Below are 72,089 nucleotides of genomic sequence, written 5' to 3' on the forward strand. Positions count from 1 at the left end.
ATGAAGAAGTCAAAATGGTAATTTCATTTTGTGCATATTTCATTTACTTTCATAGTGTAGTAGTATTAATTTAGTAGTTTTAATACTAAGATATATAACCAGGTAGTATTAAAAATCTCTTTTCTTGGTGCAGCCCATCAACCATTTCTGTTTACAAAAATTAATCAGTTCTTGTAGATCAAGTGGCCATAAATTGAGGTTCTACTATACTAATTACAATTAATATGATTATAACAAATATATTAATCCGACCATCTAATTTGTATAGTGCAGAGGAATATGATTCCTGAAAGGATCAATTTTAGAAAAAAAAATGATTATAACAATATAGACTGGAATAGATACATTATAATAAAAAAAACTTTACATGTATCCAATTAAATACATAATAATTGCAATAATTAAGTCATCATAATTCAAATTAAATACAATGTAGAAAAATAGTAACCAACAAAACATAATAATAATGTAAGATAATGCAATATAAAAAAAAAAAAAATGCAACATAATATAAATATAAAAAAATATATAACCAAAAACAAAATAATAATAATCAATTGTATCTGTACAGTATAAGTATGATGAGGAACCTTATAATGAAAACTGTAATACTGACAGCAATTAGTTCCTCTCACGTTATACTATAAATACTTGAAGTATGGCAGGAGATTAGGGACGTGTTTAATTCATACTAGAGGAACATAAAGATTATGCAAGGAATGTATTACCAGAACGCCTTGGTTGAGTTTCATATATTTCACCAGCATTATATAACATACAAACTTCATCAGAGCAATCACCTATAAAGATAAATAAGACAACAGTAGGGGCTACAAATAAGACAAAATGTACTCTATAATAAATTGATTTGAATCAAAACTTAAATTTTAATACTTAATTTTCATTTGTATGAAAGCAAAAATAAGATAAAAAGTGGTACCAGGATTACATCCCATATCTTCATTTTTGTCTGGGCATAATAACGCTTTTGCGTTATTGCACGAATCAAAATAATATCAAAAGGCTCCTTCTCGGATGTTAAAATATTAATAAGGTTAAAACTAAAATAATAAAAGCAACGTAATTGTTACAATAATATACATAACACAAATTACAAAATAAAATTAAAATTTACGGTCGGTTAAATCTTACGAAGTATATTGGTTTTTCTTAGAAGTAACAGTACCCTGTCCAGTACATTCTTATTATTTCCTAGGATGCAACAAATATCTCTTAGTAATTTGAATTTGTGACATAAGGCTGCATAAGATATGCACTCCACAAGGATGTGGTGCTCAAGTAGCAATCATAATGTACGCACAGCGGTGTGTTTTCCACCGACATCAGGTGTTTGTGAGTAGCTTTGATATGTCCTAATCGCAACTGGCAAAGGACCACTTTCTTCCTGCAAATGTTTCTGCATAAAGAGTCCCATGGTAACACCATATCTTTGATGCGTCAAAGATATGGTGTTACCTATCCGCAATCGACAGAACTACTTCCTCACGCCGGGGTTTTCTGTATGAGGAGTTCCATGGTAATACAGAATCTTTAATCTGACGGAGTTTATTATCCACTGTAGCAGTCCAGTCACTTTGCCACCTTCTAAGCGTGTTTAATGGAATTAATAAAATGTTTAAAATAAAATTAATCCGTTTCTTGTTTTTTAAAGGGTTTTTTGCAAAATTTTGTGAATTTGATTTTTTGTATTTAATATCAAGATTAATTAACAACTGACAGAAAATGTAAGTAGATACTGACTAAATATTTTTCAATTTTTTTTTTTTACATTTTCAGAGAACTATCTATTATTTTATGTAACCTTATAAAATTATATTTTTATAGCTGCTGAAATTTCTCATCAATTTAATGTTAAATACCCTCAGCCTAATCTAACAAATAATACTTTGTATAATGTTAAACCCTCTATAACGTACCTAAAGCAACGCAATGTTAAAAATTTTCCTTATTAGAACTTGTTTTAAATTATTATTGATTTTTAAATTTGTATAGTGAAATATTCCATTGTAAGTATAGTATTAACAACTTTCATTCAAACCGCTTATTAATTCTTCTTAAGCTTAATAGAGGTATCTAGTTCGACATCCTAAAACACAAAAAGTGTGATTAAAGAAATATTTACGGTGAATAAATTAATTTAATACAGTTCTATATTTTTTACACATGCTTCAATATAAAAATATATTATGACATATTAATCTACAGAATTTGTTTAAAAACATTCTCTACAAAATCTTGTCATATTTGTTTATATCCTATTCAACTTGTAATGTTTTCTCATCGCTAGGTTTCATTACTCTTGTGTGAATTATGCTAATAATTCACACATGAATAATGGAGTGAGTTATAATATGTTTCTGATGCTCCTGCCATAAGCCTTGGCAATACAGTTACGTGTAGCATAGCTTCTGTAGCCACAACAGTAGCAGTGAAACTGTTAAATAAACATAACATGTATACATCATTTAATTCTTTAAAAGATGTAATACGTCATCGTGAAATGGATTATTTATTATATCTAGTAATCTCATCAAACATTTGACGTAGGTAATACTACATTTCTAACCCGACAAAGTTAAAAACTAAAGTCTACATTATTAAATAGAAATAATGAATGGAGTTTATAAAAGGGGACCGATGTTGTAAGAATTCTACATAGACTTACAAATAATGTTATTTACAATATGATAGGGGTGAATCGCATTTTCACTCTAGTGAAAATACGATTCATCACTATGCGAATAAATAAAATTTCCAATAATGGGGAACAAACAACGATGGAGTGCATTAGGAATTACCGTACAGTTAAGTCACCGTTAACTTGTGCAAGAGCATTTATTATCTATAATATCATTCTATATTTCGTTAGAGACGATGATACGAATGCTGCAATGAATCAACATACATTGGAGTGCTAATAGCAGAGAAACCTGAGAAGATAGACACATTGTTTCAACAGGGTACAGCAAACAGCTATAGAGCTAGAATGAATGTAATTAAATAATTGTTTCCAAATCAAATTATCTTCAGAAGACACAAAAATTCCTTTAAGAAAAAATGCTATTTCTGAAAAAAATACAGAACCGATAACATTTATTTAACTTAGTATGAATTTACTTACTGTAACTATTTATTTTAAATTCCTTTATCGCAAGCACCAAACGTCAAGTTGACCGTATTCTGCTTCTAGAACACGAATTCAAGAGAAATCCGTTGAAGCGCTTTAAGAGTTTGTAATAATCCTTTCCTTTGACCGAGTACAAAATGATGAGTAACACCTAACAGTCTATAAAATAAAAATTTAAAAAAACAATATAAAAATAGAGCCGTTAAGAATACCGCATTAAAAACATAATAAAATACGGCACTGTGTTATCAACAGCGCCTGCTCTAGCAGTTATGTCGCCCCAGACAAAAAGACAAATAGCCACCCTTAAAAATATGTATATATTTTTTAAATAAAGGTACATATTTTTTATTTTCAATAAAAATCAAATCATTTTATTTAAATTTTAATAAAAGCATTATTTAGAAAGAAACACGCAACATAACATAATGTTGATAATCAAGCGGTACAAAACAGTTGAAATTAATTAAGAAATATCTGTACCTAAATACCTGTACCCGGTTAACAAATTGTAACCGTATAATTTTTTACATTTTTAAATGCTATTAAACACATGTATTTTTTCACAAACAAATGCCATTATTTTGAAAATAAAACAAGGTAACATCAACTACATTAAAATCACAAAAAACTTTTTTTTGTCGTTTTCAGTTCTGCAAACATTTTTATTACATCTTTTAAATTTACTTGATCAGTAGTTTCATGCTCAATTGCTAAAATGGCCAAGCCATTAAGACGATTTTGTGTAGTAGTGAACGTAAAAAGTTCTTAATTAATTTTAACTTAGAGAAACAACTTTTGCCACTTGCTACAGTTATTGGTATCGTTAGCGACATTCTTATAGCAGTACTAAGTTTTGGGACAAAATTTAACTTTGTAATTAAGCTCCGTACATTTCTTATGCTTTCTTTTTTGCCCAAAAGTGCAGACACTGCTGAAATTTCCTCTGCTAATTCTACCCCATTTATGTCAATGGAATCACCAGTTAAAATACATTCTAAATTCTTAGTGTTTTAATAGAATTTCTTTGGACATGGTATTTAAATCGTATATATAACAATTGAAAATAGTTACTATGATTACTAAGTTGTTCAAATCTAGCATCTAGTACATTTAGTGTGATTGTAAAATAAAAAAACTCTATTTTATATTTTTCTTTTGGATCTTCAACGGGTTCATTTCATGCTTCATATGAAAAGTTCCATTTTCTTCTTATGCGGTGTCTTTTTATTGTTGATCCAAAATAGCTACCACGTCAATTTCGGTAGCAAGTTCTTTTGCATTAATAATAGTTTCATCGAAGGACGAATCTGATCAAAGATTCTTGAAAAATATTTTGCAGTTTTGTAAAAGATAAAGTGCAGAGGCTAGATCAAAATCTTTTGTTTGCATTACTTGCTTATTGGATTAATGAAATTTAGTATTTTATACCAAATAATTAATGTACACAAAAACTTAAATTTCTTAATACAATTTCATAAACCCGAGGCTTTATCTCTTATTAAATTATCGATTTCTTGGTTTTCGTAAACGCTTAACAAGGCATTGCATACATCTCCCAAATGGAATCTTAAAGGCTTTAAGGCTTCTATCCTAATCTTCCATTTAGTGTCACTCAATGGTTTCAAAGTTAAACCTTGACATGTTTAAAAAGTATTGCCCGTCGAAAAGTTGATGCCGAAAAAAATAAATATATTTTTTGGACCATATTGAAGAAATTTGCAGCTTCCAACATCCTCTGAGCATGTCGTAAGGTCCTCTGACTTTAGCGTGCTGCGCGCAAGAGTTAGGTCCGCTGGTATGTCTGCTCAGTGCGCACAGACGAGAGTCTGCGGATCTAACGGCGTGGCCGTAATGAGTACGTTCATGCCATCAAGGAAGCCAAACTCAAGTTTTGGCAAGACTTCATGCGTGAGTTGCAGCGCAATTTCTGGCAGCTCGCGAAGTCATGTTACCAACCAAATCCATTGCACGTGCTGTCCAATGTTCGATGCGGGTTTAATGGTCGAGACCACATTTTAACATCTGTGGCAACATATCAGGCATTCCTGGATACTCTGTTTCCAGATGCTCCGGAGGGTGAAGTAGAAGTCGGCATTAGGGTAGGGGAGACACCATTCCCTGGCGTACGGGCTGTGTAACCCGTAAATGTAGAACGAGTGGTTTCTCGAATGACAATGAGAAAGGCACCGGGGATTGACCAACTTGACCCGGATATTTTCTATCATCTGCTGCCTGTCTTGGCAGGCTTTTCTTGGGGTGCCTAAACTGGGGTTGCTTTCCGACTTGTTGGAAGTGGCTTTGGTGAAGGTGCTCTTAAAATCGAGAAAGGATCAGAGTGAGGGTAGCAGTTATCGACCCATCAGCCTCTTGCCGGTAATCGGCAAGTTGCTTGAAAGGCTGAATGTGGAACGACTCTGGGAAAACATCGATGTGAACTCACTTCTAAATCGAGGCCAGTATGGTTTCATGAAAGCGGTCGGTACCGAGGATTGCATCTTAAATGCTCTTGCCGAGGTGCAAAGCGCCGACTGTAAATATGTTTTGGCAATTTTTATTGACATAGGCAGCATTTCCTTCCTGTGTTGGAACTCTGTCCTCTATGAGTTAGAATGCCGCAATGTTCCTGTAGCCCTGCAGGCCGTAGTACGTGATTACTTGTTTGATCGCACGGCTCTGTTTAAGGATACGCCCCTAGTTGTAGAGAAATCAGTCACAAGGGAAAGCCCGCAGGGCTTCATTTTCGGTCCCTTGCTGTGGAACCTGGTATTCGCTGGATTTTTTAAACTGACATTCCCGGAAGGGGTCACGGCCCAGGCTTTCGCCAATGACTGTCTCCTGTTAATTCGTGGTAACTCACAACCGCAACGGAAGACCGAGCGCAGGCGCTTTGTCAACCGTAGAGGGCTGGATGGACATTCAAAATTTAAAGTTTTCTGTGCCCAAGACGACGTTTATGCTTCTCAAGGGTGCAGACAAATTATCAAACAGTCGTAACCCCCGTATGTAAAAAGGCTGTGTAATCAGCCAAGTTAGAGTTCATAAGTACTTAGGTGTTTTATTTGATGAGAAGTTACTTTTTAGCAACAACATTAGGCAAGTAACTGCAAACGCCGTCTCTGTGAAACACAAACTGAGGAGGATTGCTCGAAAGGATTACGGGCTGTCGGGCCGTCATTTGTACATGGTGTATCGAGATGTCTTCGAAAATATGACCACTTACGCGGCATCCCTTTGTGCGCATGGTTTGGAAAGAAATCGAGCACTTAATCAAAATTTAAGGAATGCCCAGCGCAGAGCCTTAATTGTATGCGCTGGTGTATTTGAAACATCCTCCTACGAGGCTATTACTGTATTGGAAAATCCCAATCGATTTAGTGGTAAAAGTTCGGGAGGCCATGTGGAAACTGCGAAGAAGCAGGAAGGCCGAGGTATTTGGGATGCGGTTTCGAGCCGGGCCTGTACCGGAGTGGAACGGTGATCTCAATGCACCGGTTCTAAATTTCGAAAGTTGCCCATCTCCCGCCTACGGAGTAGACTTTACAGCCTCGCGATGTAAGTATGTCAGTAAGAATGACACGCCACGACTAAGGGAAGATCCTTGTATAAATTTATACAGGATCTGGGGGGATAGTATGTCTCTTCTCCATTATTAAGGACGACGTGCGCTCTCCAACCATGTAAATTTAAATCAATATTTGTTTCCATTCCACCTAGCAGCTGATGACCTGTGTGTCTAAAGGGGGGTCCAGTAGAACAAACACAATATGTTCAGATTGCCCAGTTCTTGGGAGACCAGAAATCAGGCCACCCTGGAACTTAGAGGTCAGGGGTAAAATTGGACACTCACAAGCGGCGAGAGCCGCATTATCGGATCCATTATTAAGGACGACGTGCGCTCTCCAAACATGTAAATTTAAATCAATATTTGTTTCCATTCCACCTAGCAGCTGATGACCTGTGTGTCTAAAGGGGGGTCCAGTAGAACAAACACAATATGTTCAGATTGCCCAGTTCTTGGGAGACCAGAAATCAGGCCACCCTGGAACTTAGAGGTCAGGGGTAAAATTGGACACTCACAAGCGGCGAGAGCCGCATTATCGGACTGTGTGGGAGTTACTTGATGTGGTTGTTTTGTTCAACTGATATCAATAGTTTACGTAAAGGAAAAAACTTCTACCACGTTGCTGTATGAATCAAACAGAGATATGACTGGCTACCAGCCAGATTAAAGCTCCAAGCAGTTTAATGATGGACAGGTACTTGCTGGCATTCAGCGCCCTAGGTGTGGCAGCGAATTGCTGTCTTTGCTGAAGATGTTCGTTTGAGGCTTACATTAAGGTGAAATTTGATATGTATTTTACTGATGCAAATGCCTGCCGAGGCATTTACATTGGTGGCATCCCAATCGAGGCCTGGCTGATGACTGTGAGATGTAATCAGTTAGAAGGTTTAAAGATGACCTCCGGTAAAGCTCCTCAGGGCTCAGAATGAAGGGGGTGGTGGGGCGATCAGTAACGTCAAAACGTGGGTGTCTTCACCATATGGGGTTGGGATGTCTTTGACGAGATAAAATATATGGTTCCAGGAATATGCAGATTAATTATCTAACTTCATAAATTTCTACACGGAATAAACAGAATTTAGCTTCAAACAAAAATATAATTGTACATATAGCTTCTTAGTTACAAGATGTTTGCCAACTATCTCACAGAAATAAATCACAAATACTAATGACAGGCTAGATGTTCTATAATTAAAAAAAATTGAACACACTTGAACATTATCGTAAATAGAAACACAAGATACTGAAGTATAAACCCTAATAGTGGCAAATTTTAAAATTATATTAATTGTTTATTACCATGATTTCTTTCTACAATAAACATCCTGATTTTGATATCATATGATAGCTTTATGAAAAAAATTCTTATTTTACTAACTCTACAAATTACAAGAAAAAAATTGGTATATTGTAGTTAGTTTACTTTCTCCAATGTGCTTTTATTCGTTTACTTTCTTCCAGATTGCATTTAAAAGGAAACTGTTCAATTATAATATTTTGTGGACTTCTTCTTTCTTATAGCCAATTATTTAAGAACATATTATACTGACTTATTAAAATATTAAACTAGTAACTTGAAATGAAGTTTAATCAATTGCTATAATAACGTGTTTAATATATATTTATATTTATATAGAATAATTAATGTAAAATAATTAGAATGCAAAGTTACAGTGTAATTTTACAAAATAGCTAATACATAATATTAAATTTCAAATGTAATAAATAGACTTTTTAACACATTTGTCTACTTTTACTTTTATGTAACTGGCACCACACAGCATAGAGTACAAATGAGTGAGCAAAGTAATAAAAAGTAAGGCAAGAATTGTACATGATATTTGGTTTTCCAGGCTGGATGTGTTTAAAAACTGAATAAGGTGCAGTGAATGATAATATGTCACACTGATTTAAGGTTATACAGGTGCATCATAACTCAGCACATCTCTAAATATTAATCTAACATGACTTCACAGTACGTTTGATTATAGACTTTCTTGAGGTAATTACTATTATTTATTTTCTTGTAAATATGACTAATAATTTAGAAGCTATACAATCAGATTTATTGATTTTGTTTATGTATTGCTTTCAAATCAGCCATTACTACCAGGGAGGCCATATAAAACCAGTCTCAGCTGTTTGACACAGTATCTTATGACATATACTCTGTCAAAAAGCTGACACCATACTGTGTCAGAAGATTATATGTTTGTTGCATATGCGCATTAGTCGAAGGTCATTGATTCACTCATTAGCCTTCAGCCTTCCTCTCCTATTCAGTGAGCCTGTAATGTTTGTGCATCATTGTTTATTTAACTGAGCAAACGTTTTCATTGTAGAGGAATATGTTCGCATAACTTCAATAAATCTGGTTTGTGAAAGGTTTCAAGGGAAGTATCCTAGAAGTAATGTTCCTATGCAAAATCAACAATTCAAGATTTAGAGAAAAAGTGGCAAACTACCAGCTCTGTTACTAATGCGAAAAGAGTGAAACAACCAGCTGTTCAAACTTTGGAAATTATCGCTGATGTAGCAAATTATATTGGAAGGAGTCCTCATAAGTCCATACTATGATTAACTCAACAAACAGGTGTTTCTCGAACACCTGAGTGTTCTTCGGAGTGTACTTCACATTTACGAATGAAAACCTATCATATGTGTGCTGTGCATAAATTAAAACAAGATAAGGATAAATAAGTAAATTACTGCCAGTGGCTGTTACAGAATATTACCGAAGGATTCCTTGAATCTTTTCTCTTCATTTCAACAGATGAAGTGTCAGGCTATCTTAATGCTCAGAATACACAGCACTGGGCTATATAAAACCCTAATAAATCTGTCTGAAACCACTCTTATGATTAAAAGATTGATGTTTGATGTGCAATTTCTGGAAGCCAGATCATCGGACCAGTATTCTGTGAGGAAACAGTTAATACTGACATCTATTTATGACTGTACAAATAATTTACGTATAACTTGACTCCAGAAAAACATTCTTATGGATACTTCCAACAAGACTTGCCACACTTCTGATTATTGGTCTCTCACTACAATCCACAGAGATTTCATAAAGGAGAGAACAGTCAGTAAGGACTTTTAGCTATCCCTATCTCCAGACTTATTGCTGTGTGATTTTTACCTCTGGACCTCTGAAAGGGATGGTCTACAAGAACAACCCATGGACATTGGAAAAGTTGAAAGACAACATATGACAAGAGATTGCCAGGATTCCAATTAGAAAATTGCAGTAAAGTTTTCTGAACACGATTTGTGGTGCTGAACTTTGAATAGTGGTTGGTAAAGAGCATTTTGAACAGAGATTTAAAAATGTCATTGCAGCTTTGAAAACATTTCATTTTTCAAAATCACTGTAATTGAGAATCCATAAATGTAATTATTACTTTTTGTTTCTTTTTCATGTTTTATTTTCTATAGTATACAAACATTTGTTGGCATTTTTGGCCCACATACAAAGGGTAACCGAGGTAACTTACAACAACAAATCATTTGATCATCATATCAAATCAATTGTCTGTCATCTGTAATTCAAATCATCCTTTGTATAAAGGTGAAGAATTTCTAACACTAAATATTGTTCCAGGTTTCTTTTCTTTTTTTACTGAAATCTAGAAAGCACAATTAAAAATTGTGAAAGGAAAGAAATACATGTGTGTAAAACAGGTAAATATTTTTATTAAAGAAAATAACACATCTGAAAATAAAAAAACTGTCATAAAAATTCTCAATCATTAACCACAACAGAAAAGCAATATTTATTCGAAAAAATAAATTGTATAACTTTTGTTATGTAGTTGTGACAGTGGAACCTACTTTTATTGTAAAATATTTTAAATCTGTGATATTAGATATAAGTTATTAGATTATAGCTCTGATAGAATAAAAACACATAATGTTCATAATTTTTTGTTTTAATAAATCATGACAAATGCAATAAAATAATAATAAGATTCATTTTTTTAATTTATCAATCAAAGCCAATTTATGAATAAGTACAAAATGCACAAAAAAAGTGTTTGAGGGTTTAAAGCTATTTAATATCTCTTAACATACATAAATGAATAAAATGAAAGAGGAATTCTTACAGTTTTCTGAAATGTTCAATGTGAGCATCTTTCATCACATAGCACAAATTCAGCTAATAGGAGACTTCATCCCGTACTTTAACCAGATTATGTGGAGTAATGGAAGCAAAAAGTGCTTCAATCCTGAGCTTTAAATGAGGTAGATCAGTAGGTAACATAGACATATACAAAAATTCCCAAAAGGAAAAATCACATGGGGTTAGATTGGATGACCTTGTAGGCCACCGCAAACAAATTTTGTCATCAGGACATGCTGACTTTTCCATGTGGTTAGGGAAAATGTCTTTCAACCAAGTCTCTATGGAGTTAGGCTACTGAGGGAGGTGCAACAACTTTTGAGGAGGTGCCAAATAAAACTCACTGGTCCATCTTGAGGTTGAGGAAAGAGCCATGAATACAGCAAATCCACATAAGCAACTCCTGTTATGCTCCTTTCAGTGAAAAAGCATGACGTGTAAACTTGCCATCCATATATCACACAGAAAAAATTTAATTTTGGAGAGTCCCTTTTGCATTGTAAGAGTTCATGGTTCATGGGGATTTTCTAACCTCATATATGGACATTATGCGAGTTATCTTTTCTTCTAAGATGAAAAGTTGAATCATCACTAAACACAATACAATCAAATTTTCATGGTGCAACATTTTGATCATGAAGTGGGTACACTCAACATAGATGGTAGGCTTCAAAGCCTGTAAACAGCTGTAAACTGTATAGATGCATACACCCCATGCAAGTATCACCCCATCGCTAATTTGCAGCCAGCCTTCCTAACAAATTATTTAGGACTACACAGGAAGAAATCCTGAAATATTCAACATTTTCTTCAGACACTCTTGGTCCTGTACTCTTCCCTTTCACAGACATCTGTTCATTTCAGTCCAATTATGCCAATGACAAATGTTATTGTCACTTGTGGATCACAATTAAAACTTTTATGGAAAGAATGTTAACTTTAACTATAGTTTCACATTTAGCACACTGCAAAACACAGAAGGCTTTCTGTTAAGGAATCACCATCTTTTCTAGTGGTGCTGTCAAGTGGAAAGGTAGGGAATCAATCTATAGCCATGGTCATAACACTGCACACCTCATCAAGAGATATCAAGTAACCCCGATATTCCTTTTTTTATAACTTGTATGCTTTAGTTTGTGTATTATTTATATTTATATAACGTATACAACAAAGCATTGGAACTAGCAGCAGGTTCACACACATTTATAAAACAATTTACTTCTACTTATATAACATTATATTTAAGACAGTAGCACTACTGCATTACTCACATTTAGTCATTTACTCATTACTTATAGTAGTTTTATTAATTTGCTTTTTTATTTTAATCATTTTCTCATAGTTGAAGTAAACAAATTTTTTTCTATAAGAAATATGTTAATGATGAAGCTTAGTAGCACTTCATCACTTGTTTTGCCTTCAAAGCAAGATAATACTGCTTGATTTTATTGCAAATAAAATCAATTTGGTTATCCAAACAAATTTTTTCATCTACTTAAAATGCTCAGATATCTCATTAACAGAACAAGAAATATTGTCTACCATCAATGGAAATTTTACTCGCATGATTGGCAACACGAAGTTTACCAGAGAAGAACAATGCAACTTTTTTTACCATGCTTAAAGTTAGATGATTACAAATATTATATTCTTTTAAATTATTAATTTTGGATATATAAACAATAGTGAATCTGCAAAGTGAGAAATAATCTGAAATAATTGGCCTGTTTTTTGGATGTGTATTCTTACCAAAATGAAATTTCAACTCCTGTTTATGGTTTATAAGGAATTTAACCACTGCAATATGCTTCTCTGGTAGCACAGATACTAAATAGAATGCTTTATCAGATTGCAAAAAAAAAAAAATTGCTGTTTACACTACTTAAAATATTCTTAAAAAATGGAAATGACTGCATTGGTAAGCAGCCTTTTATCTAAAACCATACTGAAAATTTGTCAATATATGCTTTGTTGTCAATATGCTATGCTTAGCAAGAAATGTTAAAAAGCCCATTTTTTATAATTCTTTCAACCACGTTAGAAAATATGATATTAAAATTGGCCTATAGTTTTGTAAATTAAGTTTAGAACATTTCTTAAGGACACGAATATCAATGAAAATATTAAAATAGCTGGGAAATTTTCCATTGCTGAGATTAATAAAGTTTGTATAAGACAACAGCATCTGACTTTTTTAATATCTGCCGATCTCATCAATACTTGCAAAATGTTTGCATTTTTAACACTTACTTCTTTTGTTTTTTTATTTACCCTCAGATAGTTACCCTGTTATCCAGTTATTTATTCTCAGATAGTTTTAACTTTGTTGTTTGATCTATATTTTATCATAGTATAAGCTTTTAGCATAACTTCAGCTTTTATGAATAACTTCATGTAAATTTGTCTCTTTCTATGTTTCAACTATTTTGTTTTTATTAAAGAACAAGCTACAAAGAAACTAAGCAGAAAAAAATTGGAAATTTTATTATATATCTTATTTGTTTTTGATAAGGTTTGTAAATTTTTTAACTGAATTTTTACTGACAATTTTTACAAGCATAAAAGTACTCCATGAAATTTATTTCAGATTTTGCTACTGCAATTTGACCAATTAAGTTCTGAAAGACTGTAATTTTTGTAAAATGATAAATAATCTACAGTAAATTTGTAAAGAAATGTTACCATTACAGATAGCAGAGGTTCTAATTGGTTGTGCAAGGTAGAAATATTTAGTCCTACATCTCAAACCGGGTAAATTATTTGTTACAAGACTAGAATTGTATAGAAGCTAACATTGAAAATCATCATACACAATGACACCAAATTTATTTGGAATTTTAAAAAGTTTCCCACAAACAGCAAGATTTTTCAAAAAACCCAAGAAATTATTACAAATTGATTTACAAATTAGCAGCAAACTTTAGACTAGAGTATTGAATTGTACAACATGCAGAGTTAATTTGTTCTACAAATACATGATAACTTTATAAAGAATAGTCTTTAACAAAAATTGAGATTCCCGCAATTTTATATGCAGTGCTATAAAAATCTTTAGCCCCTTTGAAATTACTTAGCTTGGATAAAGCTTCTACCTTCCTTGCCAAAGTCCTGAAAAACATCCAGAACTTGATTTATTAGAAAGAAGTATTTCAATTTTGTTTTATATCCTAGGCGCAAAATAAATAATGTAAGTAAAATTAATATGCAAACTGCATACATTGGCTGTATTTATATTACTACAATTTATTACAGGTTAGTGGTTTTATTTTCAATACAAATCAATACTCCTTTTGCCATTTATGTAACCTGACTCACTTCTCCCTCACATAAAAACTTCATTAAACCTTGAACGTCAAGAAAAGATAATAGAAAACAGATTTATGCAACTAGATGTATCTACTATGGAACCATATTAGACGGTAGCAACAAAAAACATTTTCATTCATATTATTTTTCCTAATCTTCTTTGATGTTTTACTATAAAGAATAACTTCACTGATTATACTCAACCATTACTAATTAAATGAACATATCCAGCTTCAACTTTTCATTTCATCAGCAAACATGATCTTTATTTTTTCACTCGCTTAGTTCTATTTTGTATTTGTATTTAAGGGACTGATTCAGGACATCATCAATAAATTAATTTTGTTTAGAACGGTTGGAGATATTTAAATAATATCTAATGTATATGTACCTAACAATACCTTCTACAAAACAAATGTTTTAAAATTTCAAAATGGTGGCCATTCAATTTTTTTAATCATTATAGCTCCAAAAATATTACTTAATAATCAAATAATATTTATTAGATAAAATAATGAGCCTTTATTGTGAACAAAATTCATTTGCTCACATCTGTGATGAAAAGATGAGAGCCTGAAATTGTTAAAGTGGATGGCAAAATTACTCAAGAAAATTGAAACAACGTAAAATGCAGTTTGAGAATTTTTCAGTGAGTTTTGCTATTCAATGATAAAATTTACCTCTAATGTAACATTAAACAAACATTAATTGACTTTATTACTGACTGTTATTATCTAAATAATCACCAGAACACTAAACTAGTAAGACCAAAAATGTTTAGGTTTCCTGTTTTAATCAGCCAGGTTGGTCTGCTGGTTAACGCGTCTTCTCAAATCAGCTGATTTGGAAGTCGAGAGTTCCAGCGTTCAAGTCCTAGTAAAGCCAGTTACTTTTACACGGATTTGAATACTAGATCGTGGATACCAGTGTTCTTTGGTGGTTGGGTTTCAATTAACCACACATCTCAGGAATGGTCGAACTGATAATGTACAAGACTACACTTCATTTACACTCATACATATCATCCTCTGAAGAATCTAAATGGTAGTTACCGGAGGCTAAACAGAAAAAAAGAGGTTTCCTGTTTTAAACCCAATATTAAATGGTAAAAAATTGCATTGATTTATATCTTATAGACGTTGAGTAGGCAGTTAAATACATAGTTAAATCAATTGTCAATTAAAGAATTGCAGAGAACTCCTATGATTTGATATTTTTGTAATTTATTTAAGTTTACTGATCCATAAATTTTTGTTGATCTTTTGCTTATCCTTCATTTACTAAATAGTTACATAAAAACAGGCTCAAATGTCTCTATGTAAACTCATGGCAGATATCCAACTGAGCTGTTATCCATGCAGCCAAATTTTCAGTTGGGCTATTTTTTTTAGTAGAAGAGTACAAGTCTTATGTAGAGGGTAATTTTCAACTGCTGTTTTAATACTTTCTACAGTAGACTGACAGCACTGTTTACCCTAGGTAATATTTTGTTTCAGCTGCTTGTTATTTTCACATTGTTTAGCCTTACACTAAATGAATTCATCCATATTAATTATCCCACTGATTGTCTCAGTGGGCTGTGTTTCATTTTATTTGTTTGTTCTTTTTATTGTTTCCCTGTAGCTCTTTAACAAATTAATCAATATGAATGTAATTTTTACAAATTGATTTACAAAAAGACTCAAATATAACAAAAGAGACAATATATTACAAAAAAGTATATTTACAAAAGAGACTCAAATATATATTTATATAGTGGGTGTCATATAGATGTGCACCTTGTGTGTGAGAGAGATAGAATGATAGGATAGATGGAACAGTTAGATAGTCATTCCTTTATGATATCTTGTATAGCTCCGTGTACTTACAAAGTATGCAGTACATTATCAGAGTTGTTCAGGATAGTTAATAGCATGGTAAGTCAGCTGTCAGCCTATGTGCACAGCAATTTGCCGCCCACTATATTTAAATTTGTAATAGTCTTGTTTTTATTAAAAATGCGTTTCATCATGTTTAAATATGATTATTGTGTACTTAAAGTGAATTCTTTTCATGACTTTTCTATATGTTTTAATTTTTAATTTACGTAATTGAGAGTTTTTATAATAAATAGTAAATAGAAAGCTCATTTAAGAAATAAAAATAAAAAAAGCTAGATCTGCATCTTGATTGTTAAAATTATCATCAGTGGTAGATAATAAGGTTATTTGCAACTCCTCTACTGAGTCAAAGTGTACATATCAAACTGTTTCATATCAGAAAAGGGTACATTAATTAATCGTTTTATACCAATATTTAAAAGGGGAATTTCCATCAGACTTCAAAAAAGGTGTTATAGTAATGATACCAAAGAAAGCAGGGGCAGATAAATGTGAAGAATACAGAACAATTAGTTTAACTAGTCATGCATCAAAGATTTTTGATGCATACTAGACTATGAACTAGAATTCTATACAGAAGAATTGAGAGGAGAGTAGAGGAAGTGTTAGGAGAAGACCAATTTGGTTTCAGGAAAAGTATAGGGAAAAGGGAAGCAATTTTAGGCCTCAGATTAATAGTAGAAGGAAGATTAAAGAAAAACAAACCAACATACTTGGCGTTTATAGACGTAGAAAAGGCATTCGATAACGTAGACTGGAATAAAATGTTCAGCATTTAAAAAAAATTAGGGTTCAAATACAGAGATAGAAGAACAATTGCTAACATGTACAGGAACCAAACAGCAACAGTAACAATTGAAGAACATAACAAAGAAGCCGTAATAAGAAAGTGAGTCCATGTTCCCTATCTCCATTACTTTTTAATCTTTACATGGAACTAACAGTTAATGATGTTAAAGAACAATTTAGATTCGGAGTAACAGTACAAGGTGAAAAGATAAAGATGCTACGATTTGCTGATGATATAGTAATTCTAGCCGAGAGTAAAAAGGATTTAGAAGAAACAATGAACGGCATAGATGAAGTCCTACGCAAGAACTATCGCATGAAAATAAACAAGAACAAAACAAAAGTAATGAAATGTAGTAGAAATAACAAAGATGGACCGCTGAATGTGAAAATAGGAGGAGAAAAGATTATGGAGGTAGAAGAATTTTGTTATTTGGGAAGTAGAATTACTAAAGATGGACGAAGCAGGAGCGATATAAAATGCCGAATAGCACAAGCGAAATGAGCCTTCAGTAAGAAATATAATTTGTTTACATCAAAAATTAATTTAAATGTCAGGAAAAGATTTTTGAAAGTGTATGTTTGGAGTGTCGCTTTATATGAAAGTGAAACATGGACGATCAGAGTATCTGAGGAGAAAAGATTAGAAGCTTTTGAAATGTGGTGCTATAGGAGAATGTTAAAAATAGATGGGTGGATAAAGTGACACATGAAGAGGTATTGCGGCAAATAGATGAAGAAAGAAGCATTTGGAAAAATATAGTTAAAAGAAGAGACGGACTTATAGGCCACATACTAAGGCATCCTGGAATAGTCGCTTTAATATTGGAAGGACAGGTAGAAGGGAAAAATTGTGTAGGCAGGCCACATTTGGAATATGTAAAAAAAATTGTTAGGGATGTAGGATGTAGAGGGTATACTGAAATGAAATGACAAGCACTAGATCGGGAATCTTGGAGAGCTGCATCAAACCAGTCAAATGACTGAAGACAAAAAAAAAAAAAAAAACCAATATTTATCAGTTTTCTTATGGCTGGGCTGTGGCACGTTCTCTGCATTGAACAGAATGATCATCACGTTTAGGACCAAATGCCATTCCTTTCATTTTGTAGACTTGAAGTGATGATATACAACAGCATGTTAAACTCAGTGAAAAAGACAATGGGAAACCACTTCACTCTTCAGTATCTTTTGTGTGCCTGATAGGACATATTTTTAATGTTATAAAGTGTCTACGTAGTTTTTTGTAGAGCAATATTTATTAGATTTCCTATGACTGTAAAGATTATATAAAATAACAGGTATAAAGAAGAAATTAATAAAAATAATTATGAGAAAAACAAAACTTAAAAGAAATGATTAAAAAGGTAAAACAAAAAAAAAAAAAAATAGTATTTTGGAAACTGTACCGTAAATATATTTGCCTCCTCTATGAATCATGAGACCTTGCCGTTGGTGAGGGGGCTTGAGTGCTCAGGGATACAGAGTAGCTGGACCGAAGGTGCAACCATATCGGAGAGGTATCTGTTGAGAGCCAGACTAAGGAATGATTCCTGAAAGAGGGCAGCAGCTCTTTCAGTAGTTGTTAGGGGCGTGAGTCAGGACGACTTAAACGGCCGTATCAACATCACTCAGTCCTCTGAGTACTGCGCAGCTGAAAGCAATGGAAAACTACAGCTGCTTTTTTCCAAGAAAATGTGGCTCTCTGCATTTTCACATAGCAATAATGAAGGCGCCTTCCTTGGTAAAATATTCCGGAGGTAAAATAGTCCCCCGTTCGGATCTCCGGGTAGGGACTACTAAGGAAGGGGTCACCAGAAAATTAAAAAATAACATTCTACGAGTCGGAGCGTGGAATGTTAGAAGCTTGAAAAAGGTTGGTAGGCTAGAAAATTTAAAAAGGGAAATGGGTAGGACAAATGTGGATATAGTAGGAATTAGTGAGGTTCGGTGGGAAGAGGAAGGCGACTTTTGGTCAGGTGATTTTAGAGTAATTAACTCAGCGTCAAATAATGGGCAGGCAGGAGTAGGTTTCGTGATGAACAAGAAGATAGGGAGGAGAGTGGAGTATTTCAAAACGCATAGCGATAGAATCATTGTAATAAGGATAAAATCAAAACCTAAACCGACAACGATTGTTAACGTCTATATGCCTACAAGCGCCCATGATGATGATGAGGTAGAGTGTGTATACAAAGAGATTGATGAAGCAATTAAAACACGTAAAATGAGATGAAAATTTAATAATAGTTGGAGATTGGAATGCAAGCATTGGAAAAGGCAAGGAAGGAAATATAGTGGGTGAATACGGGCTGGGCAAAAGGAATGAAAGAGGGGACCAACTTATAGAATTTTGCACGAAGTATAATTTAGTAATTGCCAACACCCAATTTAAAAATCATAATAGAAGAATATACAGCCAGGCGATACTGGAAGGTATCAGATAGATTATATCATGGTTAAGCAAAGATTTAGAAATCAACTCGTTGACTGCAAAACTTACCCTGGAGCAGACATTGATAGCGACCATAATTTGGTGATAATGAAATGTAGATTGGGGTTTAAAAACCTGAAAAAAAGGTGTCAGATGAATCGGTGGAATTTAGAGAAGCTTGAGGAAGAGGAGGTAAAGAAGATTTTTGAGGAGGACATCGCAAGAGGTCTGAGTAAAAAAGATAAGGTAGAAAATGTAGAAGAAGAATGGGAGAATGTTAAAAAAGGAAATTCTTAAATCAGCAGAAGCAAACATAGGCGGAATAAAGAGAACCGGTAGAAAACCTTGGGTTTCAGACGATATATTGCAGCTGATGGATGAACGTAGAAAATATAAGAATGCTAGTGATGAAGAAAGTAAAAGGAACTATCGGAAATTAAGAAATGCTATAAACAGGAAGTGCAAACTGGTGAAAGAAGAGTGGATTAAAGAAAAGTGTTCAGAAGTGGAAAGAGAAATGAACATTGGTAAAATAGACGGAGCATACAGGAAAGTTAAGGAAAATTTTGGGGTACATAAATTAAAATCTAATAATGTGTTAAACAAAGATGGTACACCAATATATAATACGAAAGGTAAAGTCGATAGATGGGTGGAATATATTGAAGAGTTATACGGAGGAAATGAATTAGAAAATGGTGTTATAGAGGAAGAAGAGGAAGTTGAGGAGGATGAAATGGGAGAAACAATACTGAGATCTGAATTTAAGAGAGCATTAAAAGATTTAAATGGCAGAAAGGCTCCTGGAATAGACGGAATACCTGTAGAATTACTGCGCAGTGCAGGTGAGGAAGCGATTGATAGATTATACAAACTGGTGTGTAATATTTATGAAAATGGGGAATTTCCATCAGACTTCAAAAAAAGTGTTATAGTTATGATACCAAAGAAAGCAGGGGCAGATAGATGTGAAGAATACAGAACAATTAGTTTAACTAGTCATGCATCAAAAATCTTAACTAGAATTTTATACAGAAGAATTGAGAGGAGAGTGGAAGAAGTGTTAGGAGAAGACCAATTTGGTTTCAGGAAAAGTATAGGGACAAGGGAAGCAATTTTAGGCCTCAGATTAATAGTAGAAGGAAGATTAAAGAAAAACAAACCAACATACTTGGCGTTTATAGACGTAGAAAAGGCATTTGATAACGTAGACTGGAATAAAATGTTCAGCATTTAAAAAAAATTAGGGTTCAAATACAGAGATAGAAGAACAATTGCTAACATGTACAGGAACCAAACAGCAACAGTAACAATTGAAGAACATAACAAAGAAGCCGTAATAAGAAAGTGAGTCCGACAAGGATGTTCCCTATCTCCATTACTTTTTAATCTTTACAAGGAACTAACAGTTAATGATGTTAAAGAACAATTTAGATTCGGAGTAACAGTACAAGGTGAAAAGATAAAGATGCTACGATTTGCTGATGATATAGTAATTCTAGCCGAGAGTAAAAAGGATTTAGAAGAAACAATGAACGGCATAGATGAAGTCCTACGCAAGAACTATCGCATGAAAATAAACAAGAACAAAACAAAAGTAATGAAATGTAGTAGAAATTACAAGGATGGACCGCTGAATGTGAAAATAGGAGGAGAAAAGATTATGGAGGTAGAAGAATTTTGTTATTTGGGAAGTAAAATTACTAAAGATGGACGAAGCAGGAGCGATATAAAATGCCGAATAGCACAAGCTAAACGAGCCTTCAGTAAGAAATATAATTTGTTTACATCAAAAATTAATTTAAATGTCAGGAAAAGATTTTTGAAAGTGTATGTTTGGAGTGTCGCTTTATATGGAAGTGAAACTTGGACAATCGGAGTATCTGAGAAGAAAAGATTAGAAGCTTTTGAAATGTGGTGCTATAGGAGAATGTTAAAAATCAGATGGGTGGATAAAGTGACAAATGAAGAGGTATTGCGGCAAATAGATGAAGAAAGAAGCATTTGGAAAAATATAGTTAAAAGAAGAGACAGACTTATAGGCAAATACTAAGGCATCCTGGAATAGTCGCTTTAATATTGGAAGGACAGGTAGAAGGGAAAAATTGTGTAGGCAGGCCACGTTTGGAGTATGTAAAACAAATTGTTGGGGATGTAGGATGTAGAGGGTATACTGAAATGAAACGACTAGCACTAGATAGGGAATCTTGGAGAGCTGCATCAAACCAGTCAAATGACTGAAGAAAAAGAAAAAAAAATATATATATATATATATATATATATATATATTTGATTTTTTTTTTATTCTGATATAAAGTTTTATAATTTGAACTCTGCTCATGAACACTGAGAAAATCAAAAGTTGTAATAACTAACAATAAAAGATTTTAAATAGCAGATAAACAAACACAACTACAAATTGTGACGGATGAATTTTCAACAACACATTTTCATAAAATATTCATTAAATTGATTGTGAAATATTTTACAGTACAAATTAAATCGTGTTATTCATTTTTGTAATTTTTGTAAAAATTCACTTTAAAAAAATTGCATATAATTCTTTTAAATATTTTTTAAAACTGCTACTTTTGTTAGAAATATGTTATTTTTTCAGTGTCAAAGTTCTTTTTGTGTTATGTTATTTCAAAGTGATAAATAAAATAAAACCTTGAGTGGTAAAAAAAAATTTGCTTAAATTATTTTGTCACTTAAACGCCATTTGCTTAATTTTCACAATTGAAACAAGGCCAATTAATAGGCCTTTACCCCAATATTCAATGCTTCCGTCAAATAACAACCTACACAGATTTATTCTAGTAGCCTCCTTTAAATCACCTTCCTTCCTTTTCTTCAATCTACCTATTTTTCTTTATCCATAGAAAGGTTTCCAAAGCAACTTGTTTTGTTCACCATCTTCCAACCTTACCCGGTGGCCGATCCATTTCCATTTAAATTTCTTGATTACTTAAATTAAATCTGCTACTCTATTATGTTACTTAATCTTTACAGATTTAATTCTCTGTCTTCTTTTTAGATTAAGCATGCCATTGATCATTTGATAACTCTCATAATTTGTATGGACTTCTTTGGCAGCATCTAAGTTTGTGAACCGTAGGTGAAACAAGGCGTTATGTAACTGTCAAATACATAGCAAATTTACTTTCCTGTACACTGTTCTTTTCTGTTCTCAAAGCACTCTATTTGGCCTAGATGGATTGTTTCCTTTGCCTAGTGTAGTTTTTTCTAAGCAGTATTTATAAGAAAAGCAGTTTTATTACACCTTAATTTTATAAAACTACTGTTTTTACCCGTGACGGAATGAAGACAGTATAAGTGTTTGGGGTAAGAGGTTGTGTTATGAGGAAAATGACTGTTACCATTTTCCTCAAAAACTACTGATCCAATTTTGTTGCAGTTTTTTGTATAACATAGGTATCACTTCAAAGCAGGTTCTTAGACATGTTTTATGGTTATAAGCCACCAGGAGGAGCTGCAGTAGAAGTGTTTCTCTAAAATTCTTCTTTATCCAAGTTTTCTTATCTTGATGTCCAAAAAATTTGTAGAATGCTTGTTTTTATTTTCTGTAAAAAAGATATTCCCAGTTTATAAAACGTAGTGCAATGATTTTAAACCCTTTTATTTCAGATTTAATTTTAATTTTTTTTTTCAGTTTTTCAATTTGAAAGTATCTTTGTTTATATTATACTTCTACTGAAATGCTAACAACTGATAAATCCTTGTATTTTTTGTTGTAATAATTTCAATTTTTTTTTATTCCCTATTTCTTTCCCGGCTATAGTGATATATTCTGCTATACCAGCTGGAGCTGTAATGGGAAAGTATAATAGATTGCTACAAAAACCTAAAAAAATTGGTGTTTCTTTATTGAAGTGTTGTAGAATAAAAATATATTTTGGTTGCGTGTTTGCTTGTGGTGGGGATTGGGCAGTGCAAGTCAGTCAGTCGGCTTCAAGTTGAGCTGCCGAGGAGAACGTGCAACAGCAATATTCAGTTATACATGTTTAGTCAGGATTATAATTAATACAGTACAATTAATATGTGATTTTTATACCATAAAAATAAAACATTATTTCATAAATTCAATTGAACCTTATTTGGGAGTAGTTCATTCCCTAACATGAAGTTTTGTGTCTTAAGACACTTAAAAGAATTTTAAATAATCGGACAAAAATATTTTATTTCAATTCTTCCAAATTCAAAAGGTTTTTTTAGTTAAGACAGATGTTTGTGCATGTGTACATTTGTATGTTTGGCCTGCACTTAGTTTTATAACTCTGGATCACACTGACTGATTTTTTCAAACTTTGTAGATAGTTGCTACCTTTGGGGGAAGAATGTATTAAATTTTTGCAAAAATTGGAAAAAAGGGGGAGGTGTTTTGGCTTAAGTAAAATTTCAAATCTTTACCAGGGCATTTAAGCAAAAACCTTTTTTTACAAAAAATGAATTTTTTTTTACAGAGATTGCAAGTTACCAAATATGTTTCTTCTTTCTTTAGCTATATCTTGCTTCAGAAAAGAAGTTGGGAGTTTTTTTGCATCTTCTTATGCATCCTCTCACAAATTTATTAAGATTAAAATATCTAATTTCTTTTTCTTTCATCAGTATTATTTCATAAATTATTATTTTTTTTTTATATAATGTTTGGATGATAACCATTTCTTTTCTTGTTCGTTGATTCTATACTTTTAAATGTTCTAGTAAAGATATTTCTAGCTGAATCAGTTAATGCTTCCATTGACCCTTATAGGCAAACATTATAACATTTCGTTTTGTAATCCATTAATTAGCATACTTATCATTTGGTTGTTATACAATTTATGTAATTAGGTTATAAAGCAGCATTAAGTTAATATTATATTTAAACTAAAGCAACACGTACAGTATATACTTACGTTCTGATTTGATTATTTAACAGTACAGATATTGTCTTTATTCCTACGATATACAAATGAAATGAAACTTTAGAAAAAAAACTGCCGTTAATAAAACGTTGGAAAAATTATGGCGCTGAACACTGGTGGAGGTCACTGAGATGGCGAATAAAAGCACAAAACTGTCAGGCACCGAGTGGAATACTATTTCGCCGAATTCATTTATCGTCTTGTCATACGAAACGAGAACCCGTCTCGGAAAATACTGTACCAGAAAATGAAGTAAGGGGGGCCACCTGGTCATTTTTAAACTTTACCGTAGCTTTGTAAATTTTTCTGTGTATCAAAATTTTATTTTAAGGATGTGTACTTCACCGGTTAGATAAAAAAATAAATTAAGTAGATAAAAAAGATTTAACCTTTTAAAATAAGATTGATTTGTACTATAAAACATTTTAAAACTATAATCGTCCATAATACACAAATCGTAAATCATTATGTTTGCAACTGGAAATATTTAATGTAGGTAAAATAAAGTACTTTATTTTTGAGAAAATTAGATATAAGTACGCATAATAGTGTCTACGATTTTTAGATTGGGTTTTTTTCTTTTAACAAGTTGTGACGCTCAATTTTAATCAGATTTTAGTAATATCAAACATCCTTTATTTTTAATTTTATTTTATTTATTTTTCATTAACAGCAGTTGGTATTTGCATATCAAACTTCGTTGTAAACTTTGGTTAATGATTGTGTCATGACTGGATGTAAAATTTACTTATTTTTGTTTTGTATCGCCAGGTTTTGTGGAGGAGCACTTGAAAATGTAATTCCAGACCTTAATTATAATTGTGATTTTAATTTTGTAGTTTGTTATGAAGGAGTTTATGCGTAATTTATGAGTTCAATCTGTCGTAAGTCTACAGTTTTTGAATGCTTGAAAAAAATATATTTAACGTCAGCCTTCTACAAATATTTTTACATTTAATTTACTGGTTTTTTAAATTTATATTGTAGCATAAATAAACTTAATTATGTAGTGTATGGCATTACAATATGCTTGAAATTCAAAATATATTGTGTTAGGCAAAATGAGTTCTTGTAGCGTTAACTCGCATAACTACAGTTTTCTTATCGCCTATATTAGGTAGTCCAAGCCCACATAGTTCATAAATTACACTATTTTGACTAGTTAGGAAATAAATTTTAAAAATAGTATAAAATGGAAAATGTTGTTGACATGGTGGGGAGCAGATGACTTGTTATTCTTTTGATCTTCATTGTGTGCCCTGGGAAAAAATTAAATGCTATCTAAAATATTATTTATATTTTACTTGTCAAGTAGAATTGATTGAAGGTTTATACAATGTAGAAGTTGCCTGCCTTTTGGCTAATTGTTGCGTTACTTGAACATTACTTCAATGACATAAGTGTAGTACTCTATATTTTCCAGTTATTAGGAGGTGGAAGTGGTAACACTGAGACATCTGAAACCCTTGCATGTTAAATGTGATTAGCATTATTTTAAGTCATAAAAAAAAAATCATAAATTTTATTCTTGAACAAATATTCCTGTATAGTTTAATTTTTAATCAATTTATCAGAATTACCCTTTTTATCTAAATTACATTATTTAAGTTATTAAAACGTGATACTGGTAGCATAAAAAGTTCTTTCTCATGGATTGGTATATTATACTTTGTAATTTAAAAATAGAATTGAACATGTAGAGTTGAACAAAATTTTTATAGCGAAACTAGTACAATAATAATAGGAAATGTTGGATTTTTTTTAAATACTAAAGCTCACTCACATTTACCATTACCAGTAAAAACATAATAGCTCCTGTTTTACATTTTGAACACTTTTTGAATGCGGTATTTAGTTTTAATTAACATTTTGGATTTAGACAGGATTTTATGTGGGCATAATAGATGTTTAATAATAATGATAAGCATAACCTTTGATTAAGTCACTTCAGATTGAAAAAAGTATGGTTTGATCTAGTGTAAATAAAATCTATTTAATAGGTAAAAGGTTTTTCACTTTACAATTTGTCCTTTCTTTGATATGGATAATAGAAATGCAATTATTATCATTAATGGGAATGCTATCCATGCAAGATTTCATATACATCTTTCCTTCAAAGATTGTTGCAGTAATATCTATATTTAAAATCCAGTCAATTTTTTTTTTATCCTTGTAATATTCTCGTACAATCTTCAGATATAGATGGGGTTATGAGTCATTGAATAGTCCAATTTTTAAGAAAGATAATTAGTTATTGAAGGGAAAATAATCTTTAACATCTTGAGACAGTTCACATTATGCATCTTGAAATGAGGACTTAAATTTTTGAAGAGTTGTGTAAAACTGAAAAGTATAATTCCATTTGTAGTCAATAAAGTATGATGATGTAAGCAGATCTTCTGATTCCAACATGCATTTTTTTTTTTCATTAGAAAAAAGTTAGGAATTAAATTGAGAATTTAACTGACATGAAAATAAAGAAATAGAATAGGGAAGTTTTTGTTATCATAAATATTTTTTTTAGAAAAAGAGAAATAAATACTACATCAAACATTTAATTCAAGTTGTTTGTCAAATAATGTATGATCTTGAGATCTTAAAAATTTATTATATTTTTATAAACTTGTGTTCATGTGTGTTTTAAGTTTCTATATTTTTATAATTAACATTATATACTATTAATTTATTTTATTCATTTTATTGTACAGAAATGAATGGATAGTTTCTGATTGAAAATGCTAATCTTTAATCTCTTTACAATTCACCTTGTGAAAACGGTAGGTACATATAAATTCTGAAATTGAAATTAAGGTTAAAATGAGAGATATTAAAATGAAATTTCTCTTTAATTTCTACATCCCTATTTATATTTACTAGTATTGAGATTAAATACTACAGAATAGGTCAGTTAATGTTAACGATATCTGAAAAATAAAACAAATTCATTCAAACTTTGATCAATTTGCTAATATGAATTACAATATTTATTTTATTTTAACGGGGATTGTTTCACAAGCCAGATTTCCTGTTGTTAACTAAGTATAATTTTTTATTAAAATTTGGTGAAAAATTGTTTCAAATTTTATTTACTTTAATTTTTATTAGTTACCTTTTGAAAAAGTTTATTCACCATTTGGAAATTACAAATAACTATTTCCACCATCTAGAGCAAGAGCTCTTTCTATCAAAAAAAAATTATTTGTGAACAGTTTTTTAAATGCTGTTTGCCCTTTTTTATCCCTTTAATTTCTAAAGGTTTTTCAAAATTAACTTCAATTGATTTTTGAAAAAATCAGTTTCCATAATAGTACATCACTTGGATACAAGCCAATAGCAGGATATAATGTAGTAAATACATTTACTACATTACCACTTGTAATACATTTGCACTTGTCTTTCATTGTTATTGAATCAAAGAACCTGGGGTATTCCATTTTAATTCAACAAATGATTGGTGCATCTCAATTTTTGATTTTGATGATATTTGGGGTGGTATATGATAAGTTATATTTTTTTATATTTGAAAAAACATTTTTTCTTTAGTAATAAACTATTTTCTAACTTGCCAACTGGTAAAAACTGCTATTTTCATCACTTTTTCCACGAGCTGTATCATTTTACATCATACAGAAGTCAAAAAGGGCATTTTGCAAAGAGTAAAGATGGAACTTCAGCTTAGTGTACTCAAAATTCATTTTGCTATATAACCAAATTTTGTAATGTTTACTGAAGTTACATTTAAAAATTGTTTTTTCAAATTTTGGGTCAAAAATTTATAATGAAGGGCTTAGGGTAACAGGTCTGTTTTTTACCTATTAACTCTTAGGTACTTATAAAAAAATAGGATTTTTTCAGTGTCCTTCATTAAAAAAATGGCCACCAAATCATAAGATTTTGAAAATGTTTCATTTTTGGGGCCCAAAAATCACATGTGGAACAGGTAGCAAAGGTCTGAAATGTTTACAGCAGTAAGAACGTTTTATTTACTTTAAAACCATATAAAATTAATTTTGTTACTCAAAGGGGTTGATGAGTAATGAAGCCATCAAAACCGCTAAAAACACCATTCCTTGTAATCGTAAACTTTTTTTTTGTCTTCAGTCATTTGATTGGTTTGATGCAGCTTTCCAAGATTCCCTATCTAGTACCAGTCGTTTCATTTTGCTATACCCTCTACATCCTACATCCCTAAAAATTTGTTTTACATATTCCAAACATTGCCTGTCTGCACAATTTTTTTCTTCTACCTGTCCCACCAATATTAAAGTAACTATTCCAGGATGCATTAATATGCGGCCTATAAGTCTGTCTGGTTCTTTTAACTTTATTTTTTCAAATACTTTTTTCTTTATCGATTTGCCGCAACACCTCTTCATTTGTCACTTTATCCACCAATCTGATTTTTAACATTCTCCTATAGCACCACATTTCAGAAGCTTCTAATCTTTTCTTCTCAGGTACTCTGATCGTCCAAGTTTCACTTCCATATAAAGCTACATTCCAAACATATATTTTCAAAAATCTTTTCCTGATATTTAAATTAATTTTTGATGTAAACAAATTATATTTCTGACTGAAGGCTCATTTTGTCTGTGCTATTCAGTATTTTATATTGCTCCTGTTTTGTTCATCTTTAGTAATTGTACTTCCCAAATAACAAAATTCTTCTTCCTCCATAATCTTTTCTCTTCCTATTTTTACATTCAGTAAAGTCTCCTCTTTCATTCCTTTTGCCCAGCCAGTATTCACCCACTATATTTCCTTCGTTGCCTGTTCCAATGTTTGCATTCCAATCTCCAACTATTATTAAATTTTCATCCCCTGCGTTTAATTGCTTCATCAATTTCTTCATTTACACACTCTCCCTCATCATCATGGGCACTTGTAGGCATATAGATGTTAACAATTGTTGCCGGTTTAGGTTTCGATTTTATCTTTATTACAATGATTGTATCGCTATGCATTTTGAAATACTTTACTCTCTTCCCTATCTTCTTGTTCATTAACCTACTCCTGCCTGCCCATTAAAATCACCTGACCAAAAGTCGTTTTCCTCTTCCCACCGAACCTCGCTAATTCCTACTACACCTAAGTTTATCATATCCATTTCTCTTTAAACTTTCTAACCTACCAACCTTTTTTAAATTTCTAACATTCCACGCTCCGACTCATAGAATGTTATGTTTTAATTTTCTGGTGACTCCTTTCTTAGTAGTCCCCACCCAGAGATTTGAACGGGGGACTAGTTTACCTTCTAAATATTGTACCAAGGAAGGTGCCTCCATCATTGTTATATGAAAATGCAGAGAGCTACATTTTCTTGGAAAAAAAGCAGCTGTAGTTTTCCATTGCTTTCAGCTGTGCAATACTCAGAGGATTCAGTGATGTTGATATGGCCGTTTAAGTCGTCCTGACCTATTCCCTTAACAACTACTGAAAGAGCTGCTGCCCTCTTTCAGGACGACCTTAGTCTGGCTCTCAATAGATACCTGTACGATATGGTTGCACCTTCGGTCCAGCTATTCTGTATCGCTGACCACTCAAGCTCCCTCACCATCGGCAAGGTCTCATGATTCATAGAGGGTGAACCGTGAACAATGTATCCAAAAAACTCATAGCATGTATGTTTTCAGATAATAATGTAAGCCTACTATAGAAAATATTTTTTTATGTCTATAATGAGATAGATTGATTGTATTCTAGATATTTTGTTACTTAAAGTATGACTCATACACACAAACTCATGTTTAAACACGAAAGTGAATAGACATGCATGGACATGAATGTTTGCGTAATCCAAAATGTAAGCAGAAAATGAAACATTCATGCTGTCATGATGTGAAAAATGTCCAGGCACTAATGAACTGCTCAGATTACTGCAAGAGAGCTGGGATGATTTTGATTCTGAAATTATCTTCAAACGGTTTTTGTTGACCGTACTGAACTAACTACTCAAATTCTTCCATTTCAAGAGTACTTAGATAAACTTACTAAAAATTAAAATATCTAAAAAGGCATCATTTTGTTGCAAAGAAACAAAATGATGTTTGTTTCTTTGATGTAATGATGTAAAAAAAAAAAAAAAAAAACTTTACTTTACTCAACATTATAAAGGAAAACTTGTTGGAGGATGAATGTATTGTAATGGGAGATTTCTCTCAAAATGATACAGGATGAAGTCCAGTCATATCACTGGTCAAAAACTTTTGCCACAGTATATCCATTTCTCACACATTTTGAACCTCTCACGCCTTTTGAACCTATGGATTCATCATCTGTTATAAAATACTCTATTTGGATTAATTAAATGTAAAATCTGACTTTTGTTTTGGAAAAACAGAATTAAATATAAAAACAGGTATGGTGGTTTAAGTAGTTCATCATGTTTAAAATTTACATTTTCTTTTTTTAGCATGTGTTAATATTTATTTTTGTGAATATAAGTTTCTAAGTACTCATTATTATTATTATTTGTTTTTAATATTTATAGATATATAAATTTTATATATTATATATGTATATATAATTTGTTATTATGTTCATTTGTAAAGAGGTAATCAGAAACATTTGAAATCCCTCTTTTATTTTTATATGATTTTAAATTTTCTAAAAAAATCTGTTTATAGAATTTATATTAATTTTACCAATATATTTTTATTTACTATTATGATAATTTGATAGATGACACTATTGTTAATTTATCCTTTAATGTAATTTTATGGTAATGAAAATAGTTTATAAACTGTTACAGAGTTAAAAGAGGTAGAGTAATTTCAGTGTAATTGACATGTTTATACTGCTTGTTTTTTTCAAATGTAATTTTTTTTTAGGTTCTTTTTAATACATTTTATTTTACTGGCGAATATAGTTAGATTAAACTAACTGTTGCTGTATGGGGGGGGGGGGATTGATCATATTATTTAAAAAAAAAAATTCATTAAGGAATGGGAATGTGATAAAACCAATTCTATTTTCTTCAGAGGAATATTAAAAACCTTTTACTTGAAATATTTTTTCGTTCTTCAGTTTAAATATTTTTCAAAAACTATATATAAGTTTATATTTATATATAAAGCTATCAAGAAATGTCTACAACTGTTTTAAATTGTAGATCGCGGACATAAAACTCAAAAACGTTTTCTGAAAATTTTATTTTTCTTATTTTATTTTTTTATTTTCTCTATTGTGAAGGATTTAGAGGAAACTTTACTTAGGAAATTTGTTACGCTGAATATATATATATGAATATTTTTTAATTTATTCCCTACTAAAATATATATATATATATTATATTATAGTATATTCTGTGTTTTGAGCCTAACTTAATTTTTATTATTAAATTGTTTTCTCTTTTGTACTTTTCTTTATCACTTAAAGGATTGTTAGAATTAAAATAGCTTTATAGGTAAATTTTTTCTACAAAGTAAGAAGGTTCCTAAAATCTAAAATTTTTTTATTCAAAATTTGGAAATTTTGATGCTTATATTATATTTTGGTAATCGTAATAATAAAAAAATATAATGTGGACACCAAATGACTTCCTGGTATGCCTATTACATTACATATACACATTTTATTAAAATGATAAGTACATAAAATTTTATTTCATTAATAAGTAAAGGTATTTCTCATATTGTTTTTTTAATTGTTATTATTTAATTATTATTTATCATATTTTTTTTTACAATCAGAGGTTAGTATTAGTATTAATAAATCAATATATTTAAGTAAAAAAAAAAAAAAAAAGAAGGAAGATGAAGGCCGATTTGAACTGATAACTGATGTGCCTTGTAAGATCAAAATATTTCATTAATTACAATTTTATTTGGCTATAACTCTGGAACCAATGAAAATAAGTACCACTTATGACATATCGTTAAAAAGCTGTCAATGAGGCTTATTATTGCAGTTAAGAAAAAGTCCAAAATCCAGTTTTTTTTGGTATTTTTGGCTTTTTTGGACACTGGTACAGTCGATTGCAATCAAAAGGGGAGGTGAACAATTAGATGTTACAACAGTCCTATCGAAATTTCGATATCCTGCAGCTAATCGTTTTTGAGTTATGCGAGTTACATATGTATGTACATACAGATGTCACGCCAAAACTAGTCAAAATGGATTCAGGGATGGGATATAAAATTTTTCACGATCACAATACTCCTTTACTTTGTACAAGGAAGTAAAAAGCCCTATTAATACTTGTACTCCCAAATTTTAATAAAAATGTTTAGTTTCTTCTATCTCAACATATAATATAATATATATAAAAGTAATTATTATGAATATTACATTATTTAAGAGTTCTTAATACATCAAAATTGTGCTAGGACATTAATGACTTTAAGGCTATTATTTAATGTTTACAATTTGTACGTAGAATTTTTTACTATTATGTTTTATACATAGAATTTTTTACAACTTAACAGTGCTACTTTCTACTTCCTTGTACGCAGTAAAGGAAGTATTGTGATTGTGAAAAATTTTGTTTTCAGATGTCAATGGAAATATTCATTTTGACCATCCCTGAATCTATTTTGACTAGTTTTGGTGTGACGTATGTATATACATATGTATCTCGCATAACTCAAAAATGTTTAGCCGTAGAATGTTGAAATTTTGTATTTAGGACTGTTGTAACATCTAATTGTGCACCTCCCCTTTTGATTGCGATCAACTGCACTAAAAGTGCCCAAAATACAAAAAAGTTTGGATTTTGTAGTTTTTCTTAACTACAGTAATAAGCTCTCATTGAGAGCTTTGCAACGATATCATAAATGGTACTTATTTTCATCGGTTCCAGAGTTACAGCCAAATAAAATTTTAATTAATGAAATGTTTAGATCTTACAAGGGAAAGGCACATTTGGTTTGATTCAGACTTCATCTCCATGTTTTTTTTTTTTTTAATTTAAATATATTGATTTATTAAAAATTATTAACCTCAAATTGTAAAAAAAATTACAGTAAGTAATATTTCATTCAATAATAACAATAAAAAAAGAAGTTATTTGTGAAATAAAGTTTAACGTACTTTTCATTTTAATTCAAAAATTTTTACAGAGATTAATAATTATTAAATCAATATATTTAAATTAAAAAATAAAAAAGAAAAAGAAAAATATGTACATGAATTCTGATTTGAACTGATTGATGTGTGCGTGGTTATGGATCTGACACGTTCTTACATACACTACATAACTACTTGAGCGATGTGAAACACAATTAATATATAAAATAATAAAATGCTGACAAGGACACCACAAAAATTGTGATGCAATTTGGTGTCCACCAGAATGCAGTTGTGTAACTGTCCACTTTATTAAATAATTAGAGGATCATATCTCGCTTGCAAATGAAATAAGTTTAAATGAAGTGCAGCAAAAAATGTGTATTTGTAGTGTAATAAGCACACAAGGAAGTCATATTTACTTAATAATTATGATTTATGATTATATTGTTTTTGTTTTACGGGATCCAATGTTAATGTGATACTGTCTGTTTTTTTTTTTCAGTTTTAATGGTGCGTTTTGAATTCTTGCCTCAAGGTGAAACAACGGTTAGAAAAACGTTTATATGAAAAAATGCGTGGGGTGTGTATCTTCCTCGCCATCTCCTCACCATGTACTATACTCCGTAAATTACATTCTTCTCCCAAATGCTGAATAACAACTGGTAACACTTCATTTTGGCAAATCTTCATTGTGCATGAAAAATGTATCTTAAATGCAAATTAATTTTAATTACTTAAGTTTTGAATTATTGTATTTAAATTATTTGTTGTTGATTTAATGTTCATTTTTTAAAGGCTATTTTTTATTGTGTTTATATTATTTGTTGTGTTAATTTTTGTGTGGGTATGTTTAAATGTATACTGTTTATACCCACAAGAAACTACTTCAGTAATGTTATCAATTTTTAGACTGTTAATCAATTCTTACCCATCATTCTAATTACCTCTTAATTTAACTATCTTATCTGTTATTTTAGACGTTAGAATATGTGTGTTATTCTGAAAGAGGTGTTTTGGATTTTTAACAAACCGTTAAGCGTTGGTGTTTAGGGCTACTTAAACTAATAATCTAGAATGATTCCATAATTCGTTGTAATAATTTAGACTGTCTTTATCCTTATTTATTAAATATCTATCTTTCTTTAAATGTTTGTTCGTTGATTGGACCTTTAGTTGATTGGACGTTGATTGTTCGTTTATTTCTTAGAAGGTATTTTCATTAAAGTAATCATATGTTTTATTTATGTATTTTGTTTTTTATTGATAAGTAGTTTTATTTTATCAGTTTAGTACTGATTACTGTTCCATTGATTATTTTTCACAATACCATACCTGATGGACAACCAACATAATTACCCCTCTAATTTTTTTTCTGTATATTATTTGTAAACGATTGTAATGCATTAGCAGATTTAGTATTTATAATTGAAAATGGATTAATTTTAATTTTTGTTAGTCCGTGGATTAATAAAGGATAATTAAATAAATTGGTATGTTTATATTCAACTTACTATTTTGATAAATTATTAGGTAATTTTTATTGAATTAAAATTATCACAAAAAAAATGGTTTAATTGTAAAAGTGTTAGTGAATCTCCTTATGACAGAAACATTGTGAAATCATAAAAATAGGGAATAATGCAAACCCCAAAAAACACTTAACAGTGCGAAGATTTGATTTTATTACTAACACTTGCCGCATGAAAAAGAAGGAATTGCATCTACAAAGCAATTTTGTTTTCCAAAAAAAGTGCAATGATAAAAAAATAGTGTGTTATATTAAAGATAAAATAAATAATTTTAACTAGATGCTATTAATTTTTACTTCCTTGTATGAAGTAAAGGAAATATTATGATCATGAAAAATTTCAGATTTCAGTGGAAGTATCAATTTTGATTATCTCTGAATCCAGTTTGATTAGTTTTCTGCGTGATGTCTGTACGTTCATATGTATCTCGCATATGAATAGAGATTAGCCATAGAATGTTGAAATTTTGGATTTAGGACTGTTGTAACATCTAGTTGTGCACCTCCCCTTTTGATTGTAATTGACTGGACCAAAAGTGTCCAAAAAAGTCAAAAATCTAAAAAAATATTGAATTTTGGGCTTTTTCTTAACTGCAGTAATCAGTCCTCATTGATAACTTCTCAATGGTATAAGTGATACTTATTTTCATTGGTTCCAGAGTTATAGACAAATAAAATTTTAATTAATGAAATATTTGGATTGTATTTGGGGAAGGCACATCGGTTCAAATCTGACTTCATTTCCTTTTTTTTTAATTGAAATATATTGTTTTATTAATCTCTGATTATAAAAAGATGCGTATAGATAATTTAATAGGTGTACAAGGAAGTCCATTGGTGATCACATAGATTTTTTAATTAATTAAAAAATTACTAAAATCAGAAAACCAGTACTAATGTTATTCAGAAGTTCATGTATCTTTCTCAAATTCACTCAAATTGAAAATTTGAGACGCTATGATTTTGTGTGATTGTTAACAGATATCATCTGGCTAACAATGCATTTTATGTTGTGTCATCAGTGCATTGTAAATTCTACGTTACTGCTGTGAATTATTGCCAGTGAATTATTAAAACTCCACCTTTCTGTTTAAAAAAAAATTTTGATTCTGTGTGGCAGACATAAATTTCAAACATCCCATAAAATAGTCATTTTGTAACTATGTAAATTTGCACTTCTTCCTAACTTCTAGTATTCCTCAGTTTTGAATTAGTAGTTTTCATACTTTAATATCGCTCTGTATATTTATATATACCAGGAAAAAAGCGGGAAAATGCTATGTAGTTTATGTTTCATTACACATGATTCTGTTAAATGTTTTTGCCTGTTGCAACTAAATAATGTTCATGAATTTAACGTACTAACAACAAAAATGTTTACAATGAAAAGCTTCCTGAACATTTTTAGCTGTTGTTGCGATTTTTTTTTAACAAAGCTCTCACCCCAATGGTTTTCTTTTTTATCCCCAAACAAATATAATTTTAGATAAATCGTTCATATCAAGAAATATAAATCATTATAATGATTCATTCATGTACTGCGTGCAACCACCCAATGTGCCACCATTGGTCCACTTTGCATCTATTGCAGCTAAAATAAAAATGTCAGCACATAAAACAAACTAACAAACCCACCATCCTTTTTTACGGGAAAGATATATATATGCCAAATCCCCATTACATTCGGATTTATTGGCTCTGGACTAAGATGAAACAGTCATTTACTGAGCAATCAACATAACTTAATGTGATGAAAAACTTTGAACTTATGAACTTTGAAGCTTATGATTGAAGTAAAGTAATTACCTGTTTTTTTTCCTTCATCAATGTACTGGTAACAATATTTCTATCTTTGATATGAATTTAAACTTTCACATATTAAGAAGACAATGTGATAGATGATAAAATAAGTAACGAACTAGTAGAGTAAATTTAACAGCAACTCAAAGTTCATTATATAATAATGCAAAATTAATATCTAATTTTGAATACAAATAGCAATAATAAAAAATTCTTATTTTATTTATAACAATAAAAGAAATAACAGTGCTTAACATAAGGACAAGTGTTTTAATTAAGAAAAAATTAACTATTTTTTTCAACAATATTTAAGATTTTTATTGTACAGTTTACGAGGTTGATAAAGGAATAATAATGTCAGCCAAATGACAGTGATGGCTCTGTCGAATTTCGTTCTTCTATTCTAGTGTTTTTGGATTATCAGCATCTCTGTTACTCTTCAAATAATCATACAAAAAGTAATTGAAGGATGTTGGATCACACAATCTTGCAGTACAGTTCCTGCCTTCAAAACGAGAGATTACACGACCTGGAAATTGGGCTTGTAATAATTGGATGGTTTCATGTACTGTGACAGGTTGCACTGTCCTGTTGGAACCGTATATCTTCATGTTTTCATGTCTTCCAATTCTGGAAAAAATCTTTAGCATCACAGGGCAACAAATAGGATTCAACAGAACAAAAACACCACCATTATTCTCAGAAGAAATAGCACCCAATCACTCTCCCAGCACAAATTGTGTACTATATACTTTTACCTTTTGTGAACACATGGAATGTATGTGAACTACTTGGGTTTTCACCATCCCAAATTCAACCATTAAGATGAAAATTATCCTTGTCACTAAAGAATATTTTCTGTTGGAATTCATCATACACTTCCTTACGTTCCAACCGATGGAAAAATAATAATTTTTAATATGTTTTAGAAGATTGTATTTCAAATTTATTTTTGTGATTTTTTAACATTGTGTGTAAATTGTTCTGTTTAAAATTCTCATTTTTCTGATCCAGTTTGTGTACTTCTTTCTAATTAAAGTTGAACTTCTCAAATTTTTGTAACAAGGTTATTTTATCCCAAACCTAAAAAGCGCATTTTCCAACAAACATTTTCGTGTTTTACCTCGTTTTTCTTAAACCTAAGTGAGGTAGAGAGGTCTGGGACCACTTATATTCAATTTCTTAGATCGATAACCATAAGGGCAAATTTACCCCTACAAAAAGCAATGAACCCGTGGTAGAGAGGTCTGGGACCACTTATATTCAATTTCTTAGATCGATAACCATAAGGGCAAATTTACCCCTACAAAAAGCAATGAACCCATCTCACAGGTGATTACAGCATTTTTACTCATCCTGATTCCTGAAGGGGAAGACATTTACTTCGTGATGATCCTGGTTGCCACTTCTCCCGCTTTGTTCCTAGCCTTGATAGGCTTTACCAGAGGTTGTCTTTTAGTCTCTCTAAACCTGATAACACATCACAGTCATAAGTTTAGTCAGGATGCCACTGATGCAAATGTTGTTAGACATTATTCAGTGCATTTACACAACTTAGTACTGCCTTCATGGCTTCTTCCAACCACGACTACCTACCATAACTTACAACCCTCAACTATCAAAGTAATTGAATCGCAGAAGCTCAATTCCTGTGCCTTCATCTAACACCTAAGGTTTTTGTATGAAACACCTAAGGTTTCATACAAGACCCCTTTAATCGGATGGGATCAATATGCGCTTGGATCATTAGTCGATCGAGTTTAAACACCAAAAATACTATCCTCGTACCAACAAAATAAGTGTTTATTGCGACAACGATAATTTTGTTCTGCGATTCAATTTACTCCAAGTCCTCTTGATTTACTTAAAAACCACAAATCAAATCCACAAACTTAATAAGATTCTAATGAATGCATAACCTATCTCTCTGCTATGGTCTGCTTTCAGGAGGAGGTGAATGCCCGTACATCCTCCCATCACCTAGGTCAATTACAGAATTCTCTATGCATCCTTTCTGATCATAACAGAAAATATCTCAGCTAACCGGGGCTTGATACCAAAACGCCTATCTTTATGATGTAAGCACCCAGGTGGGCCCATCGCCACCTGGAATGCTACTCTATCTATATATCCATAATAGTATCAGACTCCCTCGGCCAACCACCATAGGACTAAGAATCTCAGAAAGCTAGCGACTATGTATCAATCCCTTTTTAAGATCAAAATCAGAATCGATCTTGCAAGCTCTCTACTACATTGGTATGTTCAGCTTTGTACCTGGAGCAGACATTTAAGATATGGCACACATCATCAATGGCTTTACATTCTGGATACAGGCCTGAATTAATCAAACTAAATCTGGTCAACCTAGAAAGAAACTAGGTTGAGCCTAGTTTCGGGTCAGCCCAGTGTCCAGAAAGAAAATAATATGCCAATTGCGGGAAGACCACCTAACAACCTGCATACTTCTCGCATCAGGAAAAATACCGTGCATGTAGTGGCTGTTGGATGATTCTATCCGCCTGACCTGCCGTAAACTGATACCTTGGTCATCTTTCTTTTATCTGCCCAGAGGTAAGTTGGCCTACCTTCTTGACATCATAATGTAATTGGCGCTCAGATGTAAGGAAATCAGTGAGCTTAATATCAGAAATAACAAGGACTGTCTATAGGTACCTATCAAACAACAGGTCCTATTGGTACCTAGATAAGAATAAGAGATGGTGCTCTCAACAAAATATTCTTGTAACATTCGTATCTCATTTGATGAGCCCAGACATGTGCGGCGTACAGAAATATAGCTTCACGTATGCCCTTATTAGTACACGCACAGTTATGAAATTAAACCCCTGATCTAGGTGAACTGCTCTTCATGAAGAAAGCATTACAAGCCTTTTTGACAATATTGAAAGTGCTCCTTGAATCGAAGATTCTCTTCGAGTTTAAATGTTGATACTTAGCGGCAGAATATAACTAATTCGATGAACCAAAATTACAAAGGCAGAGTAGTACTAACTGTAATAACTGTGAATGTTAATTGCGTAATGTGAATGTTAATTGTTTTACGGATATTCATTAAAGAAAAAAGAATTCGTCGTTTTACTTCATTATATTTCTGTTGCCACGGTGACAGAGATATAACTAAGTAAAAGGATTAATCTTTAATTCACAACTTCTACGAGGAGGCTAGGGCCTCGATCTGCGGTTTAAACTCTTCCGTGACATAACGGGAATGTATCCTGAAAATTTGAAACTGACCGCCGGTCGGTTCTCATGTGATGCTGTTGCAAACAAACATAGGCTACATTGGACCACTTTAGTCATCCATATTTCAGTCCTCTTGAATTTCTGTATTAGTCTGGCCTTTCGATTTTACCAGTATTTCTTCATTGTATCGGATCATTGCTTCCTGATCTGGTCTGTGACCTCCACTTTGTTATGCCTTTCTAATTTTTTAACGTTGAATGTATTGTTTTGAAGTGCGTAGTTAATTTTCATTTTATCACAGGCGTTATCAACCCTCAAGCCAATTTCTTGTAAGATAGAAATAGGATTTCTCAAAAATATTTTCTACAGGTTTTTTTTGTTAATATTCCTTGTGACCAGTTGTTTTAGTATGTGGTTTACAGGTGTTCTTAATACGTGGAAAAATGGGAAATCCTTCGTTTTTTCAGTGTACTGAGAATCGGTTCGACTTGTTTGTAGACCGTTTCATTTGTGGCATTCGCCAGACTCCATCCTTCTGATTTTAAGTAATCGGTCCGTTTTAATTTCATTCTTAGTCTCACAAGCATAAAGCGCCACCGGAAGAACTACTGTGTTATATTGGTGAATTTTGGATTTTATTGAGAGACATTTTTTATTGTAAGTTTGCCAAGTTGGACTTTGTGCCTTTTTAATTTTAGTTACTCTGTTTTGCCGTGTTTGTTTATGCTTCTGTCTGCAGTGATTGATTTCACCTATTTAAATTGTTCGAATATTTATATTTCTTTATCGTTAACTTTGACTTTGCTTATACAAAGGGACTCCATGGCCATTATTTCTGTCTTTTTATAAGAAATTTACAGGCCAATCCCTAGGGAAATTTTTTTCTAGGCTGGTGATTTGTTTAACTTCTTCCATATTTAGCGCTAGTAAATCCAAATCATGAAAAAATCCTAATATATTGGTTTTATTGAATTTCTGCTCTTTCCTATTATTGTTCTATCGGGATTTTCCTTTTGCCAAATTTTAATTATGTAGTCCAGTGTAATATTGAATAATGTTTATTCTTTTTCACCAGTTTTGTTAAAAATTGTTTAATATTTTTTAATTAAATAAGAAATATTAAAATATTCATAAGCGGCAACAACGTAAAGATTTTATCTTGAAAATTGTTTTTATTTGTATTTTTTCTATCGTGGCCTCAAAAGTTAAAAAAAAGTATGAAATATACCTTTGGATTAATTTTTTAACCCGTAAAAATATTAGTTTTTCCAATTTTTTTAATAAGTTAGTGGTGTGGTATTTTGTATATTATATGGATTTGCACTCGAATTTTAGCGAATAAAGGAACGATTACAAAGTTTTAGGCTCTTCTTTTTAAAAAAAATATTACGCTGAATTTTAGTACTTTAACCGAATCGACAAAATTAGTCATTTAACATTTTTTTACATCGGTAAAGCTCAACGCTTAATATTATACTAGCCGAAGAATAATTAAAATAAATCGAATGGCACACTATACTCCTTTTTCTGTTCGATGAAATAAACGAATAAGTAGAAACGGGTCGAACATTTTTTTTTCGAAATCGAAACATTTCGAAATCGGTCCTTCAAATCACGGAGCAGTTATCCGACCACGATCTTCGTAAATCGCATTAAGAACTTTTTCAGAATCTTTATCGCATCGTTTTTAAACTAGTTTTTCGCTTCCTTATTTTTAAGGAGTATTGGCGCGCAATCAATATGTAGTTAGGAAGTCCGCCGCTAGATGTAGCAAGCTTAACCCACCGGGTTGCTCTGATGGTGAACGCGTCTTCCCAAATCGGCTGATTTGGAAGTCGAGAGTTCCAGCGTTCAAGTCCTAGTAAGTCGGTTATTTTTACACGGATCTGAATACTAGATCGTGCATACCGGTGTTCTTTGGTGGTTGGGTTTTAATTAACCACGCGCCTCAGGAGCGGTCGAACCGAGACTGTACTACACTTCATTTCACTCGTACACATCATCCTCATTCATCCTCTGAAGTATTATCTGAACGGTAATTACTGGAGGCTAAACAGGAACTTTTTCAGTGGCAGTCTGCTTAAATGGCGAACTATCAAACGGCATTCAAGGTCGTGTGACCCAACACCGAGCTACAACCTGTGTGACCGCTTGAAATCATCGCTATATGAACAAAAGTGTAACGCAAGAGAAAGTTAGTTATTAGAATTCTCAGTGCGATACGATAAAGAAAGCAATAAAAATTATTGTTGTTCGTCGGGCAGAATGCGGTGTCCACTGTGGAGGAGGACGTTTTCATCAGTTTGTTTGTTATTTTACTAAAATATTCCATCTTTGATTTTTAATGAGAAAATTTTTGTTTCGTTTACGTGTACGGTTAAAATGTCCCGCATTTTGATGTTTTGTTTTTAATAAACTATGAAATTCTTAAGTTTGTATTTAGTTTATGTGGACTTCACCGATTTATTCAGAGTCAAATTCTCTACATCTTTTGTTTATAACCTTAATGTGTATTACCCATTAACAAAGTTGTTTTACGTCAAATATATAATAGTGTTTTTCGACCCCAATCTTTTGTCTTTTATCCCGGTTATCTCGAAAACGATTAAAAATACATTTCGAGGACTCATTTTTTTCAATTTTTCAGATCAGATTTCACGTAAAACCACTAAATTTACCTCTTAATTTGGGTCCCAAGAATTACATACAGTCTTGCTTAATTTTACCGAAGGTGCAAAATGAAGGTGAAGTCTTTCGTCGGCCGATATTCGCTAACTAAGCGTTTTCGAACCTATGTTTATAAGAACTTTCTACTTTATTTTTATCGATAGAACATATGCTGAAAATTTGTAACATTCTTCGTGTTTCACTCTGCATAGAGCGAAAGCAGAGTGTAGTCAGAAAAAAGTAGTAAATCTAATTTGATTAATAAAGTTCATTTTCTTCTGTTAAGTTACTATTCAATAAAGTCGAGAGGTTTTTTCTTTGAGGAATTAGGAGACAAGGCTTTATACGATAGGCTCTTTAGACGTTAGACTTGTGTTGCCCGTGGACAGGAAAGAATGTCCCTTTACTTACCTGTCATCTAGGAATCGCTGAATTTAATTCCAGAATCCTCACCGGGAAGACCGACACCCAAAGAATAAATAATGAGAAAGTACATATCTATTAATAATAAAGAAAAAAATGGATGGGGGAAAATGTATCCTTCAGAGTATGTCAAATAACGAAAAGGTTTTCTCAGGGCTGTAATACCATTTTAAAAAAGTTTCAAAAAACTTAAATAGAAATAGAAAAAAATTCTATTTTGGAAATAGAAAAAAGTGAAGTGATTAAAAAAAAGTGATGAAAATTATTTAAACTTCATTATTAAGAATATAAAAAATTACAACTAAATCGTCTAATCTGTTGTAAGTTATTAAACGATTGAAACATTGCACTTAATAGTTAATTAAATGTTTTCAAAATTCTATCTATATTACAATCTGTGAAATGCTTTCTATATCGAATTGTGCATTTCCCTTTTTGATTGCGATCGAAATTAAAATTAAAATTTTAATTAATGAAATATTTGAATTTTAAAGGAAAGATCGGTTCGAATCTTTTGTTTTTTGTAACTTTTTTTAATTCTTTTTAACCTTTCTTTTTTTTAATTTAAATATATCGATTTAATAATTATTAACCGGCGATTGTAAAAAAAGTTTTACAATAAATAATAATTCAGTGATAATAAAAAAAAATTAGAAGTTATTAGCGAAATAAAATTTTTGTGTACTTTTAATTAAATAGGCATTATTACATATGCGTATATGTAATAGATTTGGTGAAACATCTGATTATTGAATATTAATTGAAAATCGTATTATTTTTGGATTTTCAAGTTACTTCCGGAATTTCTGTTTAATTTTATCTACATTAAAGTTAACTACAGAGCGACTGAAAAATTGACCCCCACACGAACAACATATATACTGAGGTATACGTGCTTTTATAAATTCTTTAATAAATTGCAAAAATTCTTATCCTTTAGTTCATTACTAGTCGCAGTTGATCATCATTTCGTTTATTTGTTTTTTGTTGCCGATCATTTAATAGCTCTTTGATTTGACGCAATTCTTCTGATCTTAATTTGTGTGCACGAACTCAAGTTTTCAAATTTATCTTTCTTTATATTCATCATCTTCTCTTACTCTTTCCTTGATCTTAGTGTTTTCTTCCTTTTTATATTTATTATCTTCTCTTTATGTTTTCTTTCTTTGGTTTTAACATTTTTTCATCTTTATATTTATCATCTTCTAATAATTTTTTAATCTTCTCTTGTTCTTAACATTTTCTTTCCCTTCATATTCATCTTCTTGTCGTTTTTTGAGATATATTTCTTCATGTTATCTTTCTTTTTCCTGTGTGATTGTTTCTTTTTCATTTTTGATTATTCACCAAATATTCCGATAATAAAAACTGAATATTTTACACAGTTAGGTCGAAATTAACATTTGTAACCGGTATACAGGAGTTCACTAAACTGAATAGTTTAATTATTATTAACTTTTGTTTATAAGACGCACCAGAAATCTAAAACTCACGAAGATAATCTAAAATCATCAACTCACGAAGATACGAATAATACTGATCTAGTAATACGAATAATAAAGGGACTTTTTCTCTTTATTAATATTTCACGTATGATTGTTGAATTAATAATTGTATAAATATTGATAGTTAATAAAAATAATATTTCAGCAACTGTGTAATTGTGCACTTTATAAAAGAATCGAAGGTTCGTATCTCACTTTCAAGTGAAATAAATTTAAATGAAGAGCAGAAAAAAATATGTGCGTGTAATTTAATAGGCGTACAAAGAAGTCATGTGGGGTGTCCGATCAGATTTTTTCATTTTAATTTCTTTTCTTTCTTTTTCTATTTAGTCTCCGGAACCACCATAAGGTATTACTTCAGAGGATGAATGAGGATAATATGTATGAATATAAATAAAGTGTAGTCTTGTACAGTATCAGGTCGACCGTTCCTGAGATGTGTGGTTAATTTAAACTCAACCGCCAAAGAACACCGGTGCCCACGATCTAGTAGCAAATCCGTATAAAAGTAACTGCTTTTACTAGGATTATATACATCCTATGCATATGCAAATATTTCTTGTAAAAGGCGTTTCAGATTTATCGTTTATAATTTCTAAATAAATATAAAATAAATAGCAAAATAACAAAGGATGAATAAATATATAAAAAAGGAGCTGGGTACAAGCTACGAAAGCTTTTATTTAAAAAAACGAAATCTGTATAAAAAAATAAATATTTAATAATTAAATAAAAATTCGTTAAATTATTTTTACGGCTTGTAAATAAGGAAACCAGAAAAAACAAAGAATAGACCGGTTTAAGATGCAGTGACAATAGAGAATAGAGAATATTAAGAATAAGGATGGTGATAATTTCTTAGAAACTATTAAAAGATTTAGAAAATTTCTGTAAAGAGAATTTTTTACAGAATCTTGTAAAAACAAGGACAAGGCTGTTGAACTCTTTATAAAGGGTACAGTGCGTTCGAAAAGTAACTGTACACCTACATAAGCACGATTTTACATTGAAGGATTGAATTCCGTGCGCTGCGAGTAATGTTTTCTTCGGCGAGCCGATTAGACCGTTTGTATTGAAACGAGAAGCGCGTACGGTTCTTTGTTTTTCATTGTTGCTTTTAAACGATTGAGATCGTATGATGTTCGCTCATCGGTGTTAACTTTAGAACAGCGAATATTTCTAGGTGAATACGTCTTCCGTGACTTCAGTGAATGTACACAGACAGCAAAAGACCGGTTAATATATTAAACGGATAGTTGAAAATGTAGTATATGAAAACAATTTTGAAGCGAAGAAATCTGTACAGAATAGAAAAGAACGAAGAAGTGTATTTAACCGGTCAAGTTAAAAGAGGACGTAAACCTTATAAGAAAAAAATATGTTCCTTGTTAGGTAGTCGTACGCTTTATTGATCGCTAAAATAATTTCATTGGAATCAACACACTGATCGATGATATACAACCGAAATGAAACAAGTTTCGTAACGTTTACAAAGACTTATATAAGATAACACAAAACAAAAATCGGTGAATCGATTTATATAAACAATGCTGTCATGATATTATATTTATAACGATTTACGAACCTAGACTGATTTCACATTATTTAATTCAGTATACAGTAGTAGTTTAGTGTACGATGTTTGGCCGAACGAGCGAGTGTTGAATGAATTTAAATTAAGAGAAATGCATTTTCTTGTTTTATATACCGCGTATAAATTTTTAAATAATCCGTTAAATAGATTTTTGAGTAATTCATTTGGCTTCTTCTTCCTGTTTTCAGATAACAAAATTAGTAAACGACTTTTTTTTAGTGAATTGTGGCTGATTGCGACAGAAGCACCGATTATAAGCGATAATGTTTTGTAAAGTATTATACGCGGTCGAGTTTGAGAATAACGAATTAAAATAAACCTTACATAAAATTTCATCGGCACAGTTTCAGATATTTTTTTGGAATTTCACAGCTAAAGAAATTCAAAAATTTCCTATAAGTTGTGTAAAATAATTTTATTTAATAATATTATTATTAAGTCGTGTGTTATTTGTATATTTAACGATAATTAGACGAGGTTAGCGAGCGTAGGTTATGTTGATGTACGTCTCTCACTTTTTCCGTTCAGCCCCCGGAACCACCGTAAGGTATTATTTCAGAGGTATTAATGTAAACGAAGTGCAGTCGACAGTATCAGGTCGACCGTTCCTGAGATGTGCGGTTAATTGAAACCCGACCGCCAAAGAACACCGGCATCCACGATATAGTAATCAAATCCGTATAAAAGTAACCGTCTTTGCTAGGATTTGAACCTTAGAACTCTTGACTGTTGATGTACGTACGATTCGTTAGTATACGCGGAATCAACATAATCAAACCGAACATAACCTACGCTCGCTAACCCCGTCTGATTAACTACGTTAAAAATAAAAGTTATATTCAATAAGTTGTACGTAAAGTTTTGGCTGTGAAATCCGAAAATCCGTAGACTGCATAGGTAAGCTTTAGTTATCATCACAGCTACTCACGACGGTAATTAAAATCTTAAATTCGTTGTCTTAAAAACAATATCACAATGTCAAAGGATGATAAGGTAAAAATACAGTTATTTAATTATTTCAGGTTTTTTAAGGTTTTGTCGTCGTTGGTTTTCTAAAATGTTTAATTTTATTTTGTGTGTGTGTATATATATATATATATATATATATATATATATATATATACACATAAATGCCACGAATTACATTCCCATCGGTGTAGTAGTCATACCGATTGAGCTGAATTACTCTACCTACCCGAAAACGATAAAAAGGGGCGAGCCCAACATGCATCACCGATTGAGGATTAATAAAAACAACCTTAAAAAAAAAACAGAAAACAAAACCGCTAGCACTAAGACGTTACAATCAACAATCCAAAACCACAGACCAAAAATTAAAATATACAGACACCTGAACATAAACAAAACTTAATAGTAAAACCAAAACTTAAACAAACTGTGAGAAGAACATTAACCGAAAACTAAAAAAAGATAAATATTCCCATTAACCTATAAAAAACCGTAAAGACACATAAACGGACAAAACAATCGATCAATCAAAAACAAACACTAAAACTACCGTAAAGAAAATACAAATTACTAACTTAAATCCTATAACCTACTAGGAATAAAACAAGATGTAAACGTTAAAGCGAAACAAAACCAGACCAGAATGTATAAACATAATCCGTAAATAAACCCGTAAACCACAAAGAGTTTTAAATAAACTCGAACACAAACATATACGTAAAACATTAAACAACTTCAAAACTAAAACAAAACTCAAACAACACGAAAACAAATACCTAGACTAACCAAAAAAAAGAGAAACAAAATAACTATGCATCTATCCGGCGACTAAGAATGTCCCGCGCACGCTTGTAGAACACTTTTCCGTTCGGCAGTCACGACCAGCCTTGACCCACCGGGTTGGTCTAGTGGTGAACGCGTCTTCCCAAATCAGGTGATTTGGAAGTCGAGAGTTCCAGCGTTCAAGTCCTAGTAAAGCCAGCTATTATTACACGGACTTGAATACTAGATCGTGGATACCGGTGTTCTTTGGTGGTTGGGGTTCAATTAACCATACATCTCAGGAATGGTCGAACTGAGAATGTACAAGACTACACTTCATTCACACTCATACATATCATCCTCATTCATCCTCTGAAGTATTATCTAAACGGTAGTTACCGGAGGCTAAACAGGAAAAAGAAAGAGAAAGTCACGCCCAGCCGATTTCCCGACACGGGAACAATTAGGACACATGAGTGAGCCCCTTCCTTTTTGACCAAGCATTCTTTTACATGATGGCCGTCTTTCCCGCAAAAGAAACAGAACTCCTTTCCTTTGCCACGTGCCCCGACCCAAAACAACGATAACACAGACTCGCTTTAATATAATTATTGATGCAAAGCCACAAAAACTCGACCTTTCGCAATAAATAACCTCTGGAAACCCTTGTCGCATTCAATAAGGTAGTCAACATCAGAACTATCTCTCCTTGCAGCACGAAATGTGATTTTAAAAAGGCTTTCGAATTCACCAGACGTATATTTTATGTTCGGGACACAAACAGCATTCGTAAAACCTGTCTCGCCCGGCTCTCGCGAAACGTCATATACTATCATACGAGGCCGCAGTGACTTAGCAGCAACAGACTTAATATTATACTGAGTCGCCGCCTCGTTCTGCCGAATATTCCCCCCCCCTCTCACACTCTCTCTCTCTCTCTCGCTATCGTTCGCCACGATCCTTACACCTCTTGGGTTTTCTTTAACGCTAACAATTCGTAATGCTTGCTTCCTGGCCTCCAACTTCTTAACATCGCCTTTAAATGCCGCAGGGGTTACACCAACCGGCTTATCGATCGACAGTGCTTTCGGTTTCAACGGAGCCCGAACATCCTCGGAAACCAGCTTCTTTTTTGTTGACAACGGCGTTAGCGGAGAATTAACTCTATGTACCCAAGCAGCCGGTCGTTTCTCTTTACAGTCGGGAAGTGCAAGAACCGCCGATTACGAAGACGAGACCGTATATAATCGGTACTTCTCTCCCTAATATTTCTCGGGTTACTGACAAACTCTTCCACCTCCATACATATGTCGTTAAACATATCTACAAGTTCAGTGACCACCTCGGTTGATATTATGTCCGTCACAACCAAGCTCATCTCTTAACTCATTAAGAGTGGCTGCCTCAGCCTTTTTGGCCTGAAGGAGCGGCAAGGCTTGCCTCTTCTAGATCATTGCTATCGATCTAATGCACCGGCCTCGCTGACAGTCTCAACATCTGATAACCCGCATTCCTCTGATAAGCTGTCCTCCGCAGCTTCTTCCTGAGCCTCTTTTAATGCTCTCCCTTTTGCAAGATAAGCCTCCTCCTCTTTCCACGTACCTCTGCTTCCTTGGTCTCCTGGGCCGCTCATTCATTGGCTTCCCTTTTTTTACGACAAAAACCCTCGAGGTTGACCTGCCCGCACGACAAAAACCCGAATAGCCGAAGGCTATCTAACTTAAAACCTAAAATAAAAAATTAACAAAAACAGAACAAATCCCAAAATAAGCACTAGAACAAATAACGAAACATCTAACAGCACAAACAAAAAACCTAAAAAAAAGAACGATAAAAAGTACCACTAATAACCTATAATATCAGAACTGTCCAAAAACCATCCAATCCCGACGCCATTACGCGTCGAACTCCTGCTTTTACCTCTAAACGATCAAAGTTTTTGTATGAGATCGCTTGAGATATACTGTTGGGGCACTTTTTAAAGTAGCTGTAAAAAATATTATTAAGCGGGTGCCATTGTTTTTTTTTTAAGATTGTCTAGCCCGAAAGTTTTCACTTCAAAATCATTAACCTTCAACGACATTCAAAACGATTCGTTAAAATTTTACATTTTCGGAATAAGATTTTTGGGATGACTTGTGAGATATGATGATCCCGTACCGAAAAATAGATCGTTTAAAGGTAGTAGGAGCGTTTGCTAAATTTCTTTTTTCCATATTTAAGCGGTTGAAAAATTATTTAAGAGTTGAAATAATTTGTTAACGCTGTATATAAGCAGATAATTTAGGATGTAGAAATGTTACCGCATAATACAAAATAATATAAAGCGGTTTACCAAACCGGTAAAGTGAAAAAATAAATGTATTGAAAACGGGGGAAAAATGGTAAAAATCCGCGTAATACCAAAATTATTTTCATCGAATAGAAAAAACTCAAATGATAGTTAAAAGTTACACAAAACGTACGGTGGTACAATGTCGGTGATAAACTGAATAATTCGGTTATTATTTATTGTAATTAAAAAAAAATAGGTGCTGTAACTTTTGTAAAAAAATACAGGAATAAATTAAACGAAGTAAACGGAACGTGTATAATTTATATAATACGACCTCGTTTTACAACCTGCAGTATTTATTATTCAACATGATAGCCAAGTTTTATAAAAATATTAAGTAACATTGAGTTTGATCAAAACACTTGGATGGATGCCCGATTATCTCTACCCACAGAAGATACTATTTTAAACATAATAATATGTTAATTATTTTCGTAGAATAGTTTTTATTTTTTTATTGTCAATTGATAAATCGGCCGTTGAACGAACTTTAAACGAGAGAAAAAAACAATCGCGGATTATTTCTAATAAATTATTTATTTCTATTGGAACAACGTTAATTAAAAACACATCTCGCTTGAAGAATATTCATTCTCGCCGTGTTCGTCTACTTTCTTCTATATTCCTGACTAAACCTTTAAGATTCTCATAGATCCCGTGCCTTTATATCGTCTATAATTTTTACTTTTTCACGTCTATCTTTTGTGTTTCTTGTACTGATCCTTGCAGGATTGTTTCAATCGATCCTCCTCTCGTTAGTTATCTTAATCGGTTTACTTTCCGATTCTGAATTGTTTTTTTTTTAAACTGTAATTCTCAACCGCTCTCCTCATTACTTCTTTTTTAATTTTTTTTGTCCATCTTATCTTTTCCAAACTCCTCCACGCTTACATTTTAGACGTCTTCAGTCTTGTTGTTTCATTTTTTTTAGTACCAAGTTTCCAAATCCGTACAGAAAACACTTTAAACGTAATACTTTACAAGATCCGTCTTCAAATTTTCTAACTTCCATCGTATAAATGTTTCTTTCTATTAAATCCTTCCTTTTCAGTAACATTCTTGTTTTTATTTCGTTTTAACTTTTACTTGTGCGATTCTTCTTTCTTTTGTTTAAACATCTATCGGTTTACTCCTATCTTCATTATTTTTGTTTTCTTAACGATAGTTTTCATTCCGTATTCTGTTATTTAAGTCTTTTGAATACTCCGTCTTTCATCATATTATGTCATCTGTGAACCTTATATGTACAATCTATTTTCTTTTCTCCTATTCCTACACCGGATTCCTTCGTTCTGTTTACGAACATCTTTTATCATATATTCAACGTATATAAGAGGGCCGTTCAGAAAGTTCCCGGCCTGACAAAAAAGGAAACGTAAAAATGTTTTAGAATTTTTGTCGACTTGCAATTCGATCATTTTTACCGATGACTTTTCAATTTTTTAATACGCTCGGTATATGTGATTGGTCCATCTCTTCAAAATCTGCGGTCGTCTCAGCTTTGATCTCATCATTTGAAGAGAATCTTCGTGCAGCGAGCCATTTCTTCATGTTTGGGAAGAGGAAGAAACGATTTGGAGCCAAATCCAGCGAATACGGCGCATGTAGAAGCATTTCGAAGCATACGTCGTGGAGTTTTCCAGCAAAAATTCAAGATGAGCGTGCAAGCGCATTATCGTGGTGAAAAAGCATTTTCGTTTTAGTCAGATGTGGACGTTTAGCGTGAATAGCACCCTTCAATCCTTCCCGTGGTAAAGAGCAATACACCCCGGTGATGGTCCTGCCTTTTTCCAGGTAGACTATTAGCATCGTATCATGAGAATCTGAAAAAATTGTAGCTATGAATTTTCCTGTAGGCGGAACCGTATTTCATTTTTCGGGCGAAAATAATTCCGGTCTAAACCTGAAGCGTAACGGTAAATCCTTACTTCATCTGTAGTTATAAAAGTCAATGAAACTAAGCGGAATCGCGTTTAAATAAGTCTATACACTTGTGAGAAGTGTTCAGTCAAGTTCGTTTTTTTCCCGACTGTTACAACCGAGACACCATCGAAAGCAAAACTTTTTAATATCCAAAACATCGTGTACAATGTCGCAGACACGGCCTATCGAGATGTTTGCGTTGTCAACAAGCTCTCGTGCCTTCAGTCCGCGATTATTTAATACGTATCGTGAATTTTAAACAAATTACTTTAAAAGAGTTCAAACTTTAGTTTTATCCCTTTTTCGGAAAACATCGAAACTTGTTTGTGTTTATCGATAGCGACAAACGCACGCGTCTGAAACTTCGCAACACGTCATCTAAAGGATCATGCTTGACAAATATCATAATAGTTTGGTCATACTTGCGCCATCTGTGTGTCAGAACGAGAAAATTATGAAGGAAAAGAAGGAGAAAAAGAAAAAGGGAAATGTGCTGCGAATATGAAGCAGAAGACGAAGAAAATTATGAAGAATTTAATTTCTGGAATATCCACGATAATCATTTATTATTACCGGCACACACAGGACAGTTAATTTTAAACTGACTTTTATAAAATATATTTTAATAATTTAAATGCAATTTAATTAAAATTTTAATTTTATAATTACTATGAACATCAGACGTATATTTTTACTGTTTAAGTTAATTAATGCCACCTCTTTTAAAAAATCCTAAACTACCTTCAAAAGTTTGAAGTTCAAATACTGCCTCTATCCATTTGCGGTATCTCATTAAATTTTTCTCGACCGTCTAGAACACCTATGTCCAACCGAAGATTTTTACCGGGCCAATAAAATTCCCGCAATCTGAAGTGAGCTGCTATCGAAATTTATACAATAAGTAAGTTTAAATTCTATAATAATAATAATCGTTGGAACTCTTCAAAAAATGATAGGTCCAATAAGATTTTAACTCAAATATTTTTACGTGCATTAGTTTTTTGGAGTCTTCATCCATCCAATTAGGTATGTTACCGTTCAGAGATATCTGGGTGTCATCCTTGATGAGAGACTTCAATTTAGGGAGCACCTTCAATTTGTTGCAAGGAAGGCAATTTATGCCTTCTTTGGTGTTCGTAGTGTCATCCATCTCGATTGGAGGTTGAATTACCGAACCGTACGCATTCTTTACAAAGCTGTCTGAGGCCATAATGTTGCACGCTGCGCCCGTCTGGGCTCATCATTTACAATTCCAATGCTATAGGGACGTATTATGACGAGCCCACCGTCCTTCTGCTAGCTGTTGTCTGGGGTTACAGAACTGTCTCGGGAGAGGCAGTCTCTGTGATCGCCGGCATAAAACCTACCGGTTCTAGTTACTGAACGTAGCGAGAGGGTATTTTTTCTAAAAAGGCAGGCCTTCTCACATCCGGGCGTTTGCAGGAAATAGAAGACCAACGTTTTGACTCTTGGCAGGTTAGGTGGAACGATTCTTCTACTGGTCGATACACGCATGGTATATTTCCAAATCTTAGGGATTTGCGAGCAATTAGCTGGGTTTCTTCCAATCTGTAATCAACGCAATTCCTCTCAGAACGTGGTGCGATTAGGGTTAGTTTGGCCAGATTTGGTCTGGTTAAGTCGGGCTTATGCCCTGACCGTAGAATCGATGACACTGTGACATGTCCTCTATGTCTGTCCCCGGTACGAATCTGAATGTACCAGAGTTGTCAGGGAACTAGAGAGAGGAAATTCCTTTCTTGATCTGTGAGTCGGTTGGAAGACTCGCAGAGAAAGAACTATTATAGCTGGCTTTCTTCGTTTCCTCGCGTTCAGCAGGTCTACCGAGGGAGTATAAGTAGAATAGAACTCCGGATGGCTAGGGACTGCTTGGACAGTTGATTGGCCATAGGTAGGCTTGTTGGCATCGAGCCACGGTTAAATAGAACTTTAACCTTGGGCATGGGTTACCATGCAGCCGTGAGGTGTAGCGCCGTTTTGACGAGGGCAGTTTTGAATGAGCACACGACATGTGCTCAAAGAATGTCCGCCTCTCCCTTGTAGACCAGACCGGAGTCCGTAAAATTAACCTAGATCTGGGATATGAACTAAAATGTGTTCACTAAGGGAGCTAGGAGTAAATTCCGTTGTGGCGAGCAACATTGCTGGGGGTATGTAATTATTTCTATTGCCTCGGAGCAAGCGACATTTACACATTGGCTCTGTAAAATGTAGAACTAGGCGCGGGGTTCGTGCTTCCTCGAACTCGGTTAGCTAGTTTTGAGGGCAACGATGTAGGACATTCAAGATGTCCGTATGAGACCTGCAGCAAAGGCAAAAGCTGAGTTAAAAAATCACCGATGTAAATATCTACCGAGGCATTTACATCGATTAATAATCTTTGGTAGCCCTGTGTTATTTACCAACTCCAGAAGAAAAAATGTACTGTGAGTGAATTACAGGTGATGTAAAGCTACTCCAGTCATCGGGATGTGCTGCTCTGCGAGGACTGCCATGAGTTTGCCAAAACGCTGTTGAAGGGATGTCCCAGGGCAGCGTGTTAGGTTTTTTGTTGTGGGTGGTGGAGTTTGATTCTTTTCTACGGCTGAGGTTGCGGGTGTCGTATTGTGGCTTATGCTGACTATTGGCGTCAGCTGGTCGAAGGATGCTCACGGACGTTGAACTCTTGAGACACTCAAGCTTGCAGGATCGCTTCTGGCCTCTGGCCCCGTAATGTAAACTTGCAATTTGCAGAACAGGGAGCGATTTTCTGCAAGGACATTGTTCTACGTACACGCCGTCGGGGCTGTACAACGTTCGATGGCAGTCAGCCTGCGTTGCTGCGAAGTGTTTTCACGTAACAGCGGCGTAGTGTGTTGCAGGAGGGCCACCGTCGGCTAAATAAGGACCTTTTCTTTGTCCCCAAGTCGTAGTTCGTGAGGCCAATAAACTTTCTGGATCCTCTGGCAGGTTCGGGAAGCGATTTCGCTCCCATATCACCAGTGGTCTGACTTAGGAGGTTTTAGCTTTTGACGTTTCGAGCGGGGTTACGTGAGAACAGATAGTCTTACTCGGAAAAGAAAATTTTAAGCGTTCAACTTGCCTTGAGTTAGGTGTTAGTTTCTTTCAGGTTGTGGACGTAGTGCCTGGCGTCGCAGTCGGTGTTTTGGTTAAGCTGCGATGGAGCAGTCAGGAGGAGATTGTTTGGAGGACTTGGTTGGTTTTGATGGCTGTTGACCCCTTCCAGCCGAGAAGGTCAATCGGCAGGTCTCCGTAGAAGCCCCGATCCTCCGCAAAGGAGGTTTCGGAGGTTTCCACAGTGAAGGTGCTGTGCCCTCGTGAAGCGGATTGCACAAAAAATCCGGCCGAAACCTCTGTCAGGAGTTGTGCGGGGAAGGCTGCGACCGAAACCGCACAAGAAGTGCGCGGCAAGGTGGGGCTAGCCAAGCCCGAAGGGCGCCTCCCCACGAAGTCAAGGGAAGTGGAGGATGGCGGTGCAGTGATCGGCCCGAGGCGGGATCAGTGCTTAGCCCTAGGGGGGGTGGCTTGGGAGGTAAGCCTGTTGAGAAGTAGGTGAACTCCGGGTCCAAAGGTTTAGGGCGGATCGAGGAAAACCTTCTCAAAAAAGGAGTCGAGAGTGTCTTTGGAGATTCGGCAGCTTGTCGACTCCTATTTGAGTCAATGTACATTGTTGGTGTCGATGGCATAAAAATGTGAGAGACTCCAAGGTGCCAACCTTGCCTTGGACTCCGTTGTTTCAGACTGACCTGCAAGGTGGACCAGGTTGTGGAGGAAGTCAGGGGCTTCAAGCCGGTGACGGGTGAAGCTCTGGGTGAACTCCACAAGTCTATAAAACGGGTGGCAGAAAAAATAAAAAAGCCTGTCTCCTTCGCTGAAATGGCTGCCGCGGTTGTGCCTAAGCGGATTAGTCCACCGCTGACAGTTCAGGCGCCGGCGGTTAAAATTAAGCGGCCTACCGTTAAGGTGGTTCCGCTAAAACCTGACATTTTCCTGTCACGCCTAGGTCGCTGAATGCCAGTAAGTATCTGTCCACTATATTTAGACGGTAGATTCTACTACCGTATAGTGAAAGGCTCTCCCAATCGATTTAGTGGTGAAAGTTTGAGCAGCCATGTGGAAGTTGCGAAGAGGTCGAGAGGCTGAGGTATTTGGGAGGCGGTTTAGGGCCGGGCCAGCATCGGAGCGGAACGGTGATCTCAATGCACCGGATCTAAATTTCGTTCAGTTGCCCATCTCCCGTCTGCGGAAGAGACTACAGAGCTTCGCGATGGATGCATGACAGCTGGAATGGCACGCCACAAATAAGGGAAGATCCTTGTATAAATTTATACAGGATCTGGGAGGATGGTATGTCTCTCCTCCGTTTTAAGTGCAACGGTTGCCCAGGTGCTCACCAACCATGTTAATTTGAACTAATATCTGTTTCGGTTCCGCCTGGCGGCTGATGAGCTGTGCGTCTGCGGGTAGATCCAGTCAAATGAACACCTGTTGTTTGACTGCCCTGCTCTTGGGGGGGGGGGGGGGGCAGAGTCCGATCTCCCCTGGAACTTAGAGGTCAATGGGAAAATCGGCCGCTCACAAGCGAGCGGCGAGTCAATGTGGCGAGAGCCGCATTGTCGGACCGTGTGGGAGTTAATTGATGCGGTTTCTATGTTCAACCGATATCAGTAGTTTACTTAAGGGAAAGAGATTCCTAACGCACTGCTGTGGAAAGCTAATCTAGAGATATTGGCTGGCCACCAGCCAGTTAGGGCTCCAAACGCTGTAATATGGTGGACAGGTACTTTCTGGCATTGAGCGACGTAGGCCCGGCAGGGCATTGCTGACTTGACAAAGTAAATTTTAATTTATGTACGTCATATATATTTTTAGTAGTTGACGGGGCGCGCTCACCCATTTTAGTAAATATATGACAAGTGAGCGGTTGGGAACGTAAGCCGGTGTATGGACCGCGCTTAGTTCGTTTCCGCTGTTAGGTAAGCTCTAGGCGCTATTGAGGACACCGGTCGCTAAACTGTTTCGAGGCTCATTAGCCGTTTATGGCACAGACATTCGATCTTATGCTTTAGGGCGACCGAATGGGGTGGTGGCGGGAGAATTGCCAAGCAAACAAAGCTTGCAGGATAGTTGAGCTGTAAAGTCATCATCATAAGATAACGTTCAGACCGGAGAAGATCACGATGATGCTACTGAAAGGCCGTTTGGCAGTGAGTCGGCATGTACGTGTTTCGATACCAGATCAGCGTACCAAGTATGTTCAGGTTCAAAAGTGCCTAGGAGTGTTTCTTGATGAGAAACTGGAATTTAAGATGCATCTTCAGTACTTCACGGGGAAGGCCTGTAGTGCCTTCTTTGGAATACGACATGCGGTCAATCCTGATCGGGGTCTTAACTTCATGACCGTGAGTATCCTGTATAAGGGCGTGTGCCAGGTCATTATAGCATTATGCTATAATGACCTGCGCCTGTTTGGGTGAATAGGCTAAAATTCAAAAGGTATCGGGATACATTATTGAGGCTCAACGCCATAAACTGTTAACGGTAACAGGTGGTTGCCGTATGATTTCACGGGAGACAGTCTTGGTGATCGCAGGCGTGAAACCGATAGACTTGATCGCGTCTGAGAAGCAACAGCGTTATGTCGCTAAGAAGTCCGATGATTTCACTTGAAAGTATGTGAAATTGAACATGGCGATGCTTTGTAGCAGGTCAGAAGGGATGAAACAGAGAGTGGGCGTTATACGAATGATCTCTTTCCAGATGTTGTTGGTTTGCGGGGCGCTTCTTGGGTACACCCTAACAAGTACGTGACAGAATTTCTTTCTGGGCATGGCGCTTTCAGAGACAGATTGCAGAGATTCGGCCTGGTGGGCTCCGGTATGTGTTCACAATGCGGATAGTTGGACGATGCCTATCGTATTCTTTACGTATGTTCTAAGTACGAGCTAATGCGAACGGAGACTATTTGCCGGCACGATATTATCGGGTCGACGTTAGATCTACGTGTAAGGTGGAGGAACCGGGCTGAGTGTGCGACCATTGAGAATTTCATCATTTATTTGGCAGGGAAAGGATTGCCGAAGGAGTTTAGGGTTCCGCTTGGATTTGCTTTATCCCACGTTTTTGTCTTGTCTTACGGTTTACTGTTTTTGTTGTTTTTGGTTTTACGTTTTGTTATTCTTTCGCGTTATGTTTTCCACTAACATTGTTTGTTAAAGTCAACGTTTTCCTATTTCTAGTTGTCTATTCGGTCTTGTTAAAGACGTGGACTTGTGTTTTGTTTTTAAAGAGTTATCTAGTCGGTAGTAGTACACCGATAGGAATGTCCCAATCCTGACTGAGACAAGAACAAGACTGAGAGATGTCTTTTGTCGAGGTTTTTAAGATGACCTCCAGTAGAGCTCGTCAGGGCTAGGTACGGAAGGGGTGGCGTGGTGACCGAAACCGTCACTGGAGGGTGTCTTCTCCTACGGGATCAGGATGATCACCAGATACGCACATCCATGAGCGTTTACTTTTACATTCGTCACCGAACAAGACACGATAAAGAAAGTGTTCATAGTAACACTACATCGTTTTCACTGCGAAGCTAGCACGCAAATCATAATCCGTAAGTTTTAGAGCTTGTAACAGCTATAAAAGATACGCACGCAGACGTAAACGTTTCCTTAAAACCCCTCACACAGCCATCACTAGAACGGCTAGCCTTTTTAGCGGATTACGCACAGAAGACTCTTACACGTTCAACATTGTCTTCGGACACACTCGGTCGTTCTGTACCCTTTCATTTACAAATACAGCAGACGGTTTCAAATTGTTTATACCTCATACCAATTTTATTGTTACTCGGCGATCACGACAGAACTTAAAAACGTCACGCACGTCAAACTGTAATTACAGATTCACTGTTTGCAAACTGCAAAACGCAGAACTCTTTCTGTCGGGGGGGGTCGCCATCTTTTCTACTGGCGCTTTCAAGCCCGAACTTACAGAAAACAGTTTACGAGCTTGCACAGAGCTAAAATTATACGAGTCTTTTTTTCATTCGGCTTATAATTAATCTGTATACGTGAAATTGAGAAATATTACGTTTAATTTAAAACCCCGATATTCATTTTGAAACGCAGGATATCTATTATATCATATTAAAATTAGGTATAACTGTTTGTTTATGTTTGTTACGGTAGCACGAACGTTTTTCCGTTCTCACCTACGGTACGAATAATTTTCACGACGCACAACAAGATTTCCTAAACTAGTTCTCTAGTTTTCTACGGCCCACGATCCTCGCTCCTCTATTTCGTAGTTTCTCCACTGCTCCGAAGCGAAAGCAGTGAAAGCATTTTATACATAACGCTTATACGAATGCCCGATTAACGGAAATTTTAAAAAGTCTGTTGTATTGTATAGATATTTCACGTAGCGCTTTATTTATTTATTGATTTTTATCAATATTGATATTTTTTTTAATTTTATTTGTTTAAAATTTATTTTAATTGGATTTTTTAATATATAATATATATATTATAGTAATTTTATACGATTTGGTTTTTCTTTCCGGAAGATTTAATTACAAATCTCTTCTTTTCTTTCCGGCTATCATTATAATAAAGTATAATAGAATGTAATACTATCCGTCTACTACAGTAATAGTAATAACGTAAGATGACGCCGAAAAATTACAAGTTTAAAATAATATTTTTAATTTGTAACTGTGGCTGTACGATGTTTATTTTATTTATTCTTTCAAAGTTGTCTGCAGCAGAAAAACATCAACGGCTTAAAAATAAATTTTAAATTACATATTCTATTTATAAAAGTTGGCGTTGAGTTAAGTTTCTACGGCGCCAACTTTTTATTTTTTACATAATTACTGTCTTATAAACAAAGTTTATTAGATATTTTACATAAAGTGAAATAATAATCGCTAAGCGTTTGGCACCGCCGGTATTAATACAATTGAATAAATAAAATTTTTTTCACTTACCGACAATGTAAGAAGTGAAAATCCTAGCACTTTCGGAGCGCTTACTTCATCTTCAGGTATTTTCAGGGATGTTAATTTAAATTCAAATCGATAATCGTTTTTAAAATTAATTCGTACGTCAATAAAGCAGGAACGTCATAATAGTAACGTCAATAATTGTCGCAGTTATTATTGTAATAATAGTCGCAAACGTCTTACAAACATGACGTTACTGTCTTATTGACGTACGAATTAATTTTATTCTGACGACCAACTATTATAAACATAACAGTTTTATTTTAAGAACGATTATCGAATTTAAATTAACATCCCTGAAGATGGAGTAACAGCTCCGAAAGTACTAGGATTTACACTTTTTAGATTGTCGGTAAGTGGAAATTTATGTATACAATTGAAGTATAATTACGTTAAATCTAAGGTCATATTATTTTAGATCGATAAATTTTAAACGAGTAATAATTAAAACAATTTTTTATTGTTCTTGTAACAAAATCTCAAAAAAACCTTTACATAAAAAAGTCGCTTAAGTGTAAAATACGGTACTGGTCTATTTGACCGTACAAATGTTTTTTTGTATAGCATTATGAAGCGACTATACATAATTCTAACAGACCATCGAGATTATATTTTAATGGAGGTTTTTGGTCTTTTTTTTTTTACATCGAATTAGTAAATACAATTCTAAAACGTATGTAACTGTTGTTAAAACGCAAGGTTACGGAATAAAAAAATTTCATTTAATTATTTTTAGAACCGAAAAATATAATTAAATAAAAGATAGAAATTTTTAATTCTTCAAAAGTAAACCTCTGTTCTGTTCGAAAATATCTTTAAACATTAATTTTTCGTATATTTTAAAAAAGTTACGGAATACCTTAAAATTCATAAGAGGAAAATCTGTGAAGTAAAATAAGTAAACGGCAAAATATTTTCCGAATTGATTTTTTTCCCTTCAAAAAAATTACAGAAATAAGAATTATACGAAACGGATCCGGCAGAAATATGTTCGATTGTCAAGATTTTCGATTTCTTTAAACTTGAGTTTATTCAGCTTAGACATTTATTCGTGTTAACTTGGGTTTACTCAGCTTAGACAATTATTCGTGTTTCGGGACATCGCCCGATAACGTCCGACTTTGTGAATTTGTCGCGTAGATCCACAATGCCCCTTTCGGTTCCTGCGGACACCGAAAAACTTTCGATAGACCGATACATGTTGCATGATGTTTCGGGTATGAAAAGTTTTATGCAAAATCTTAAAAATTACCAGAAAATTTGTAATATTCGTTAATTGTAAGTAAATTAATACTTTAGAAAAATTTTTCTTTAATTTCCAAGTGAAAAACGGTTGTTGTTATCGAACGACGTGTTTATTTGTTTATTTAAATGTTTATAAAACGAAAAGTAAGAAAACGATTTTTGGCAGATAAGAGACAAAGCTCAATCGTATATTAATTACATATAATTGACTAAGAAGTAACATGTTATAAATTCTACAATATATACGCACGGAGGGTTCCGGGATGTATTCGCCAAACTTGAGGAACAGATTTAAGACACCAAAATGAGCAAAAAAGTTCATACCGACATAAGTCCTATTTCGCTTTATTTTCCTTCTGGACGCCGTTTTGTGATTTTCAACAAAAAAATTATTTCTCCGGAACAGGTAAACCTACTTTAATTAAAATTAGCCGATCTTAAACCAGCGTCTTATTTTAAAAACGTTTGTAACGTCACTTTCAAAATTGCGGCCGCGTTAATTATTTAATTTTCGATATCTTTGTAATTATTTGTACGATCTAGTTTTTACTTATCGCAAAATTTATTAAGCGTTTTATTTTTAAAAAATGACACCTCATTTGTAAAAATCTGTCGACAAACAATGAAATTAACCCGGTAGTACGTTTGCGCACCGTAATGCAAGGTGATAATTTTTATTAATTTACAATTATTATTTACTATCGATAATTTTTATTACATTTAGTGGAGGAAATAAAAACAGGCAACAAATTATCATCTTGCACTACGATGCGCAAGCGTCCTGCGGGGTTAATTATCTGCTATAACTCGATTTTTGTCAACGGATTTTTACAAATGAGGTGTAATTTTGCTCAAAATAAAACGCTTAATAAATTTTGCGATAAGTAAAAACTTGATCGTACAAATAATTACAAAGATACTAAAATTTAAATAATTAGAGATGGAATCGCTTATACGATTTCGTTAATCCAGTCACGCGGCTCATACACAAAACACTGTTCGCTTGTAGAGAATATGTAGTGACGTGAAATATTCCACTCTAACGGAGTAGGAAGCGTAATTTAATCGAATATGTCGTAGAATTTATGTTCTAAAAGGCAACACGGAAGTAATCGGGAAGTAGTTCACCGTATATTTATCGCGATTAGTACAGTACACGACGACGAAAGCATAGGGAATAGAGAAATCTAATTTCAACAGACGGACTCTTGACAACAGTTATTTCTGGCTGTATCACCGTCAAAAGAAAGATTCAGTGTTGTTTGCGACCTGTAATTTTAGTTTAAATTATGTAGATTTTAAATATAACTAGCTGACCCGGCTAATGATAAATTTGAGTATATATACATATTTTTTTTTTTTTGAGTATGATCCAAATCGGACCATAAATACAATTTTTCGAAATATCTCGAGTCAAGCGTCACCTAGCGGGTCCAAACTAATTCAGAAACCTTCGCGGACGATGCACACAACTCACCAAAATTTCATCGCAATCGGATGAATGGTATAGGGACGCATACGGAGCAAACAAACAAACATTCATTTTTGTACAATAAGACTAGCTGACCCGACAATCCTTACCTACTGCTGCTAGACTTGAGTATATATATAAATAGATTAAATGAACACAAATTAAAGATTGAAAAAACTGGGCATTAAGGAACATAAAAAAATGTAACCTTTCCCTTTTCCTCTCTTCACCTATTTCTCTCTTTCCCTTTTTCCTTTTACCCGTCTTCCCTTTCTCGCATAAATATTTCCACGTAACTAATACATACTAGCCAAATCGGACCGTAAATACATTTTTTTGAAATATTTCGACCCCAGTGCCACCTAGCCGGTCCGAACTAATTCAGAAACCATTGCGGGCGTGCGCACAACTCACGAAAGTTTCATCGCAATCGAATGAACTGTATAGGAACGCGTACGGGACAAAGAAACAAACGAACAGTTTTATATATATAAAAGATAAGGTACGACTGAAGTCGGCGATAATCAGGTAACATTACATAATTCCGACAGTATTCGGATGTCCAGTGTTCGGATTACACAGAGAAAAAAAAAGAAAGAGTAGCAATAAAATTTACGTTCACACAGAGATAGAAATAACTACGTCTAACCGTTGTTCGTACCGCACGCATTTATTTGTTACTGTGAGTACAGTTTAAATTAGAGGTGGGGGTAGTGTGTCAAAGCGTAACAACAAAATAACACTTGATGTTTGTTCCCCCTCCAAAATAGATAGTGCATCGGCAGCTGGTAAGCTTTGGATTTAACCTACGCAAGTAGTTCAGCTTTAGTCGCCGTTATAGACTGTAATGATATAAGCGATCTCGTGCGGGTTTTGTTTAGTTATTTTAAACGATTAACTATTATCGTTATATTTTCACATTTTTATAGCGTTATAAATGTTTATGTACGGTACAAAAATAATATATAAATTTATATTAAACAGAAATTTTTAAAATAATTTTTTCAACACAAATCGGTCTGCACTTGAACATCGCAGTGTTAAAGTAAGTGTTTACCTTATAATTTTGTACTAAAATATGTATTAATCTATAAAGATAATGTTAAGTAATAGTGTACTAGGAATTTAAAATGCTTAATAGAATTATTTACGTGATATTCCTAAAATCTAATGCGATAGATCTTTTAATCTTATATCGTAACTTGATTTTCAAAATTCTAACAGACTTACAAAATATTTTTTCCACTGTTTTTAAATTTTACTCCTTTTAATAATCTACCGACGGTTTTCTGTTTGCAGTATAATCGTATAGATAAATTTAAAAAGCTAACAGAGTAAAGGTTAGTGTACTATCTGAAATATCTTTACTTAGTACGACCCCGGCTATTTATATAATTCCTAAACTGTTACTGATCTTAAATTTTCTGTTGACTCATAATTTATTGTTTTTTATCTGGAAATATACTTTTTTATAATATTTAATATAAAATTTATAATAAATATTAAATATATTTTATTAACAGAATATGAATCGGTTAACAGCAGCCCGACCGATACTTTCCTTTCATGTTTATTTATTTACCGTTTTACAACGTAGGTAAATTATTAAAAAAAATTTCCGGTGTGTATTTTTTGGTCTTTATTATTCACAAGCCTTTAATTAATTTCGTTCCTGCGTTAATTAAAGCTAATAAAATCTTTGCAGGTGTCTGATTATAATAGGATCGACATACAACGTCGAGATAAAATAAAGATAATTGGGCTTTACACCGCGTAAGAGATTCGCTGCTGGAACTAGCGAAAAAAGAATTACAGGCTTGTTCTCTCGCCAAAAAACATTACAAATTTATATGAAATGCATTGATTTATAAAAATAATTTGGAAATATTAGGAAATAAATAAACGAAAAGCAAACATTTGAATTCATATTTTGCGAATTCATTTGGTAAAATCCGTAGAACCAGAATCTTTCCCCGGTCATTTTTTACTTGTTAAATAACTACCTTCTACCGAAACAATAACTTAATTAATTGTTACTAAACGATTAGTTATTAAGTAATTATAAACCGGAAACTCGAGATACACGCTAGTTTCACGTTTAATTTACGTAAAGTTATGTTTGAGAAAAAGTAGTTTGACGTACCGTTAAGACCCAGGATGATTACGTGTAATAGTAAATAAGGATTTTGTAAACGCAGTTTATTTTGGCGTTTTTACAATGGAATTTCAATATTTACTAAAGCTAATAGGCATCAAAAACTATTCTAAAATTCTACACGTCTAAAAATTTCTATGTAACAAATTTTTGAAAACCGTTTCAACGATTAAGCGTTTGACCAAATAAAGAAGTAATTCTGTGAAGAAAAGCAAAATGAATCCTCTTTTACTATGTTAACTGCATTATACTTGATCTAACCGATCTTATAGATAACGTTTACATTTTTTTAGATTGTGTTTGTTTTACGGGTGATTCAAAAAGGACTTAAACAACTTTAAAAGCGTATAAAAATGTATAAATGTATAAAAATTGTTTCATAGAAAAACACATCAGGTTTATCGCCCGACATTTACTTTGGTTCTGTACGGTTCCGTTTGTATTGCGACATACATCCCGCCTGAAGTCGATCTCATTCCAGACTGCAGCTAGCGAGTCGGGTGTTACCTCTGCAATCGAGGCGGTAATTCGGAATCTTAGCTCGATAAGATCAGCAGACACGTAACAAAAATCTGATCTTTAATGAAACCCCATAAGAAGAATCTAGCCGGGTCAAATCTGGGGAGCGAGGTGGTCGTGCGATTGGATCTTCACGATCCATCGACCTGGGAATCTAGTATCAAGAAAATCTCAGACTTCTAGGCGATATTAAGGCGGTTGCCCGTCTTGATGTTAGTAATGACGTCCGTCGATCTAACTGAGGAACGAGAAAATTTTGAAGCGCGTCCAGATAAACGATACACCTCATGGAAGAAGAACGGGCCGTACAGTCTTTGTTTGCTTATGGCGCAAAAACCGTTGGCCTTAGGGTTATCACGAATGCGCTGCAAAGTTTCACGAGGGTTTTCGTTAGTCCATATTCAGTGTTCACCTTGCCGCTAATAGGAAACGTTGACTCATCGCTATAAATATATTGTTGCCTACAATTCTATCCGTTTCCACATAAAACTACAGCCGAGCAGTAAAGTGTTGAACCACGGTTAGTTTGTACGGGCTTCAACTGGTTTCGTTTACGTAATACGCGCTAAACAGTCGTTTGCGGCACGCCAGTCTGACGTGATGCGCTTCGAGTTAATTTCTTCGGATTACCTGCAAAGCTTTCTCTGAGTTGTTCCGCAGCAGCTTAAGGGACGCGTGGTCATCCTGGTTGTGTATGTTTAACAGAACACCTTGTCTCGACGAAGGTTCGGTACTAAAAGTAAATTGTACGCGTACTAGGAGGCTCCCAACAGTACTCTCTACGAAAATTACGTTGAATTGCACTTGCCGACTGCAATCGTGAAACCAAAACGCACAGCAAGCACGTTTCGCACGAGGCAAACGTATCTATTTTTAACAACATCGGTGACAGCGCCGGTCTGAATTCGGTACTAATGAACTGCTAAGTCAAAATTTAATGTGTTTTGCTATGAAACGCATCTGGAAGTTACCTCGAAAAATATTTATATATTTTTCATACCTAAATGTTTTTCCTTATTAACAGCGCACATTAATTCTTAACTTAATTTTCTATTTCAGTCTATTTTGTATTTAACGTAAACCTAGTCTATAACAGTAGAAAATGTGTATTATACGCGCATTCATTGACGATACTGTTACAAATTTACTTTTATATACTGCAGCATTGATTGATATATTCTCTATTATAATATGTAATTATTTTCAGATTTTTCTGCACTATTAAAAAAGAAATAATTCGGAAAATTTTGTTTAACTGAAAAAAGAAATTCCATATTAGTCGCTTTATGTGTCGTATTTCTGTTAAGCTTACGGCGTTAAGTTACAATCTACGAATCGCTGTTATCTAAACGATCGATAATTATTTGTTACGAAATCGCTTTTAAACCGATTTGAAAGCGATCAATATTGGTAGTTGAATCGAACCGTTCAGTAAATAAATAATCGGTTTGTTTTTCATCGTAGATTTTAAGTGCGTATCAAATTTTTACTCCTGTTGGCGGGATGATATTTTTTAAATTAATAAATGCGGTTTATATTTTCTTTGAATCAAAAAGGAATTTTAATCAAGTTTTAAGAAAAAAAAAACGGTTTCTTTGATATATTGTTATTCAACCGTAAAATATATCGAAAAAACTGTATAACTTTATTAATAATTTTTTATTAAATATATTATCTTTATTTTATTTAGGTTTCTCATCGTATAAATAAAAATGTAATTTTTATTTAATCGATTAAATTGGCTTTTATTTAAAAAATTTTTTGACAAATTAAAATATATGTTATATAGTATAATCGCAAAGCAAAAAATTGTAAGCAGTATTTTTTTTTTTTTTTATCAAAAATGCTTATTTCATTAAATATCTTTTATTTATACGATTTGTTAGGTTATATTTAAGAAAAATGATTTATGAACTTTTTTGGCAGGTCAGATGTGTTTAGAGGTCTTTTAGTGGAATTGTTTAGAAGTGGGCCCCACGTGCTTTATTATAGATCGTAGTGTTATCCTCTTGCCTAGTTTCATCTTTTAGATCGATCGATCGACCGACCGACTTTTACGATAATCCGGTAATCTCCAGATATTAGTGCAGTTTTTTGATTCGAGGATCGTCTGTAGCCGTGTCCTTTGTTTGTGTACCAGTGTATTTATTTTGCCGCTTACATCTCTAGATACTTAGATCGAAAATTTTTATTAATTAGAAGCCGAAAAAAGTAGCGGTCTAGGATGTTATAATATTCCTAGTGAAGGCGGTTACTTTTATATAATTTGAATAATAGATCGCGGATGCCGGTGTTTTTTGGCGGTTGGCTTTCAATTAACCACACGTCTCAGGAACGGTCAACTTAAGACTGTGCAAGACTACACTTCATTTACAATCGGACATATCATCCTCTTAAGTAATACCTTACGGTGGTTCCGGAGACTAAACAGAAAAAGAAAGAGGGAATTTTATATAGGAATCATCAACGTTAAAACATATAGTAGGCCTGAGCCTTCAACTACCGTCACGAGAAGGCTAACGCTTACCGCCTATGCCGTTCCGTCACACGTCAGTAGGTTAATTCGGTTAACCTAAGGGAGAAGTCGCAAAATAATTTAAGCTAATCGTTGTATTAATGAATTATGTAACCTCCTTTGATCAAAAACGGTGAAGTATAACGTTTAAATTAATTTTTGTTTGAATTTTATTTTTCGTTAGAAATTAGATTTTGACAATTTTTCTCGCAGGATGCATAGTTTTTCATCTTTTTGAGTCAACAATAGTGAATTGGCCTCCACCTACTCTCCGATCGGATTAATTTGGCGCCCTTCTTTTAATTTCAATATACTGAAAGCGTCATTTTCCTTGTTTGTTACCTTTTCCGTCCGTGTTATAAAGTTGAAACCGTAGTTTCGTGATTTAGAATACATCTTATAAATCGTGTTTTTATTCTCTTCCGTACCGCATTCCTTTCTCCTACCTTCTGATAAACATTCCTTATATCGTTACAAGCTATATCGTTCGACCGTCTTCTTCCAGTCGTATCGGATGAGCTCCTGTACGGCGTCAAGACAGGATCCTTCAGCTTGAGTTTCATTTTAACGATGAAGAAGAAGCGTTGCGAGGCTAAATCCGGGTAATACGGCTAAAGTGAAGCTAATACGGGTAAGATGAGCGAATCGACGACCGTTTTCAGTCGATAAACTCAAACGCTTTGTCGGTTGTGTCGCCAGATTTCAGGTTTTTTTCATCTAGTTTTCTCCTTTAAGGGCGATTTAGACCGTCGAAGAACTCGGCGTTAATAGTTAACGCTTCAGCAACGATTTCGCACCGGAGAGTCCTGGAAATATCAAAGAAAACGACGCCGCGTAAGGGTATTTGATTAAAAAATCTGACCAAAAGCCGTATCATAAAATATAATCTTTTACCTGAGATACTTAAATAAACGGGAAACAAAGCGCAGACCCTTTTTTATCCCCCCGCCATACCATTTAGTAGCGCTCTAAGTCGGAATTCGATCGTTAGTCGTTGTATATGTGTCTATTCTCGGCGTTTATTGCAATAGCAAATATATTGTTATAATTTTAACAATAAATAATTTTTTAAGCTGTAGATTTTTTCACGAAATAATTAAAATTTACATCGTCTACGTAAACGGTTTAAAAATGTTTTTCTTTTATTTTTTCCCGTAACCGGTGTTTAGATAAAATTCATTTTATAATTGTTTACCGTATAAAAAGACGGTGCGTGGGTTTGTGTATTTGTTTGAAGTATGCACTCAAATTCTTATTTTAGCGCAGAGCGGACCACGTGGTATACCGGGAGGCTGCGCGCAAATGACTCATACTTCTTTATGCGAACGATTTAGCGAAAATTATATTTACGTTCTGGAGTAAACAAGGAAAACATATCGGGGTTAAAAATGTTCAACGTTATGAAACTTTTCGTCGTAATAGTTTTTGTTGTTAGTACGCTAAATTTAGTTACGATCGGCAAAAACATTTAACCAAATAATGCGTAACGAAACATAAACCGTGTAAAAATTTCGCGGGGGGCCGTAGACCCGCCTTTTTTCTAGTTATTTTTAAAGTATTTTATCATAGAAATAAAAAAAAAAGAAATTAGTCGTTAAATAATTTTTAAGTAATGATATTACGTATTCAAAATTGTTCGAGTTACGCTCCGTAGTAGTCTCTTTACGGTTTATTTTTGTCAACAGTTAGAGGTTTTATGTTTTTGCGTTTGTTTTGAATATTTTTTTCTCCGTACGGGCGATAAAATTTTATATAACGTAAAACTGAAGAATTTGAATTTAAAAAAAATAATTTAACTTTAAAAATAAATTAAACCCGCTAAGAGTAAAACCGCACGTAAATTATTGAATTATTCTTTTAATTAGATGTCAAACTGGAAATTTACCTACTTTTTATTGGCGTAGAAAATTTAACGATCAGTAAGTAATTGGCATTGCTTTTTAGTACATTATAAAGTCGGTTTGGTTTCTTTGTGCACCTATTACATATATTAAATTTATTTTAACCGAAATAGTAGTAGTTGGCTTAAAATAAATTTAATACAGCACGATTTAATAATCCTCCCCCCTCCAATAAAAAACCAGTAATTCAAACACAATAATAGTAAAGGAATATTAAATAAAAAGAAAACGATAGTTAAATTGTTCAAATTTCAAATGTTTTAAGCGTTAGAAATGTCTTTGAAGAAGCGTTTCAATCTATTTTTAGTAGGTCAATAGACTTTTTAGTAAACAAAACGCGGTCGGTTAAAAATAAAGTAGCGCTTTTTGTGTACGTCTTGTTTTAAAATTATTATTACATTTTTCCAGTAACAGGTTAATTAAAAAGTTATTTAAACGTAAAGTTATTTGAATGAATTCATTAATATAACATAAAAAATGTATAAATACTGATTACGACTAAAAGAGAAATCAATGAGTAATTGATTAATAAACCGTCGTTTATTATTAATAAAGAAATAATCCATTCGATGCGAATTATTATTCGCTGAATGATTTCATAATAATATTTTAATTATAAGTGATATGTTTTAATAAGAATTACACGAATCCATAATGAATGCCGTTAAATACCGCCGCAAAGGAAATCACTCGAGAACAGTTTACAGAAAAAATCCTAGCTGCGCGTTTCAATCGTAAGTAGATACAGTGGAAAGAGTAAAAGGAAATATAAATGTAAAACAACCAAAGTAAGTGAATGTATATAAATGAAATATAATTCGACCGTTACAATTTATTATTTATAATTTAAATATCCGATTTTATTACGGGTGCCCAAAGTGTTATGTACGATCCGGATAAGAATCTTCGGTCAAATTTCCAAACAAAATATTTCTAACAAAAATTATATCAAATTCTATTTATTCTGGATGTTTTTTCGAAAACATTTCTAAAATTAATTTATCGTATGAATCGTAAAAAAACCTGTTCCCGCAGAATCGGGAACAAAGAGACACAAACTTCTTTTAAAATTCAAAAAAGGTTTTATATAATTTTATTTATTTTAATTTTTTATTTCGGTTTAACTAAAAACGTAAATTTTATCAAAAGGTAAATCGGTTAAATTTTTAGTAGATAATTTTGTAATGCAAATCGCTATGTCCTAGGGTCTTGCAAGTTGATCCTTTAAGGCCTCTATACTTACGCATTAACCGACTCGGTCGGGCCAACCGTTTATCACTCCAACAGACTGAATTTTGCTTAATCTATTCGGAAATGCGAATCGGTTTTCCCTACGTCAGGTCGGTTACAAACCGTCAAAATTATCCATCTTCATTGATTCCTTCGCGACGTCGGGCGTTTGTTGTAGCCTTTTCTGACCGACCGGTAGACTCCGAAACGTCAGTATTCATATCGAACCCGCCGGATCGGTCTAGCGGTGAAGGTGTCATCGCACATCAGCCGATTTCCAAGTCGAGAGTTCTAAGGTTCAAATCCTAGTAAAGGCACTTTTATACGGATTTGAATACTAAATCGTGGATACCGGTTTGGTTTCAACTAACCTCACATCTCAGGAACGGTCGACTTGAGACCGTACAAGAATACGCTTCATTTACATTCTCATTCAACCTCTGAAATAATTTCTTACGGTGGTTGCGGAGGCTAAACAGAAGAAAAGAAAAAGTATTCGTATCGTACGTGAAATTTGTCTTAAAAACGTTTAATTTAATCGTTTAAAATTGACAGCCTCGCCGTGCTAAATAATTCTGAAATGCTTGCTGTCCGTTCATAGAAACGCCATCTGTAAAATCGCTTGCATCTAATTCGGGAAAAAACATTGGCGGTACTGAATCGCTTCCGATTTAACCTCTTTTTGCCCTAAGAGTTTGTTTCTTCCTCGAGACTGAAATTAAGTTTAAAGTCGTTAATACAAGCGGACTCCTTTGGAATTTAGACGAAGTAGGAGGTAAGGTAAACGTTCGCGCGAGAGGCTCGATAACAACTGAAAAATTGCATCGCAAATTATGTAGAGATTGTATCAAATTCACATTTAGCAGACTGCAAAACGCAGAAGAATTTCTGTTCGGTTATCGCTATCTGTGCTAGTGGCGCTGTCAAGTGGAAAGATAGTAAATCAATTTACGGCCATTAATGTGACTAAAACCTATCCTATTTGCTCTTTGAATTTAGCCTTAAATCGACACTGTACGCGAATTAAAACCCTGATATTCTTCCTTTTTTTTTTGTACATCCGGTATAATTACTTAAGAGTCTTAACGTATGTCTGTTCATTTCTACATACTACGGAGCATAGAAGTAATTAATT

The 72,089-nt window shown here is 33.5% G+C and overlaps 1 protein-coding gene and 1 long non-coding RNA gene across 5 annotated transcripts in view; one reads left to right on the top strand and one right to left on the bottom strand.

The window, feature by feature from the left end:
* Positions 1-561: 561 nt before the first annotated feature.
* On the bottom strand, positions 562-24,453 carry LOC142332304 (uncharacterized). Its single transcript, XR_012758249.1, has 3 exons — positions 24,165-24,453; positions 3,143-3,307; positions 562-800 (listed from the first exon to the last, which is right to left on the bottom strand). It is a non-coding gene; the product is annotated as an uncharacterized LOC142332304 (long non-coding RNA).
* Positions 24,454-63,110: 38,657 nt separating this feature from the next.
* Positions 63,111-72,089, top strand: part of ZnT77C (Zinc transporter 77C) — a 192,089-nt gene continuing 183,110 nt past the window's right edge. For 2 of the 4 annotated variants that reach the window (XR_012758335.1, XR_012758334.1), the window contains exon 1: positions 63,111-63,679. The gene's annotated coding sequence lies outside the window, so the exon portion shown is untranslated. The remainder of the gene's footprint in view (positions 63,680-72,089) is intronic. The other 2 variants (XR_012758333.1, XM_075379090.1) reach the window with 1 other exon arrangement.

Source organism: Lycorma delicatula, chromosome 11, assembly GCF_047948215.1.
Source record: "Lycorma delicatula isolate Av1 chromosome 11, ASM4794821v1, whole genome shotgun sequence".
In the NCBI taxonomy this organism is placed as follows: Eukaryota; Metazoa; Arthropoda; class Insecta; order Hemiptera; family Fulgoridae; genus Lycorma; species Lycorma delicatula.